The sequence below is a fragment of the Podarcis bocagei genome (genome assembly GCF_964188305.1).
Source record: "Podarcis bocagei genome assembly, chromosome: 1".
Taxonomy (NCBI): domain Eukaryota; kingdom Metazoa; phylum Chordata; class Lepidosauria; order Squamata; family Lacertidae; genus Podarcis; species Podarcis bocagei.
In genome coordinates this window covers 13,202,858-13,274,946 of record NC_138125.1, presented here as the reverse complement: position 1 = coordinate 13,274,946, position 72,089 = coordinate 13,202,858, and the positions used below count along the sequence as shown (strand labels likewise).

Below are 72,089 nucleotides of genomic sequence, written 5' to 3'. Positions count from 1 at the left end.
ACTGTAAAAATACAAAGGTAAAAAAATAAAAAGAAAGCAAAAAATTAGATTACCAGTTAGATGAAAATGGACTTGACACAAAGACATCAGATTCAGAAAATAACTATTATTAAATAGTACAAAGATATTATCAAAAGCACACAGATTACTACTGGACTGGGGGGAAAAAGGGAAAACAATGGGGAAAACTTAAAATTCACCATGTGCTATCCAATAAAAGAACTTCATGAAACTGACTTTCAACATGTGATGAACATGTCCCCAAAGTAAAACACACACACACAAATGACCTATGAGGAACCAAAAATAAATAAATGCTAAGACACACAATTAATAAGCAACCTGAAGTAACCTGAAGTAATCTGTTTTGGCATTCTAACATCACAAATGAAAATAAAAGTGTTTCTTGATGTGACATCAGCTGTAATGTTAATAGCGGAATATTGGGAAATGAGTTAATACCAATAAAAATGAATGGCAATTTAAAGTTGTGCAGGTACCTTGCACTAGCCAAAATGACAGAATTAGTAAGAAATGCTCAAACAATGTTTGGTTGTGCTTCGATTAACTTCATAGACATCATGGAGAAACTGATTAAATAAATGAAAACAGATTATTTGTAACTTAAAGTGTCAAAGCCACAAAGAGATGGATGGAAATCAACTAATATAGCAGGGATTCAGACTTGTTTTGCTGAACAGAAAGAAAGTGACTGTTTGGCTTTAAGGGAAGAAAGACAAAAGAAAAAACAAATGCAATTACTTTTTATAGAGTATTTAAATCACTGTTTGCATCCCCTCATTATCATTTGTGCTGTGGGAGAAAAGAAAGGACACTCTGTTGAAAGGGAAAATTATTTCATGTGAGAGGTCTGTCAGGAAATGCTGTTCCTAAAATGCATAGGCATATACACACCTGTTGAAAGGGAAAATTATTTTATGTGAGAGGTCTGTCAGGAAATGCTGTTCGTAAAATGCATAGGCATACACACACACACACACACACACACACACACACAAACTGTTATAAAATTTAAATCCCATGGGGGGGGGGAACTACTCAAGAGAGGAACTCACAGTGGGAGTGCTTTGATATTTACCTGTGAAAAGAATTTGGCATGTCCAGTACTTCACTCTTTTGTATTAAGTAGCCCTTGGAGCAAAACACATTAAGGTTTCTCCCTGCAGCACACTGCTCTCCAAACCTTCTCTCTCCCCCCTTCCTTTCTCTCTCTCTCTCTCTCTCTCTCTCTCTCTCTCTCTCTCTCTCTCTCTCTCAGCTGATCTAGCCTCTGTGCATGTGCAGAGTTCATGTCTCAGCAAACCTTTTATACCATTGAAAATGTTGCATCTTTTGGCTCAATTAGAATAAGGAAGGGAAAGGTAAGGAGTAGATTTTAAAAATAGGGTTAGATTTTAAAACAAAAAAGAGAAACTCAAAGCTAGCAATTTCAGCCCAAGCAAACTGAGACTGCTTCCTTTATGTACAGGAAAGGGCTAATATCCCTCTGGCCATTCGCGGAACAATCAACCGCTCTCTTATTTATGAGTAAAAATGGCCAGGTAAGGAGTGGTTTTTTAAAATAGGGTTAGATTTTAAAACAAAAAAGACAAACTCAGCAATTCAAGTATTCACCATTCAGCCCAAGCTTCCTTTATGTACAGGAAAGGGCTAATATCCCTCTGGCCATTCGCGGAACAATCAACCGCTCTCTTATTTATGAGTAAAAATGGCCAGAGCGTTAGAATTCATAGGATTTTTTAACATTCTCAGTCATTTCAGCCTTACCATTTGCAGACAAATTTTACTGCCCCTTTATTTACAGGATTGGTCAAGGCGCATTCTACTTGACTATATGAATTTTTATGTGCTTAAACTTTTAATAGACTTTTAAGTTTGATTTTTTTTTTTAATAGTAGACAAAATGATAAATACTGTAATCACTCAACTGCCTGATATCACCAGTTCTGCTTCAAACATCATGGCTTCACCTCACACCTTTTAAAAAAACAAAGAGCAAATCTGGGCTGAATTTCAACTCATCAGCTACAAATTGGGAAAGTTGAAAGGGACCAGGGGTCATCTAGTCCAACCCTAAAATACAGGTTTCATAGCAAGATTTGAGCAAATCTGGGCTGAATTTCAACACATCAGCCACAAATTGGGAAAGTTGAAAGGGACCTGGGGTCATCTAGTCCAACCCTAAAATACAGGGTTTATAGCAAGATTTGTACTACCAGAAACACACACATTCACCTCTCACCTTTAAAAACAAAGAGCAAATCTGGGCTGGATTTCAACTCATCAGCCACAAATTGGGAAAGTTGAAAGGGACCTGGGGTCATCTAGTCCAACCCTAAAATACAGGGTTCATAGCAAGATTTGTACTACCAGAAACACACACATTCACCTCTCACCTTTAAAAACAAAGAGCAAATCTAGGCTGGATTTCAACTCATCAGCCACAAATTGGGAAAGTTGAAAGGGACCTGGGGTCATCTAGTCCAACCCTAAAATACAGGGTTCATAGCAAGATTTGTACTACCAGAGAGATACACACATACTTATGTACACAGACACAACTGGGGAAGAGACCACAAGCCATGCGCCTATCATGTACTAAGGAAAAAGAAAATAAAAGTACCCAACCCTTTTAGCAGATCTTGAAGCTAGTTTGAGTGAGAGTTTACTTCCTTAGACTAAAGAGTGCAAATTCCTATAGAAATTATCTTTAAAAGAAGATTGAAGTTAACATTTTTCCTAAGATAGGGAGAGGATCTTTTATAAAGCAAAGTTTAAACAGCCATAGATTTGATTTAAAAGGAATACAAGAGTGAGCAATTTTTCCTGAACTTGCAGAGGAATAGTAAGCCTAATCTATGCCCCCCCCCCTTTGCAGTTTCCTTTAAAGGAAGCTTACTCGGGAGTAAATTTACCTGGCACAGAATAAGAAGGAGAAGGGGAAAAAACCCTGAAAGAGACAGAATGAAACAAGGGGGGGCATTTTCTAAGAAAAGAGGCCAGGACGTCTTATAGAGACTGATACCAGGAGCCTTACAATAACTCTTCTGTCCAACCAGATCAAAGTTAAAACTGGACTCAGATATTTTTCTTAGAAGGAACACCATACTTTCATAGGCATATGCTTAATGAAATACATACACTGCATTTTAGCTTGAGAGAGCAGTTGGCTCAACTAGGCTTTTGCAGCAGAAACATTAGGTTAACTTAGACTGGAACACAGGTGTACTCACAAACTCAAAAGTTACAACACAACTTCATTTACCATTAGACTTAAAATCACCCCCCCCCCACTGAAACTAGAGAAAGGAGGTGGGGTAATCCTCCTTTCAGAACACAAGTAGCACGCATACAGGATTTTACCACTTGGGAGAAAAACTCTCTTTTAGAGCCTCTCTCAAATAACAAACATTTGCACACTTCATTCTCCATTTTGTCTTGTTTTTAAGACTGATAAGGTTCAACATGGCTGATCCATGTATGTGGAGTTATGAACATTACTATATATCTAAAACCATAAAATTCCTATCACACTATATGCTGATCCCACGCGGCCACGCCCCAAAACCTTGGGCGCTCCACCATCGCAGGCCCGCAGGTGTGTGATCCTTGCATCGCGCCAGGCAATGTGATGATGACTCATGCACGCACGCACACCTGCACACGTGGCCACAACAGGTATGCAAATCTGGCAAGAGACTGTGTGATTAGGCTGCAATCCTGAATCCTGAGTCCACTGGTGCTAAAATACCAGGGTTGCAATAAATTTGCTGGATCGGCCTGAAAAAGGATGTCTAAAAAGGACACCATCGGTGACAAGATATTTAACTATGGCCCTTGCATGTGTGCTTGTGTGTGTTCTTGGCTACGTGTGTGTTTGGTGAGTACCGTGACTCATTGCCCTGAGGCCAGATTGGAAATGAATCTCAGGAAGAGAGATGTTTTGTTATGTGCGCTTTCGTTCCCAATGCATTTGCAGCCACAGGGAAACTTCTGCGCGCTCTCTCTCTCTCTCTTTTTCTCCACCCCTGGATCCACATTGGTGCTTGCAAATGTAGGCTTAGAGACAGAGTCCGTATTGAAATCCACCCGCCCCAGTCTTCTCCCTCCATGCCTGAGGGTGAGTCACAGACTCGGCAAAAGGCACGGAGAGTTGCTCCAGCCCTGAATGAAGCAGTCCAGCTGTTGCCTTCCTGTAGGGGTGGAGTAGGGGGGTCGGAGCTGGATATCACAGGCTGCCTGAGCTGCAACTGCACCACTGAGCGTGGAGTGGGGCAGGCCAGGAGGACTCCTGGCGGAGACTACGAGGCAGCTCTCTTCCTAACCTGATGGGAGGAACTCCCTGCTCAGCCTGACTTCTGAGATTCAGCAACAACACGTTTGTTTTGCTGAAGTTCTGCGTGCCTCACTTTGCAGAGGGCTGCTTGGAGGAGCTGATCCCGCACTGGCAGCCTTTATCTACAGAACCATTTCTGAGAACTTTTGTTTCTTTGTTTTGGTAAGTCTTTTTTCTTCCCACCTCCTGTTTTGTTGGGGTATGTGGGCTTGCAGCAGCAGACTGCAAACCCAGACTTGAGCTTTTTGGTTCGGAGATGGTTAACTGTCTGCATGCACTGCGATTTAAAGAGAGAGCGTAAAGATTGCATGTCAAGCTGGACAGTGCTCCAAGGATGTGATGAGGAAAAGGTACATCAAGTCTTGCTGTGTTGCAGAAGTAAAAAAACTCCAGAAACGAGCACTTCAGAGGTTGTGGAGTTGGGCTTTTGGGTAACTTTGAGGTGAGGGGCTTTTGATCAAAAGTATAGCAAACAGTGATGACTGAACAGATTGCTTTATGAGTTCAGAGATAAGGGACAACTCTTACAGGTGAATGATATCTGTATCAGTAAGGTTAAAAGTTTTCTGCTCAGGTTTTCTGCATGTTAGATGCAGAAGCAGAGTCCCATCAACTTCAGTCAACTTTCTTCCAGGGGCGTGTTCACAGGGTTGTATGCTGGCAGTAAAGTCTTGTGTGTATCAGGAGAGCATGGTGGCTCAGTGTGGAAGTTGAGCTCCAATGCCTTTGGTTCAGTTTTTACATATAAAGGTGAATCTATCAAAATCCAAAACAGTGGGAACCAAAGCACCTTCAAAATTTGCATTTATCTTAATTTTCTGAAGCAAATTAATTTTCTCCAACCAAATAAGGTTTGCAAAAAATGCATATAATTAAGGAAAGTGTGCCTAAATAGGAATGCATTGGTGGAAGTAGCATACAAAAATGGATTATATTAGGAGAAATTGCTTGTAAAAAAAAAAAAAGACAAAGTTGCATACATCAGGAGAGAGTCATACTAAAATGCTGGATAATTTGCAAGATGATTGGTGGGGTGGGGGGGGAGGATTGCAAATTGCAGCACATATGCGGAGAACCAAATTTAAGATTTGGGGAAATGAGAAACTGAGAGGACGGGAATTGGCAAATCCTTTGATCCCGAGTCTCCATGTGCACAGAGCAAATAGGCACAGCCAGCACACATACACCCTAAAATATTTGAGAATGAGCAGGAGTGGTCTTGCTTGTCAATAGCTGGGGGTGAGGGGCCTGCTGCAGACTTAGCCCCACCCACTCGCTCAGCAGGGTCTACAAGTTGCACCATGCAAATGAGTAGTTGTCATTCAGCCATTCTGACCACTGCCTTTTGAAACCATGCGTGGAAGGCAAAACAGGCACTGCACTTCTGATGTGGGAGAGGAAAGCGTGTCCCTCTGTATCTAGAACACTGCTGTCTTGCAGCCAGTCAGTTTAGGGCTGTTTTACACTGAGTGGCAGTAGTGGTAGAGTTTCAGACAGCCATCGTTCCCTGCCCTACCTGGAGATGTCAGGACTCGAACTCGGGACTTCCTTCGTGCAAAGTGCTCCCACTGAGCTTTGGGTCCTTCCACAAGGACATGCTGCCTGTACAGTTCCTTACAATAACCAAGCCTTCCCTACACACCCAGTTAGCTTTCAATGGGAGGGGGTAACATTGCAGCCTTCCCTTATAGAGTTGTCACAAGCACGGATTCCCCAAAGGTTTCCTACTGCCTGAACATGCCCGATCTTGTCCAATCTCAGAAGCTAAGCAGGGTCAAGCCTGGTTAGTACGTGGATGGGACCCTGTCTGGGAATACTGGGTGCCATAGGCTTAGAAGCCTGGATAACTCAGTTGGTTAGAGTCTGGTGCTTATAATGCCAAGGTTGCAGGTTCGATCCCTGTATGGGACAGCTGCGCATCCCTGCACTGCAGGGGGTTGGACTAGATAATTCCACAGGGTCCCTTCCAACTCTACATTTCTATTATTTCTATAAGATCAGGTGTGGTTGGCTTCTATTCTGTTCTTCTGTTCTCTGCATCAATCTATAGGGAAATTAAATGACCATTGCATCTCCTTGCAGGCCCCCTTTTAAAAAGAAAGGGGGGAAACTATGGAAAATACGTGCAAAAGAAATGTTAGATTTGTGGGGCTGGTCCATTCAAAATTAAACATTTGTGTGGCCTCATCCTATACATGTGGGCTCACAAGTGAGTTCCATTCAGTTAACTGGGATGCGTTCCCTAGTAAATGTACTTAGAACTGCAGACTTACAAAGTCCCTGCTTGCTGGCCTGTCCCCAAAGTCAGTAAGGCGGGTGTTTGTACTTTTTGGTGCGCTGTGGATTTACTGCCTAAACCATGTTTTGATTTCAGTGCTTCGTTTTTCTTTTTGCACGTTCTCCTGAATACTTTTCTAGAAACGCAAGATAAAAAGAAGCAAACAGATATAACCTCCAGAACTTGCAGATGCTAGAGATGGGGCCTTCTCCGTGGTGGTCTCTCATCTGTGGGAGTCCTTCCCAGTGGGCAAACAGTTGGCCCTTCAGTTCCGGATTTTAAGTGGGCTTTGCAGCAATTGTTTCAAACTGCTTTTAGCTGCCTTGTCTTCTGGCGAATCACTTGGACGCGTTTTGACTTATCCCAGTGGCTCTCCTGCAGCTGGTTTGAAGTGTGTTCTAAATCGTAATGTTACAGGTCGTTTGGCTGGACTTCCCTAGCTACTGTTTCAAATTATGGCCCTTTGGTTGATATTGTGCTTGTGTATGTTTTATAGCTGAATAGTTTTATGTAAGCCACCTTAAGAGGGCTTTTTGGCCCGGAAAGGTGGCTTAGAGATACTTAAGATTAAATAACTTGAGGACTCTTGCAGAGTTTCTGTCGCTGTTTGTACTGGAGGAAGAGAGTCATTTTGCTCGGCTGGAGGGGAGTTGTATATTTGGCTATATATTTGTATATTGGCTGAGGTGTATATTTGTTTAACAGAAGGGGGTGAAACGCAGGATTGAAGGCTCTGCCCTGAGCCAGCTTGGGAGGTTTCGAAGCCTTTGGAAGCCAGATTTGACCCCAGGGCTTCCAGGTGCCTATCAGTATTGCAGATTCCATCAGAGCATGAAACAACAACTTCTGGTTTCCATGTAGGAATGGCAGGCCAGACAAACCCAGCCCACCTGCTCCTGTGCAGCTGGAGCTACAGCCATGAGTTAGCCAAGAGAAGCTCTTATTTTAACCTCTTCCTTACTGCACTTTAGATGACTAGTGAAAGGACAGCTGCAGGGGCCAGTCTGCAAGTTCATAAAAGCATAGAGTTGGGAGCAGGGATGGGCTCAGTGCACATTTAGAGTCGAAACTATTAAACGCACACTCTCAGAAGCAGCACACAAACTGAAACTGAAATTCGCACCTGTCTGAATTTTTCAATGCCGGTTTCCAACCAATGTGTACAGAAGTGCATACCTTAGGAGAAAGTGTGCATTAAACTGAAACTGTCAGTGAAATTCACATACAAAATGGCATTCTATCAGGGGGAATGGCTTGCAAAAATGTGTACGCTGGTCAAAACCACGTGCAGAAATGTGTTTATTGCGATAAAATTACACTAAAACACTGGTGGATGCTTATGATGGTTTTTTTTCTTAAAAAAACATGAATTACTGCAGAAATGTGAAATACTGAATATAAGGCTGGAAAAACGAGCAATTGAGAGAAGTGAAATCAGCAAATCCTTCCATTCGTGGTTGGAAGGGATTTAGGGGGTGCGCTAGTCCTGGCATGGGGAACCTCAGGCCCAGGGTCCAAATGTGGCCCTCTGAAACACTCTGTCTGGCCCTCAGAACTCTCCCCGCAGACCACACCCCTCACTGGACCTGCTCTGCTTCCCAAATCTTTTTGCCCAGTTGGAACATGGCCCTGAACTCGCCCCTTGTTTGGATGGAGAATAGAGGGGGCCGTGCAGAAACTAGCCTGCTAAAGTTCCCCAACCCTCAAAAGTTAGGTTAACTTTTGGTCTGGCTGTCATGTCCTCAGATTTGGGTCTTCAAATATGGGTCTGCCCTGAGCAAATTGTGTGCAAGGATGGGGTAGGATTTACAGCACAGAAAGGGCTGCGTCGGTGGGGGATCCAAACCTGGGATCTAGATGTGCTTCTTCTCCCCACGCAAACCAAGGTTTGCTCTTGGCTCGCTGCTCTGAGCCTCTCAGCTGCTGTACTCCATGTCCTCCTTGACTGCCTTTGACCGGGATGTGTGCTTGAAATCCCTCTTGCTTGCATGGACGATGGATGGAGAGATGCAAGAGGGCTGTGGCTGGAAACCTCTGAAATGTAGCCTTCTGTACAAAGGTAAGAGTCACACCTGGCACCCTACCCTGCTTTTGCCTCTGGCCCTGTCCGCCACTGGCATGTGGCCCCCGGAAGCTTGCCAGGGAGGCAATGTGGCCCCCAAGTTGAGAAAGTTCCCCCACCCCTATTCTGGGGCACCCACAGCTCACAATTGGTGCTGCTCAGGCAGGTGGCGGAATCCTATCTGGCTTAGCTCTGAAGCTGCAAGCCCTGGCGGAGGAAGAGATTACGGGGGGGAGTGCGCCGCCACCAGCAGCGCGATTCCGGTGGGGTACCATCACGGCTGCCCCTTGCCCATGCTGGGTGCCATGCCCTTGTGGGAGGCACGCCATGCCTCCAGGACGCACGCCACACCCCTACGGGTGGCACGCCACGCCCCCAGGACACATGTGAAGCTCCGCCACTGGCTGCAAGCTCCCCTGGAGTCTCCTTCCTGGTCAGTTCACCAAACATGTGTTTTACCCTCTCCAGCAATCTCTAGCTGAGCAGCCAGCTAGCAGACTCTCAGGATCAGTCAGACATCTGGCCAGCAGAACCCTGGCACAAGGCGGAAGTCTGGTATTGGAGCTCTGATCAAGCAAAGCTGTTTCGCGGCTATAGAGGACACTCCTTTTAAAAGAAATCATAGACCACAGAATTGTAAGGTTGGAAGGGAACACGAGAGTCATCTGGTCCTGCAATGCAGGAAACTTTTGCCCAAAATAGGGTTCGAACCCATGACCATGAGACTAAGAGTCTCATGTTCTACCGACTGAGCTATTCAAGATGGATGGGTCTGGAACCCTGATGGCTGCAGCCCCGTAGGCAAAAATCTCCACCCGGGGTCCACAGGAGAGGATTCTCTTCATTTCTGAAGGCAAGTGGATTTCCATAATTGGAAGGGTTCTGAGGGTCATCTGGTCCAACCTCCTTGCAGTGCAGGAATCACAGCCAAGGGAGTCCTTAGCATATGCGCTGCTGGGGTGCAAAGATCCGCCCAGCACCCCCAAGTCTGACAAGCGCCGCTGTTGTGAATGACAAGCGCGCCGTGTCTTTGGTAAATGAGTGCACAAAGTCGAAAGTCCTTTAGTGAAACAGTAGGTATACATTTTGTTTTTCTAGCTTGGTCAAAAGGATTTATTATTTTGTAACAGGTAGAGAGTTAAGAGCTTAGGCGACCAGCAGCAGGTGTCTGGCGCCCCCCAGAATTCAGCACCGGGGTGCCCTGCACCCCTTGCTCCCCCTGGTAAAGACTGCTCTGATCAAAGCTAATACAAGCAGAGCTTTCGTCACTGTGGCTCTTTTTTATGGAATACCCACCTTGGGGAGGCCTTCCAGGCTCTCATCCCTCCAAGGATTTAGAAGACCGAGATTTTGTGGTTATGGGCGGCTCCCAATGCGATGTCAGGCTGCCACCCACAGCTTATCATTCTGGTGGTTCTGTTTTGATGGGTGGGGCAGGAATGGTTGAGTGTAACAGATGGGAACCTTGGTGGATCTTTGCAAAACAGCTGCTAAGAGTTGGTAGGAAGGTATAGTTTTAAGTCGAGAAGCTGCAAGCAGGTGGCGATGCATAACCCCTGCCTGCCGCTTTCCTTCTGTGTCCCCTTCTCCCTGCTGCCTAATTTCCAGAGCAGAACAAATATGGTTAGTAATCTGGAAAGCAAGTCCTATAAGGAAAGATGGAAACAACTGAGGATCTTCACTTTGGAGAAGGCTGAGAAAGAACAGGCTAACCCTCTTCAAATAAGGGTTGCTACATAGATAAAGGTAAAGGGACCCCTGACCATTAGGTCTAGTCATGGCTGACTCTGGGGTTGCGGCACTCATCTCGCTTTATTGGCCGAGGGAGCCGGCGTACATCTTTCGGGTCATGTGGCCAGCATGACTAAGCCGCTTCTGGCGAACCAGAGCAGCGCACGGAAACGCCGTTTACCTTCCCGCCGGGGCGGTACCTATTTATCAACTTGCACTTTGATGTGCTTTTGAACTGCTAGGTTGGCAGGAGCAGGGACCGAGCAACGGGAGCTCACCCCATTGCGGGGATTTGAACCGCTGACCTTCTGATCGGCAAGTCCTAGGCTCTGTGGTTTAACCCACAGCGCCACCATAGAAGAGAGCAAAGACTTCTTACCTGCTTCCTGCCAAGGCAGGACTGGATCAGGGGCAGAGCTATCTGCTCCGGCACCCAGAGCGGCGCACAGGCTGTGCACCTGGGGGCGGGGCTAGCTGCCGTGGGGGCGCCACCCACAGCGAGTGGTGAGCATCCCGGGGGGTGCTGCCCATGGCAAGCGGCGAGTAGCCCGAGGGGTCTGCCCACAGTGAGCGGCCCAGGGGGCTGTGTGACGATGTCACTCCCCTCAGGGAGGACACCTAGGGTGGGCCACACCAACTACACCCCCTTCCTCCACCAGTGGTCTGGATCTCAGGCCGTTTCAAGAAGGGTAATTTTGGTTGAACATTAGGAGACACCCCAATGTTTAATGGGAGAGCAGTTCACCCATGGAATCAACCTTGCAGTGGTGGGATCTTCCTTGCTGGAGGTCTTCTCTTTGGAATGCTCTGGGTCGGAATTCTGTTTAACAAGCAGTGGGCTAGACTCTATGGCCTTCAGGGACCCCTTCAACTCTAGGATTTCCCTGCAAAACAGCATGTCCAGAAACTTAGCTGCGGCGGGGCAGGGTTTTGCAGGGAGAAAGTGGCAGGTGGGGAAGGGTTAAGCACCCCATTCCGCTCACTGCTTCTCTGCTTCAAATCATGCCCTCCCCACTCTGCTTTTCAACTGTTCAGCAGAGAACCAGATTCTCTGCAAAATGTCTCATTCCATCCTTAATGGCCAGATTTTACTTGATTTTATCATCGTAGGCTGCTGTGGGAGGGAATCATGTGAGCTTGACTCTTTCATTCCCCACAAGCCCTATTTATCCTGGCATTCCCATTCAGCTCTATGTTAGTGCAGGTTTGGTAGTTGATACAGAGTAAGCCAGCTTCCTTTGATCTGTCTGTGTTTACCTCTTTTCTTTTCTTTTACTGTTTTTGGTATAGCACTTTCCTAAAGTAAACTCAGCCCTGTGGATGGGAGGCTCATATAAATCTTATTTGGGGCAAGTGTGTTAAAGATGATCTCAGCCACTACTTAAAAGCAGTTCGCTGAAGATGGCTGCATTCCAGTCTGCAGTACAACTGTTTTTCATGCAAAATGCATCAAGGGTATATTCCCCCCCCCCCCCCAGTCTGGGAAGAGTGCTGGCAAAAGTTCTCTTTGGGGATATTCTTCTGGGCTCTGGTGATAGGGAATATTTTAAAATTATAGTATTCATCATCTTGTTAGGTCAGTTTTTATTCCCAGCTATGAGGTCAGTGTGCCTTTAGTTATCTTTGGCCAGGTTTGCTGTTAATCACCAGAATCAAGTCCAGTGATCAGAGGATGATACAGTAAATATATTGAGGCCCAGTGATTGGAATTAGCATTCGGGGCAGAGCAGCTTATGATTCACGAAGTGTGATGCAGATCAGGAATTGTGGATATGTGAGAAAATAAGAAGAGCCTTGCTGAATCAAGCCAACACCCATCTATGCCAGCATCTTGCTATCACAGTTGCCAACCAAGTGTCCATTGAAACCCTGCAAGCAGCACCTGAGTGTCCATTCCTGGGTTTTCTGCAACTAGTATTCAGAAGCAACAGTGAAAGTAGAACATGGCCACCTGGCTAAGTAGCCATTGGTAGTCCTCTCCTCCTTGAATTCGCCCATTCCTCTTTTAAAGCCATTCAAAAGCAAGCCTGATGAGGAACAGTTGAAGGAATTGGGTATGTTTAGCCTGGAAAATATTTATGGGGAAAAATATGGAAAAGTGGAATAGATATAAGATATATGTTCAAAATGGTACATTTATGAACATTTTATATATATATATATATATATATATATATATATATATATATATGCTTTCGTAGATTTTCACGGGTACAGGAATGTAGGTTTTGGTGTCTTCGGGTGTCTTCCCGTGTAAGAGTTGGGGTGTCTTACACGGGAAGACACCCGAAGACACCAAAACCTGCATTCCTGTACCCGTGAAAATCTACGAAAGCAAATATATATATATATATATATATATATATATATATATGAGAATGACCTTAATTTTTTTATTTCAGTTAGAACGTGGTGCTGATAACAGCAAGGTTGCAGGTTTGATCCCTGCATGGGATAGCTGCGTATTCCTGCCTTGCAGAGGGTTGGACTACATGATCCTCCGGGTCCCTTCCAACTCTACAGCTCTATGATTCAACGACAGGATTTCCCAATCTGTCAGCAGGCATTCAGTAGAACCCTGGGGCAACACTGCAAGAACAGCTATTCTCTCCCAGGCAAATATTAACTCTGCTTTGCTCTTGATGCGGTTCAATGGATGCTGTCTCCGCACCATTTAACTTGGTTGGTTTTTGGTAATGCCTTCATTGTTAACATGAAACACAGACAATAAGGCATGAGCCTCACATTACTTTTAAAAGCATCATTTGACCTGCTTAGAGTGGATTCACCCAAACAAGGAAGCAGCGTCTGTATGAAATTCAACCCATCAGGGAAGGCCATAGCCCAGTAGGTGTATACAGAAGGCCTCCGGTTTGCCATGGCTTTCTCCCGAAGAAACCTGGGAAGTGTACTTTGTTAAAGGTGCCAGGAACTATAGCATTTTGAGGGGTCTCCTAACAACTTCCAGCACCCTTAAGAAGCTGGGGTTCCCAGGATTATTTGGGGGATGCCATTACTGTTAAAGTGGTATAAGAGTGCTTTAAATGTATGGTGCAGATGGGACCAAACATTGGGGAGAAGGGGGGATGAAGTTTCTGCCTGTGATGAACAACAGCTGATGGACTACAGCTCCCATCATCCCTGACCATTGGCCACACTGGCTGGGACTGATGGGAGTTCCTGTCCAACAGTGTCTGCAGTTCCACAGGTTCCTCATACCTGCTGAATTCATATTCATGGAATTGTAGAGTTGGAAGGAACCCTAAGATCATCTTTCTACAGTTAAACCATGCTACATGATTGGGGTGTGCTAAGCTCATTGTGTGATGTCTACATGTGGCCTTTGTATATGTTAAGCCCAGTGTGCTTGAATTACTGAAGAAAAAGTGTGCAGGGGCGCGGTCCTTTAAGAAATCCCAAGAACATGGAAATGTAGCCTACCAGCCTCTTCCCAGGCTAGTAGCTTTTGAGTGTTATTTGCAAGGGTGTATAAGGCCAGTCCTTATTCCTTTCTATGCTAAAACTCATAGGCTAGAGATCATGGGGTTTGGGTGCCAGTGAAAACAAACGACGGCACTGTCTGCCACATAATACAGTTTTAAACAAGGACTTCTGAGAGATTAAAATCTACCACTGTGCTCCGAAAGAGATACCGTTTCCATGTGACTGCCAACATTTCCTGTTCCTAGCAGAAGAGCATTTCCTGTTTCTAATATCAGCCCAATGCAGAAGGCCCAGCGATACACAAAAAATAAGCCTGGCATTTTGGAAAGAAAGACAAGGTTGGAATGTGTGTTGTTCCCTGTAGTTCAGGAAAAAGATGGTCAGTGTATTATTTTAATAGAACTGTTTCCATTATTCCAGAGGAGCTAATTCTAGCCATTACACTGAGCTCTTGATGAGATTTATGAACCCTGGAATTATGCACGTAAACATCAACATTTCAGGCTTCCTTGAAAGCAAACAATTGTGTCATCATTGCGCAAGCAAATATGTGTAATTACGGAATCTGTGCTTCAGGAATTCTTGATGAATTCATTCTTTGCAAATTCCTAGACGGACCAGCCTGATTTGCAGCTCCAGGACTAATGAGTGCACTACATTCCTCCAGATATCGTGACAGATATCTGCTCAAAAACTGTCCCCTTTATTATTTTAAAAATCTGCATTTTGGGATAAACTACAGCTAGAAATACATAACGTGAGAGAAAATATATATTTGCAAATGCATATTTTTGCGAGAAAACGTGTATCTAAATATAATTTCTGTGCTTTTTTATTTTAAAAAAATCGCAAATTAATGCAGAAACAGAATGACACAGACTTATGAATGAGCACATGCAAAGCTGTTACAATCTGGAATTAGTTTTAGCCATCCATTGCTATGTATAATTAGAGTACAATATGTGCGTTGAAAATTGCCTTCTATCAGATCAGACTATGCTTCTCTTGCCAATTGCTGTCTATTTTGATTGGCAGCAGCATGCCAGAGCCTCAGGTGGGGGCCTTTCACATCCCTTTTATCTGATATCCTTTTAATAGCAAATGCCAGGGAATGAATCTGGGACTTTGCACATTTAGCATAGTTACTCTGCCTCTGAGCTGCAAGTCTTCCTTCCTTCCTTCCTTCCTTCCTTCCTTCCTTCCTTCCTTCCTTTTTCTTGTACCACTGCTGGCAAGATCTGGCAGGAGGAGCTGTACAGCAAAAGTGTCAATACTGATATAGTCATACCTCGGGTTACAGACACTTCAGGTTGCGTGTTTTCGGGTTTTGCACCGCGTCAAACCCAGAAGTACCAGAACAGGTTACTTCCGGGTTTCGGCGCATGTGCAGAAGTACTAAATCGTGCTTTGCGCATGCGCAGAAGTGCCGAATCACAACCCGCGTGTGTGCAGACGCGGAGCTGTGGGTTGCGAATGCTGTGGGTTGCCAACGTGCCTCCCGCATGGATCACGTTCGCAACCCGAGCGTCCACTGTAATGTAGTAGGGAACGAACAGCACTTTAACTGTGTGGGAGGTGTGTAGAGCAGTGGTTTTCAACCAGTATGCCGTGGCACCCTGGGGTGCCTTGTTTGTTGGTCAGGGATGCCACGGGCAACACTGGCCTCTGTCCCTGTTTCCTTCCCTCCCTCCTCTGATGCCCTCTCACATCTCTGCCTGCCAAAGTCTTGCACAGCTGTTTACTGCAGCAGCCCTGGCTACAAGCTCCCCAGGCAAATGGAGCCTCTGGGGCTGGCTAAGGGGTGCTGGCTACCAGGAGCTGAGGCGGGCCTCAGAGTAAGCAAGCAAGCAGACAAGGGAGCCCAGCCAGTCAGTCCACCATCCCTTGCTGTCAGGAACAGACAGACAAGTCCCAGGCCCCTGTGGGGCAGTGTGAGGAGGCACAGTTCTTTGGGGCTGGGAGGCGGGGTGGGAAGCTCAGAGACTAGGACTCTGAAGGAGAGGGGAGAGGAGAGGAGGCTGAGGGAACCCTCCACAAGGGAGGGTGTTTGAAAAAGGGTGAGGGGCTGCCAGCTCTGCAGGCAAGGGGTGACACAACTGGGTTCCTCTGGTGTAGAGACATCCAGTGTCGGAGGGAAGGAACCAAAGGAGCCGGCCCTCTCCTAGCATTAATAAGGCAGGAGGGCTCAAACACTTTAGGGGCCCTAGGGATGGAGTAGACATGCGATTCGGTTTGCATTTGAAGGCAAACATCCGTAATTCAAAACAAAACAAAATAATAAAATAAAATAAAATAATTCCTTCCAGTCGCACCTTAGAGACCAACTAAGTTAGTTACTGGTATGAGCTTTCGTGTGCATGCACACTTCTTCAGATACCTAATTCACAAATTCTGAAAGAAGACGCAAAACAAAACACAAAACGCCCTTTGAAATTTGCCCCCTCTCAGAATTTTGCTGTGCAGTCCTCCAGCCAGGTAATGTGTACTAAGATGCATATACTAGTGTAAATTGTGCAAATAAATGCACATTTTAGTGAAAATAACATATCTGCAAATAGACATTATATTTGGGGAAACTGCTTTGCAAAAAAAATGTGCGGCTTGGGCAAGATTGCCTTGGAGAATAAATCTGTGCTAAAGTTAGCTGATGAATTTACATGAGGACTTATTTAAAAAAAAACCTCTCACAAACTGATGTGGAAATGGGAAGAATTGAATGTAAGGTTGGAAAAATGAGAAACTGGGAGGGGGGGAGAAACACCTGAAATTGACAAATCAGCCCCATCCCTAAGAGCTCTGGGGACACATGTATCAGCCTTGTCCCCCACCCCCAAAAAACCTTTTAGGAATTCAACTGAAGACAGCTAGAATCTCTCCAAAGAATAGATCTTCATGTTCAATATGTAAAAGGCAAAAAGGGTCGGGACTGGTGTGCACAGGCAATTAGGGGGCTGGGGCGTGCATCTCTACACAGATTGAGTAATCGTATATATTTTTTTTTAATATCCGAGCAGGGTTTTAGTAAGCTTGAGGGGAGGGGGCCTGGTTTAATAAAGTGTGCAAAACTCTGAGTTAGGGAAGGAAACTATAAATGCCTTAATATATGTGAATATATTATATATTATATGTGAATTTATTTGCCAAATGCTGTTTACTTCTTTTTGTAAGCTGTTAGCTCTCAGGCAAGGCATGATATCAGGTATGGGTCTACCTTTTAAGTATGCTGATTGATGCTGTGGGAAACCCCACAAGGATTTACCGTATTTTTTGCACCATAACACTCACTTTTTTCCTCCTAAAAAGTAAGGGGAAATGTCTGTGCGTGTTATGGAGGGAATGCCTACGGGTAGCATGCCTACAGATTTTCCTCCTCTAAAAACTACGGGCGTGTTATGGTCGGATGCGGGTTATAGAGCGAAAAATACGTTACTTATTGTGTGTGGTTGGCTGCAAACACGCTGTACATTTACAGCTCCCCATCCCCCCCAAAAAAGAATAATGGGAACTGTAGTTTAAGGGTGCAGGAAACTGCAGCGCTGTGAGGGGGAAACTATAGCTCCCAGGATTGTTTGGGGGAATCGATGTGCCTTTAACGGGACTTAAGTATATGGTGTGTGCACAGCTTTATTTGTTTCTAAAGAAAGGACTTCCTTCAGCAGGCTGGCAGCCGTCCTCTTCAGGGATTACTGGCCACACATAAGGGGATGTTTTGTGTTCCTGAGAGAGGCTTTGCCCTCCCATTGTTCCTTTCAGCCTCCTCACCTTGAGAATTCTGCTGAGCCTGATTCAGCAGAATCGCCCACTAATTCACATACCAGTCTGTCAGGTTCCACGGGAGAGGTCTCCTTCTCTACTGCTAGAAGCAAAGATCACAGTAATGCAGGTGTGCCCAGTGATTGAGAGTTCAAATGTTGGCTGTTGAGGAAATGTTGTGATTCGGGGAGTCTCTGGCTCTGAAGCTGCTGCCCCAGTTCATACATTCAATATATTCACCATGCAGAGCAGACTCATCACCATAGTCCAGGGGTGAGGAACTTCTTGTGGCCAGCAAGCCAGATCCTTATCTCCCCAACCAACCCCACGATGGGCCAAATTTGACATTACCTCGACACCTGGCAATACTATGACATCAAGTGATGCTGCCCTTTGAAGCCCCAAATATTGGTTCTTCAAAGTGCAGCATGGGGCTGTTTGAAAGCCCTTTTGCAAGCAGCCTCACACGCTGTCCATACAGGCGTCCGTACGGGCTGCCTCTCGCATGGCGACCGTACGGGATGCCGTGCATGCGCACTCCGTACTGGATGCTGCACATGTGCAGTCCGTAGGGACATTGCACGTGCGTCACTGGGCCATTCGCCCTGCTCCTTGGCGCCCTGCCCCGGGTGCCGGAGAGGGTTCTTCCACCACTGCCTGAGAGGTGCCAGAACTGAGTTCCGGCTGACAAAACAAGCCCTGATAAAACATTTAGAAACATTTAGGGCTGCCTTCAGATGTTTTCTTGGAGTGTCTGCAGAGCCAGAGGCAAATGTGATCAGAGCAGCCAGTGTGAAGGTACCATAGACCTGGCAATCCAAACTACTTAAGATAAAATTCAACTCCTTCTTCCTCTGGAAAGAACCTACATTCCCCCAGCCTAGGAAAGAACAAGGAAGTCTACAAAGAGCCAGGTGTTACAGGCCTTGACACAGAGCAGGGAAAGCAGGGAGAATGTGTTAGCAAACGGTTGGCAGATGACAAAATGCACACAGCAAAGAATCTTCTCCCCGGCTTGTGTTTTGATTTCTTTCGCTCTCGTCTCCTCCAAGAGCTCAAGAGTAATTTCCAGTCATTGCAACTCCCTCCTGGCTGGGGTGGAGCTCTGGCTGTGCTCAACCAAGACGTCTTGGAGTGTAAATCACTCTCCTCTCCAAGCCTCTTTGCAGTGGCAAACTTCAGCTTCTGGAAGTAAGAAGCCTTGCAGCCAGGAGGAGGCAAATGGCAGGCACAAAAATAGTAAGATGTCATGAAATAAAGACACCTTTATTTACGTTACCTAATCTTCTTGAATTGCAATGTTGAGCTTGTTGCAGAATTGAAAGACAGCATTGGGTGACAGCAGCTGAAAGACATGGAAATATATGTACTGTATATGCTCAGTTACAGGTGTTGGTCTGCTGTAGTCGAAACAAAATACTGTATTTTTTGCCCTATAGGATGCACCGGCCCATAGGACGCACCTAGATTTTGGGGGGGGGGAATAAAGGGGGGAATTATTATTTTTTCCCCAGGCACAGGGCTGGGGCGGGGGAAACCTGAGCTTCCCCCGACCCCAGCCCCCAGAACAGGCAGCTCTCCACAAGCCATGGGAGCCCAACGCGAAGTCGCGCCGGGCTCCCACAGCTTGCGGAGAGCTGCGCGAAACCCAAAGCCTGGGGGGGCGCTGCGGAAAGCTTCCTGAAGCCTGGAGAGGCTCTCTAGGCTCTCGCTCTCTAGGCTTCAGCGAAAGCCTGCATTCACCCCATAGGACGCACACACATTTCCCCTTCATTTTTGAAGGGGAAAAAGTGTGTCCTATAGGGCAAAAAATACGGTAAAAAAAATTCCTTCCAATAGCACCTTAGAGACCAACTAAGTTTGTATCTGAAGAAGCGTGCATGCACACGAAAGCTCATACCAATAACAAACTTGGTTGGTCTCTAATGGAAGGAATTTTTAAATTTTGTATATGCCCCCAAATATTCTCTTTGGGGGCTTCTGCCAGCTCAGGCATTGCCAAACTTCTCAAAGTTTATGAGTGTATTAAAGGCAGGGAATGCGAACCAGGTCTCAGGTTAAACTTCTGAAATCTACAGGTAGGGTTGGGAATGTTCCTGGTCTAAAATCCTGGAGGGCAGCTGCCAGTCAGAAGCAGCTTGTCGTGTTCATCTTAGGGGGGTCAATGTTTTTTCAGGCCTGCTCCAAATTGAAGTCGGAGACCACTAGTCCTGGGCGAGAACAAGCCCCAAAGCCACATTTATGCCAACAGGGCTTCTGCTAGAAGCCCAGAAGATACTATGAGCCACCTGCTGCGAAGCTGAAATTATGTCAAGCCACCTTCACAGCCTATCAGTAAGGAGATAATAAAACACCCACTGTCTGCATTTCCTTGTTCTTTTGACAACAGAACAGCTTCTGTGAAATATTATTCACCTCCGGCTGAAAAAGCTCCCAGCAGTGGAATTCCAACAGGCCCACAAAGCTTGCTCTTCTGGCATTTCTTGATTTTTTTCATTTCTAAAAGCAGGTTGTACAAGTTTTTTTTTAAAGAACACTTTCACTGCGAAAAAAACAGGAAAGCATCAGGGAAACAGCCCTGTCCTGTTATTTATGGGCTCACCTTTTCCCCAGACTGTGCTTTAGCCCAACACCTGTTTGAGCGGCATTCATGCAATGGGAACAACTAGGAGTGTTGTCAGCGTAGAGTTAAGCTGCATGGAGTTCAATTTGTCCCAGGGCACAGGCTCCAAAGAATCTGTTCTCAGCACTAGGACTTCGCCCTGGGGTGTGTGAAGTGCTGAAAAAGACGAGCACCTCTGAGTGTAAAATGAATTGATAGTAATCAACCACAAGCAAAATTGTTCTCCCTGAGATGCTAGTTTGCAGCTATGCGTTATTCTATTTTCCACAGAGAAAATCATTTGTATTTGGAAAGAGTTGCAGCCTGACAGCAACATGCTGAATGCACAAAAAGTCTCAGATTAATAATAATAATAATAATAATAATAATAATAATAATAATAATAATAATAATAATAATTTATACCCTGCCCATCTGGCTGAGTCTCCCCAGCCACTCTGGGCGGCTCCCAATCAAGTGTTAAAAACAATACAGCATTAAATATTAAAAACTTCCCTAAAGAGGGCTGCCTTCAGATGTCTTTTAAAAAGAAGATAGCTGCTTATTTCCTTCACATCTGAAGAGAGGGCGTTCCACACGGCGGGCGCCACTACCGAGAAGGCCCTCTGTCTGTTTCTCTGTAACCTCACTTCTCACAGTGAGTGAACCGCCAGAAGGCCCTCGGTGCTAGACCTCAGTGTCCGGGCTGAACGATGGGGGTGGAGATGCTCCTTCAGGTATACAGGACCGAGGCCGTTTAGGGCTTTAAGGGTTCAATCCTTGGTGAAGACACTGAATCTCAGCATTGTGGGTTTGAGCCAAAGATTTTGGGCCAAAGATTCCTGCCTGGCAGGGGTAGGACTAGAGGACCCGTGGGGTCCCTTCCAACTCAACCATTGTAGGGGCTGGCGTCACCCCGGGCACAATCAAGACACACTCCTCCGCTGCCTTTAAATGCTTCCCCCTTTTTTTTCTCCTTTTGCTTCTCTATCCCATGAATCCTTCATGCTTTTCTAAAGAAAAGGGAGGGGGGAAGGCTTTTTAAAATGCCATTATCCAAGCTGACCTCAAAGCCAGGAGACCTCCAAGGTCAAAATGCTGACAAAACACAGTCCTGATAAAAGCTCTGTCCTCAGGAGCGTTGTACACGCTGCAAACCTTTGGGAGGGGACAGAGGTTAATTTGTGAATAGAGGTTAGTGAGAAAACTGGGGACCAAGCAGCTAATGTCAACAAGGGGCTGTTGGTTTTTCCTACGGATGAGACAATGCCTTTGGAAAGTTTTCTTTCAAAAACCGAAACTACAGTTAAAATCTGATCTCATGTTGCAGAATGTGTATCTAACGGGGAATGATTCCAGATGCAGAAATTGCTTAATCATGTTTTCTTAGATTTCACCGAATTAGGTCCTCGATCAGACATAGCCAGATGCTTTCCCTTTCTTTCTCAGAACTAGCAAACTTTTATTGTTTTCCTTGGATGTAGGATTGTTTAAAAGTAATATTTTCTGTATGCTGTAAAATGGTTTTAAGAACGTAAGAATTCTGTGGCAGAATGACAACAAAGTCCATATAGTCCAATATTGACTGGTGTGAATTATAGGCCAGAACATTGAATTATAGAATTGTAGAGTTGGAAGGGACCCTAGGGGTCATCTAGTCCAACCCCTTGCAATGCAGAAATCTCAGCTAAAGCATCCATGACAGATGGTCATCCTTCTAGAAGGGAAGGTTGCAGTAAAGCAGTAAATTGGCTTCCTTTGAACACTCTACATCAGAGGTAGCAATGAGCTGCCCTTCAGATGCTACAGGACCAAAAGTCGCACCAACCTTGACGGCTGGTCAATCCAGCAGAGGCTGATGGGAGTTCGAGTCCCACAGCACTTGGTTATCTCATGATATTGTAGAGTGGGAAAAGGTTCAGAAAAGGCCAAGCGAACATGACCAAGCGGGTGGAGCAATTTCTCTACGAGGAAGGCTTGCAGTTTTTGGAACTTTCTGGTTTCAAGAAAAGGCAAGCGAGAAGGCGGCATGATAGACTTTGTAACATCATTCATGACATGGACAAAGCGGATCGAAGAAGGTTTTTCTCCCTCTCTCATAACACTTGAAGATTCAAATGTTAGAAGATTCGAGACAGATGAAAGAACTTCTTCACGCAGTGTGGAACTGAACTGTGGAACTCAAGAGACAGTCGTGGTGGTCTTCAACACAAATGGCCCTAAAAGAGGACTGGACAGATTCATGGAGAATAAGACTGTCAATGGCTATTAGCCATGATGACTATGCTGTGCCTCCAGGATTGGAGTCAACAAAGCTTCTTCTTTTTTATAAGAATATTTTATTGATTTTCCGCATTTTTAACATCCTCACAATATTCCTTTTTTGTCTCTGCTTATTAGGTTCTTTTGAACCTTTGAACTTCCCTCCAACCTCTCCTTGGGTTCTTTCTCTATCCCATAATTAACTGCATCTTTTACGTTTTCTAAATCATTACGTCAATCAAAAGTAGAATATAGTAGAATTTCACATTCCTGCCAGTGTCTTTAAATTTTTACAGTGATCTTTTACAAATCTGTTCCAGTCCTTTTCAAATGCTTGGTCTTCCTGGTATCGGATTTCCCCCGTCAGTTTCGCCATCTCTGCATAGTCCATCAGTTCTGCTTGCCACTCCTCTTTCATTGGCACTTCATCTTGCTTCCATTTCTGGGCTAGTAATACTCAGGAGGCAGCAAAGCTTCTGAAATCACAAAAGGAAAGAGCACTCTTGTGTTCAAATTCTGCTTCAGGAAAGCTCTGGCAGGCTTCCAGAGAACGTTGAGATTCCAGGGCACAGAATTTGACAGCCACGTTTCTCCTAGGTTCTCGAATTATTATAAATAAACCCCTCTTTACCTCTTTTTAAAAATCATAATTTAGTGGGCTATCCCTTTCTTTTAAGGGACACGGGTGGCGCTGTGGTCTAAATCACAGAGCCTAGGACTTGCCGATCAGAAGGTCAGCAGTTCAAATCTCTGCAGTGGGGTGAGCTCCCATTGCTCGGTCCCTGCTCCCATTGATTCATTAGAGTGGCCGCTGTTTGCCCCCACTTAAACTCTTGTATACTGGGACGTGGGTGGCGCTGTGGGTTAAACCACAAAGCCTAGGACTTGCCAGTCAGAAGGTCGACGGTTTGAACCCCCACGACGGGGTGAGCTCCCGTTGCTCAGTCCCAGCTCCTGCCAACCTCGCAGTTCAAAAGTGCAAGTAGATAAATAGGTACCACTCAGGGGGGAAGGTAAATGGCGTTTCCCTGCGCTGCTCTGGTTCGCCAGAAGCTGCTTAGTCATGCTGGCCACATGACCCGGAAGCTATACGCCAGCTCCCTCAGCCAATAAAGCGAGATGAGCACCGCAACCCCAGAGTCATCCGCGACTGGACCTAATAGTCAGGGGTCTCTTTACCTTTACCCTTTCTTTTGGTCATTAAAAAAAAATAAAAAATGTTCTCCTCTGTTTCTGCATTCTTCTCCTTTTTTTAATGCTCACAAAGATTTGGTGCCCCAGAGGGTGTTTCCTTTCCTAGGCCTCCTCATATTGTTTCCTCGGTTCCCATTTCTCAGCCCTCGGAGACACAACGTTGCTCATTAACATGCTTTCGGCTGGTGGATTCATGTGTGGTTCTCTATAGCAACAAACAAAACCGTGAGTCAGAAACTGGCATAGAGCTATAAACACGTTGTCCGTCCCCGCCCCCCAGACATTGCCCAGCGTTTTCTTAATTTCTGTGGCATGCTGCTGAGTCCTGCTGTAGAAAATGAAGTTGCCCCTGATATCTACTCTGAATCCCTAACAGAAGTACACCCCTTTTTCTCGGCCCTCCATCCCCAAGGGGGAGGGGGAAACTGAGTCTGCTGAATTTCATTCTGTCATGCAATTGTTAAAGTTCTCCAGAGCCCCCCATCAGAAAATTTGCAGACGCCATGTCAGCAACATTTTAATTTTGTGTTGCACTTGAATGACTGAAAAACAGCTTCGGTTCTACTTCCTCACCCCATCCCACCTCCTGCCCCCAACTCCTGGAAATTAGGAACAGAGGAGCCAGATGCAAAAGGGGACAGGATTCCTGCACCTTTAATAATTTACTGGCATGGCATCCAGCCAACCTAGGTAGGAAAATCACATAGGTACCTTCAGCTAGCCACTGGCCTGGTCCAGATGCAAAGTTCTAGATCCAACAGCTCACATGTTAGAGCAGATCCTCCAACTGTCCCTATTTCCCATGGACGTCCCTGATTTAAAGAAGCCATCCCACTTTCTGATTTGATCCCAAAATGTCCCGCTTTTCCTTGTTGTTGTTTAGTTGTTTAGTCGTGTCCGACTCTTCATGACCCCATAGATCAGAGCACGCCAGGCACTCCTGTCTTCCACTGCCTCCCACAGTTTGGTCAAACTCATGCTGGTAGCTTCAAGAACACTGTCCAACCATCTCATCCTCTGTCGTCCCCTTCTCCTTGTGCCCTCCATCTTTCCCAACATCAGGGTCTTTTCCAGGGAGTCTTCTCTTCTCATGAGGTGGCCAAAGTATTAGAGCCTCAGCTTCAGGATCTGTCCTTCCAGTGAGCACTCGGGGCTGATTTCCTTAAGACTGGATAGGTTTGATCTTCTTGCAGTCCATGGGACTCTCAAGAGTCTCCTCCAGCACCAGAATTCAAAAGCACCGCTTTTCCTTAGGACGTCCCTATTTTCATTGGAGAAATGTTGGAGGGTGTGGAGTTATCTGACCCCTGAGCCGTCTGAAGGCAATCCTATATAGGCAAGGCTTTTTAAAATGTTTAATGTTTTATTATGTTTGTATATATGTCGGAAGCTGCCCAGAGTGACTGGGGCAACCCAGTAAGATATGTGGGGTATAAATAGTAAAACTATCATTATGGAATGGGACGTCCCTATTTTCATTGGAGAAATGTTGGAGGGTATGTTAGAGAAGGAACAAAATCAGGCTTCAAGAGCTCTATCTTTTCCCCCTTTCCTATGCCCGCAGCAAAATCACAGTTTTGTGGTTTGGATGTTGCGAGGAAAACTTGATTTAATAGGTAGCAACTCAATATTTGGCAGATAGAGATCTCTGTAGTAGCAATTTATCTCTGGAACTCTCTGCCACAAGGAAGTGCATGTGGTCATCACACTTCCTTCCCTGGCAAAGAACCCCTTGCAAAATGACTGCTGCCTGTAAATAGTTTTAATTGGATTTTGGATAAATGTGCAATTAATTGTGGCTGCTTTGAATTTTATTTTGTTATTATCTTCCTTAGTGTGTCAGGCAAACCACTATTCTGAGTCATGCTTTTTTATAGAGCAGGGTAGGGGGGCACTGGGGGTTAATATATGCAACCAAGGTGGCAGCGGCCCCAAAAAGTTCAGAAACCACTGGTCTTGGGCAAATGTTAAATGTGTTTTCATCGCTGATGAGATTATATCTCACAATCCCTAAATGTTCTTCTTGGTCACTTGAATATGATTAGTTCACTCTGGGCAACATGACTGACTGCTGTTGAACATTTCTGGAACATAAAGAAGGTTTTTTGTTTGTTTGTTTTCCTGCATCACATGCCTAAGCAAAAGCACTTCTGGCCAAGCTTGCTTAGGAACATGCCTCAGAAAATGTCAAAACTCGTTTTCAGACATTCTGCCAATGTTTTGTGTAAATACAGAAGCCAAAACTCAGAATTCAATTGCAGACTATGAATGAGATTCATAAACTATATAACAGTTTGAAAGACCTACATTGGCTCCCAGGACGTTTCCGAGCACAATTCAAAGTGTTGGTGCTGACCTTTAAAGCCCTAAACGGCCTCAGCCCAGTATACCTGAAGGAGCGTCTCCACCTCCATCGTTCAGCCCGGACACTGAGATCCAGCGCCGAGGGCCTTTTGGCGGTTCCTTCATTGCGAGAAGTGAGCCTACAGGGAGCCAGACAGAGGGCCTTCTCGGTAGTGGCACCCGCCCTGTGGAACACCCTCCCACCAGATGTCAAGGAAATAAACAATTACTGTATCTGACTTTTAGAAGACATCTGAAGACAGCCCTGTTTAGGGAAGCTTTTAATGTTTGATGTATCATAGTATTTTAATATTCTTTTGGAAGCCGCCCAGAGTGGCTGGGGAAACCTAGCCAGATGGGCGGGGTATAAATAATAAATTATTATTATTATTATTATTATTATTATTATTATTATTATTATTATTATTATTATTACTAAAATAAGAGCATATGAAGTGCTCTGCTGGATTAGGCCATGGCCCCATCTAATCCAGCAGCATCCTCTTCATCATTTTTTATATTTCATTTATGATTTTCAGTTTTATACATTTCAATAATTTTATAATCGTTTTAACATTTCAAAACTCTACTTCCTTCCCCTTCTTTCTACAGTTCCCTAAATTTATTTTTAATATTTTCTGCATTTCCAAATTAGCTTAATTTGCTCATTTATTCATCTTCTTTAAATATATACTCTTTTGAAACTGCAGGTTATTACAACAAACCTGCCAGTGTTCTTATCTGTTTACAGTTTGTTTGTAAATAGTCCATAAACCATTTCCATTCTTTTACCAAAAGTTTGTCATCTTGATTTCGTATTTTTGGGGTAGGTTTCGCCATTTCTCCATATTCCATAAGTTTTTGTATCCATTCTTCTTTCGTCGGGACTTCTTTCCATTTTGGGGCAAGTAACATTCTTGCCACTGTAGTCGCATACATGAATAAATTTCTATACAGTTTGGGTAGGTCCGTCCCTATAATTCCCAAAAGGAAAGCTTCTAGGTTGTTGTTGTTTTTTTACAAACTTTATTTTTAAACATCTTTTTCCATTCATTATGTACCATTTCCCAGTAAGCTTTAACCTTAGTACAAGATCACCACATGTGATAAAAAGAACCTTCTTTCTCTTTACATTTCCAACACTTAATTGGTTTGGATTTATACATTTTTGCCAATGTACTCAGTGTTAGGTACCATCGATATATCATTTTCATATAATTTTCTCTTAGACCGTAACATGCTGTAAATTTTATATCCACATTCCACAATCGTTCCCATGCCTCCATATCTACCGTATTTTTCGTCCCATAGGACGCTCCGTCCCATAGGAGGCACCTAGTTTTTTGGGGGGGAAATAAAGGGGAAAAAAATTCCTTTATTTCCCCCCAAAACCAGGTCGGGGAAACCGAACCAGGTCAAGGAACAGCGGGATGGCGGCGCTGCGCCTCCCTGCTGTCCCCCGAGCTTGTGGGGCTGGCCAATGTCTGCCCGGCGCGAGGGGCGCTCTGCTTCAGGGTGTCCTGTGCGCCGGACGGCAGGCCGCTATCCGCAGCGTGGGGAGCCCTGCGGGGAACTCCTGCAGGGCTCCCCACGCTGCGGACGTCTGTCTGGTGCGCGGGGCGCTCTGCTTCAGGGTGCCCCGCGCGCCGGGCAGCAGGCTGCTATCCGCAGCGTGGAGAGCCCTGCGGGGAACTCCTGCGTTCTTAAACCAAGGTGTGCTTTCCCATAGCAGCGGGGGACTCAATTTACAAATGGAACACACTTGACAGGAAGCAGAACATGTTCTGCTTCCAAGGCAAAGTTCACAAACCAAAACACCTACTTCCAGGTTTGCAGGGTTTTTAATCCAAGTTGTTCATAAACTAAGCTGTTCTTAAACCAAGGTACCACTGTAAAGTGGTACCTCGGGTTAAGAACTTAATTTGTTCTGGAGGGCCGTTCTTAACCTGAAACTGTTCTTAACCTGAAGCACCACTTTAGCTAATGGGGCCTCCCACTGCCACTGCACCGCTGCTGTGCGATTTCTGTTCTCATCCTGAAGCAAAGTTCTTAACCCGACGTACTATTTCTGGGTTAGCAGAGTCTGTAACCTGAAGCATATGTAACCCGAGGTACCACTGTACTAGGGTAAAGTGTGTGCATATAACTGTATATATTCATGCATAAAACATGCAAAAGTTCATTATGTCGGCAAGTCCTAGGCTCTGTGGTTTAACCCACAGCGCCACCCATCAGACCTAAATAAGCAGGCCATGAGGGGTGCAGCTGGAAGCACCTCTCCATGCAGTACAAAGCTTCCTCTTTCAATTTCTGCGGGTCACAAGGCTAGGCCAAGGTGATTTTTTTCAGGTCAGCTTTCAACCCCATCTGCTCATGAGCAATTGCAAAGTGTGCTTCTGTCAGCAGTGAGTCACTACAGAGAACACACACACACAGCACCAGAGAGAGTTTTTCCAGACAAATAGGACTTTTATTTCTATTCAAGGACAGATTTGAACTCTGGTAGCTCCTTTTCTCTATAAATTAAAGGGCTGATTCTACCAATTGTCTAAACTCATGATTCCCATAAATACCTTGTCTCCAAGCTTCCTTATTAAATGCCTGGTTCTCATTGCCAAGCAAGTGTCAGGGTTTTCGTTTTGTTTTTTTGCAAGCAGTCATGCCATTTATGGTGATTTTTACACAGAGGCTAGATGTTTCTTCTCTAGAAACATCACCAATAAAACCAACAGACTCGTGACAACGTCTAAACTTACAGAAGTACATAACTCCCCCAACCGCCTGATTTCTCTGATCTTGTCAGGGTTCCTCTCAGCGTGGCCAATAACAAATTGTTGGTCTGGTCTAAAATAAAAGGCACCTCTTAGGACAGGGAGGAATGGACGTGGGAGGGAGACCAAAGCCGTAAGCTTTCATAAACACTGTTCCATGAAAATCTTGTGCCATAATAGGGGGTCTCCTAACAACGCTCAGAGACTACAATTCCCAGGATTCTTTGGGGGAGGGCCTGAATGGTTAAAGAGGCATGATACTGCTTTAAATGTGCTGTGGCAGATGGGACCTTTGAGTGTGTCTACCCAGCTGTCCTTGAGCTTTAACAGTGCCTCTTGCTCGCTTGGATGAAGAGGGTGTGCACTTAGAAACCGCTGGCTTCCGTGTAGTTGGAATGTGGCCTCTTGCACAAGGGTAGCCCATTGGTTTCATCCCACATTTTTACCTCTGGGAATTCCCACTGTGTTTTGGCTATGCCCACCATTCACATGTGGGCGCCCCTGAAGGTTGCACCCAAGGAGATACTTTAGTCGGGCAGGAAAAGGCCCCACCTCCACCCCTGTACTAGACTCTAGCTGAAACAGAAGCACGAGGGCTGTCTTAAAGCGCTTCTCAAAAGTGCTGTTTGAAACAGCCACATACATCTTTCATGTAAAGGAGAAGGGGGCAGATGCTTCAAACAGCACTTTTGCAAAAGGCTTTAAACTGCACATTTGGCAGGTGTGCACATCCCTGTCCCCTTTTCAATCCTGTGATGACATAATGCTGTCATGTGATTGGCAAGTTGTTAAATATGGTCCACGGTGTTCGTCCCGAAACAATAAAGCTCCACCCACACCCATGCTAAAGGATAGGGAATAAGATGATCAACTGCATCTAATTGGCATATTTATTAGCCAGCAATCTCTTGTTTAGCCTTCAGAGATGGAATACATTGGCATAGAAATGATCATTCAACAGAACACCCATGAGTCATTTAAAAAGTGCTTTTTTTTAAGTGAGGATTTCATTTGACCAAGTGTGATATCAGTTCCCTCATGGGACAAATCCAGTCATAAGTAATTGTTTGACATTTCCCCGTTAACAATGGACACAAGTGTGCAGCTAATACATTGGGAATGTGGCAGGATGGAAAGAGGCGAAGCAAATTCTGAGTAACAAATTACCAGCAACAGTTGCACAGCTTCTAAAACAGGAGAGGGAGTATTTTTTCAGCCTGGGGTCCACCTTCCCTTCTTTTTGTGGGGCCAGAGGTAAAAGTGCGTGGAACAATAGATGTGACTATCCCTTGTGCAGTAGATTGTGATTCAGCCACACAAAATTCAGAGGTTTCTACTCACATACACACTTCTCCATCCTCCGCCCAAGCGTTATCATTGCTCAAAGACAAATTCTAGTAAAATGTTTGAGAGGGCATGGATTGGGGCCAGTGAAAAGATGTGGCCTGGAAATAGGTGTGGTTGTGTGAGAGTCCCAATGGCCAGATAGAGAGCATGGAAGATCACATTTGGTTCTGGGATTGAGGTTCCACACCCCTGTTCCTTGGGATACCTATACAGTGGTACCTCGGGTTACAAACGCTTCAGGTTACATACGCTTCAGGTTACAGACTCCGCTTACCCAGAAACAGTGCTTCAGGTTAAGAGCTTTGCGTCAGGATGAGAACAGAAATCATGCTCCGGCAGCGTGGCAGCAGCAGGAGGCCCCATTAGCTAAAGTGGTGCTTCAGGTTAAGAACAGTTTCAGGTTAAGAACGGACCTCCGGAACGAATTAAGTACTTAACCTAAGGTACCACTGTATAGCAAAATGTGATCTATACAGGATTGGGGGGGGGGGACCTTGGCCCTCCAGTTGTTTCTGGACTATCCCCTCAATGGTTGGCAATGATGGGAGTCTCATCTCAGTAACATCTGGAAAGCCAAATGTTTCCCACACCTGCTGTATGGCGACTGAGCCTCCAAAGTCAAGCTGATTTGCAATTTTGGTGAAATCGGGCAACAGCTAAGGGATGCACAGAAGCCCCTCTGTGAAACTTTACTTGCCAAAGCTCTTTTGGGTACCCATGAAATTGCTTATGGCACAATCCTAGAGCTATCTACTCACAAGTAAGCCCTGTTGAGTTTATTGGACTTTCCCCCCAAGTAGGTAGGAAGGCAGGCATAAGATTGCAGCCTTAGATGTTTCATCCGGGTTCCACACACATGTCTAAACATCCTTGAGATTGGGAGACCAGTTGTGGCCCCACCTTGATTTAACACAATTAGAAGTTGCCATATACCTGCCAATGGGAGAGGAAGGAGAAACAAACCGGTGCTGCTTCCCCACCCCTACCACCCCACCCCACCCCACCTTCCACAAATGGGGAGTGGAAGTGACCTGTGACCCAGCAGATGTTTCCGTACTGCAGTTCCAACCATCCTTGACCATTAGCTATACTGGCCAAGGCTGATGGAATTTTGAGCCCAGAACATCTAAAGGGCCATAGACTTACAACTTACAACACAGAACATCAATTTCCCCCCATTTAAATAGTATTTATGTATTTATATTAAATTTGTATACCGCTCTTCTTCCAAAGATCTCTAGGAGGTTCACAGCATAAAAAAAATACAAAATAAAAACACAAAGGACATAATAAAAACAAATACAAAACAAACCCATTACTACACCATCCCTTCCATGGACATATTTTAAAGGACATAGTCTGTTAATCAGCCAAAGGTCTGGTTGAAGGGGAATGCTTTTGTCTGGCTCCTAAAGATGTATCATGAAGGCACCAGACAAGCCTCCTTGGGGAGAGCATGCCACAACTGGGGAGCCACTGCAAAAAAGACTCTGTTCTTATTTTTTTATTTTTAAAAAATATTTATTGAGATTTTACACTAAACATAGGTTTTTAAAAAATTAAAAGTAGTTAAACCAACAATTACACATAGAAAAAAAAGAAAAAAAAACCAAAGCTAACAAGGAAGTTACCAAAAAAGAGACCTAAAAAGAAAAAAGAAAGAAGAAAAATAAAAACAGTGTGATACAAAATACAAAAAAACAGGTAGTTGAAAAAATAGAAAAAGGAGAGAGAGAAAAAATCTTAAAAAAGAAATAATCCATTTTTCAATATCTTCAAGTTCATTTGCTTAATTCCTTGACCTCCTCACACTTCCCCTTTTTGTATTCCCGTTTACAAAGTCCTTTCAGCAAATCCTTACCCTCTTTCATTTATCTTTACTCTATATTCTTAACCTATTATAACTATATATTTTCATCCATATAACTATCTATATTTACATATTCTTATTAGCCTTAATACCAAAACCACTTATTTTCAGTCCAACATCATTTTAACATTCATTAATTTTACAGTATTTCTGCAGATAGTCTTTAAATTTCTTCCAGTCTTCTTCCACCATTTCTTCTCCCTGGTCTCGGATTCTGCCAGTCATTTCTGCCAATTCCATATAGTCCATCATCTTCATCTGCCATTCTTCCAGAGTGGGTAAATCTTGTGTAGTGGGTAAATCTTGTGTTCGTTCTTATATTGTCACCATCTGGACCTGTCATGGAGGAAGGACACAGAAGGTCCTGAGGTTATGATTGATGGGGAGAGGTGGTCATTGAAGTCACTGCCAGACTATAAAATGCTTTTATGTATTATGGTTTAGCATAAGCTGAATCACATGTTCTAAATGGTATGTCTTGAACACTGTAGTTTCAGAAAGCGAGTCCATTGCGGTTTGCTTTGGTAACTGAAGATCTAAGAGCTCATGAAAATGTTGCATTTTGTGCTATTTTAATATGGCATTAGGTTGCTACTTCCATTTGTAATTGGAGCTGAAGACCCTGAACACTGGGGAAAGCAGAAGATATTGAAATAAATTGATGTTGATGACATCAAGTGAGAAAACTATTTTTGTGTTCTTCGTACCACAGAGACAGCACATTTAGCCGACAGAGAGCCAAAGATTGTGCATCCCAGATGATGCACTTGGGGAAAAGAAAGCAATTATATACATTCATACATCTCGCTCGCCATTCAGTTCTGCAAAGTGGCCCTGCAGATGTTGTTGGACTCCAGTTCCCATCAGCCCCAGAAAACATTGTAAATGGTCAGAGATTATAGGATTTGTAGTTCAAAATAAAAAATCTGGAGGGCTACAGGTTGCCCAACCCCAATCTAAATAAGAGATAACATTTAAATACTGCATATACACACGTCCTCTTTTGTCTCTCTCTCTCTCTCTCTCTCTCTCTCTCTCTCTCTCTCTCTCTCTCTCTCTCTCTCTGTGTGTGTGTGTGTGTGATAGTCTTATGATATTTAAATGTTCTTCTGGTCTGTCTCAACGCCTACAGACTTCTTTCAAAACTATTCCCTTGTTTTGAAAGCAGTCCAGTGGCTACTGGAAATAGTTACAGCCACAAATTCCATCAATGCCTCTCAGAAAGAGGTTGACACAAAGCATCAATTGTCAGAGATTTATGTAAGGAGTGAAAACTCTGGAAATGTTGGCTGCATTGAAAAGTGACTAACCAGAGTGAGAGTTTTTACGTGTAATTCTGTATATAGGAAAAGAAGCGAGATATGCTCAATGTGTGGTGTGGTTCGTTCTGATTTCCGGAACCTGTTTTTGAGCCCCTTGTGGTGTGAGGCTGCATAGTCACAGAACAGAACAGCTGATGGAGAAAACCAATTCATATTCAGTCCTGCAAAGCCACTCACCAGGAAGAAAATGCCACAGATTCATCCATACCGTTCATTTCATTGTAAGATTCCCAGCTCTCTGTTGACCATATTACTTTCTCCTCCAAATCAATGCCTTCCCACATTTGCCCCTCTCTCAATCCATATTTTCTCATACCCTGTCCTTTTTATAGTATCTCTAGTATGAAAAAATCCAGAGGTCAGGAAGCTTACTATCCACGTTAAACAACAGTATGACTGGGCCCTGAGTAGATAGCCAACGTGATGTTTCATCAATAGCTCAAATCCGTGCCATTTGTGATCCAGCCAGAGCACACCAGCCTTGTATCTTGAGCTACGGTGCAGACAGAGAACCGTTCTGGACAATGTCCCAGGGGCCACATGCTGCTGGTGGAAGGGACCAGAGGGAAAAGTGGGGCTGAGCAACAAATGTGACTTTCACCTTTGGACAGCAAGCTAGTTTCTTCTTCACTCACATGCCTCTCTGACCTTCATCCCGGCAAGCAAAAAGCATAATCAGAGATCAAGGTCGTATAGTAGTACGGCTAAATCGCTCAAGGAGGGTTCAAAGCAGGGCTGTGGCTAGGAACAGATAGAGAGACATATGGACCTAACCTTCCCCATCCCTGTCTTGCATAAAGGTAAAGGTAAAGGGACCCCTGACCATTAGGTTCAGTCGTGGTCGACTCTGGGGTTGCAGTACTCATCTCGCTTTATTGGTCAAGGAAGCCGGTGTACAGCTTCCGGGTCATGTGGCCAGCATGACTAAGCCACTTCTGGTGAACCAGAGCAGCGCACGGAAATGCCGTTTACCTTCCTGCTGGAGTGGTACCTATTTATCTACTTGCACTTTGACGTGCTTTCGAACTTCTAGGTGGCAGGAGCAGGGACCAAGCAACGGGAGATCACCCCATCGCAGGGATTCGAACCGCCGACCTTCTGATTGGCAAGCCCTACGCTCTGTGGTTTAACCCACAGTGCCACCCATGTCAAATCTCCTGATTTTGCAGTCCCAGGGAAACAGCAACATGTCCACACTGGAGAGCTGCATTCCCCGAGGTGTGCAGGCTTGCTTCAGTCAGTGGTTCTCAGAGAGCAAGTCAAGAGAACCCTGAATGGGCAGTGCCTTCAATTTGTTTTCTCACTTTCCAACAAGTATATACCTTGAGTCTTCCAGAATGCAGCAACTAAACCATTGGTACAATACAGGAAGCTGTATGTGCCTTCGTTCCTTGCGTTGACTGTTTGTCGGCAAGAAATCATTTGTTTCAGCCAACCTATCAGGAGCACATATAAACTAGTTACATAGATTTGTTTTTGTTTTGTTAAATTTATTTGTATGTCATTGATAATTGTTTTATATCATTTTATGTAGATAGATAATTTATTATGGTCGAAGACCAGCTCACATAACATAACACAATAAAAACTGTGTTCATAAAGATAAAATACACAATCAGAGTATCTGAAGAAGTGTGCATGCACACGAAAGCTCATACCAAGAACTAACTTAGTTGGTCTTTAAGGTGCTACTGGAAGGAATTTTTTTATTTTGACTATGGCAGACCAACACGGCTACCTATCTGTAACAATCAGAGCAGATTGCAGCAATAGCTCATGAGTTAAAATTGAGATATATACATACACCCATACAACTGAAATTTGGGCTACTGTAAAAAATTGACCCTGAGGTGCCCCAAAGGGCAACTTCAGCATTTCCCTAGTAAGCTATTTTATTCTAGAGGATGTTCTGTGCCTACAAATTTGGGCGCAGAATCTGGCTACCAGCCAGGTTGTCTTATGATCTTTGCCTAAGAGGAGAGAATTAAGTTTAGACTTGTCTGAAATATTGGTGAACCTCTTCAGCAAAGGATCAATGGTGTCTCTACGAATCTCAACACAAAAAGGGCATCTAAAAAATATATGTTATATCATTTTATGTACAACAGTTAGGGGTTTTTTAATTAAGTTTTTAATGAATTTTTTACAAAAACAACAAATTGACATAACCCTCTAAATTCTCCCAGGCTTGGCACTTCAGAGAAATCCTTATCTGTGGACCCGAATGACTCTGTTTGCTTTGAGATGTAAATCCCTGGAACTGGATTTAAAGTGAGCTCTTCCAGATGGGATGTCTGTCATTTTTCTCCTCTGTTCTCACTTGACGCTGCCCAGGAGCACAGAAGTGTCCAGTCTTGGGTTTATGTCTGGCAGGGTGTGAACGGGTTAACTACCTGAAAAGTCAACATTTCTCAATTTCATTTTTTTAAATTGTTCATTTAATTTTTAATTTAATTGAGCACTTACTGTTCCCAACCCTAACCCTGCGGAAAGCCATCTAATTAGACTTTAATTTGATTTTGACCTGTTTTTAGGAGGTAATTTAATTATTGATTTTATACCAATGTTATATATCTGATGTTAGCCGCCCTGAGCCCAACTTCAGCCGGGGAGGGCAGGATATAAATAGAAGACGATGATGATTTTATTTTAAAAAGCAGGCACCGTTCAGACAGAAAGCAGTGTTCACATGTTGCATTCAACGAGTGTATGAGGGCCACTTGGTATTATACTTGAGTAGTTGCCCATGGTGCCCACAGGTGGATCAGGACCACGTTGCTTTGGTTTTGGGGCATATTTCAATTCCATATCTATTATGAGGTTAATAGCCTTTGTTTTTCACTCCTGTGGGTGGGACAATTGTTTGATGGCTTGTTTGATCATTCCAGCTTCGGGGAGACAACTCAGACCAGAAGACACTGAGGCTGACGGCGAGGCTGATGCAGAAGATGACTCTGTGAGTAACACCAAACAGTTTTGCAGCCACCACTGAGATTTCTCAGCATCTTTTCCTTTACGACAGGAGCCAAAAAGAACAAGAAGTCAAACTAAAGCCTGAGTTTAATTCACAAACCATACTGACTCCCTTTTACGCCCTGAACTGGAATAGAATACGCAATTTTATTTGAAAGTCTCCAGTCCATATTAAAAGTAACCCAGAGCAGAAACCTAAAAATTGGGATATGACTGCCTGGTACTTAAAAATAATAAAGGTAAAGGGACCCCTGACCATTAGGTCCAGTCGCGAACGACTCTGGGGTTGCAGCGCTCATCTCGCTTTATTGGCCGAGGGAGCCACTGTACAGCTTCCGGGTCATGTGGCCAGCATGACCAAGCCGCTTCTGGAAAACCAGAGCAGCGCACAGAAATGCCGTTTACCTTCCCGCCAGAGCGGTACCTGTTTATCTACTTGCACTTTGACGTGCTTTCAAACTGCTAGGTTGGCAGGAGCAGGGACAGAGCAACGGAAGCTCTCCCCGTTGTGGGGATTCGAACCGCCGACCTTCTGATCGGCAGGTCCTAGGCTCTGTGGTTTAACCCACAGCACCACCCGTGTCCCTTTTTGTACTTAAAAATACTCAGGGCTAAAGCCCATGGCGCATATTTGCCTCTGGGCAAATGAAGATGGCTGGTGGGATCTTACCTGTGCTGCATTATACAGCACACCTGTTTAAAAGTGCGAGGGGCTTGGGTTGAGCTGTGAAGGGATAGACACAGGATTGGATGAGGTGTAAAATAAAGGGCTTTTTGTCAGTTGTAAAGGAGGAGTGGTGTGAGGAAAGTGGGGGGTTGGCAAAGGGATTGGTGAGTAGGTGGGGTTGGCAAACAGAGGCAGCAGCCCCAGTTATATGTAATAAATAATGGTTTGCATAGTCGATTTGAAAATTTTGGCTGTGGAAAAAGAAGAAGTTAGGTATGTCCGAAGAGTCCTGCTGGATCAGCTGAAAAATCCACCGTTATGTCAGTGGCCAGGCAAATGACTCTTAAAAACTCACAGCCCTGGTATGAAGGCATATGGCCTCTCCCACTGTTTGCCCCCAGGAAATGTCATTCACAGGCATACCACCTTTGATCCTGGTTTTACTGCCACTCCTTTACAGATACACATCTAATTCTTTTTTTAGTTTAGTCAGATTTTGCTGTGGGGAAGGTGATGCACTGATTTCAAAGGATTCCCTTCCTCTGCTGCTTCCTCTGCTTAAATTAGGGATGGGGAACATTTTTTAAGCCAGTAGCCACATTCCATCAGGAAAAGTGGGGGGAGGTTGCAAATGCGGCGGAGGGAGAGAGCTAAGGGTGGACAGAGCTGCAGCCAAATGTGGGCAGGGATACCTTAAGCTCTCTCTTTTGCCACCTCTTCTCTGGAAATGTCTGGCTTCTGTGCTGGGCACTAAGAAAGAGGCTCGTTGCAAAAACATAGTGGGCTGTCAGAGGAACAATAGAGTGACCTTGGGGGTAGAGGCTAGGAGGAGAAACAGAGACTGGGAAGGAAGGGATGCAGGCTAGACAAAAACCTACCATGCACCAGATCCTTGGCCCTGATTTAAACTCTTCAAATTGGCAGCGTCCATTTTTCATCAAGTAATATTGAATAGGGGGTACCTGTCGATGGTGGAAGGGGCTCCCTTGAGACTGCCTCCCTTCATTGGGGGTTTTTAAGCAGAGGTTGGATGGCCATCTGTCATGGATGCTTCAGTTGAGATTCCCGCATTGGGTTCCTTTCCAACTCTACAACTCTATGCTAAATTCTGTTGTTGTTCCACTCTTACAGGTCGACGAAGTGACAACTGAAAACATACGACCAAGACCACAAGGATCCTCTCCTGTTTATGAGTATTGCATAGAAGATGAATATTTTAACAAAAAGGCAAGACGTGACACAATGGGATTTTGTCTTTCACTGTTTCGCTAGTGTCAAATTCTCAGTTCTTTTGGACCATCGAGACAATGGCTTCCTTAGCCCTTTGAAGTTAAAGGCAAATGACATAGTGTTGTCCCAAATTCTAGAGGGAAAGCCAATGGACCATTAAGGCAGCTAAGCCCTGCAAGGAAAGAGTGGTGGTAGTGAGACCTTAATCACCATGATTATAAAGATAAGCCATCCCTCACTTGGCCGAGTACTTGGCTGAGATAAAACCATTGAAACCAAGCATATATGGCCAGCTGGAACATCTGAGCAAATAAAAGTGTATTTGCCTGGTGACAAAATGGCCCTATAGTTTATTTGCATTTTATGTGCTATTTATTTTTGACAATTCATATACTGCTTAATTACACTTTCATTGCATATCTTTAGGCACCATGTGCCTCTCCACCCACCCAAATCTTTGACTAATTAAACAATGTAGGGCTTTTTAAACTAAACATTGTTTTCTGTGCTATTATGTTACTTACAGTGTTCTTATACTGTAAACCGCCCTATGATCCTTGAATGAAATGCAGTATATAAATGGGAATAAATAGGTTTTTTTCCTGGTCCCTGTGTGTGGGTGTGTACACACACATACATATATACCTTTGAAGTCTGGAGAGAGGTGATAATTGTGTGCAGATAACTGATTATCGCATGTTTCAGACCCCTGAAATGAATTGTCCAGCTATTGTTAACTGCAATGCCACTCCCACCACAGAAAAATAGCTAGTGACTACATAATGACAGATGTGTGAGAAGTTTGGCATGATCTGTGGAAATCCATTTTAGCTTACTTAAAAATTACACCTCTGTTTGCAGCTTCAGCAAGATATAGAGAACAGACAAAGACGGGATTCTTCTATCAAAATGAGTGATTCACAGGTGAGCTTAAGGTGTCTGATAAACACTAGGTACGCCCTTCTGTACAGAAGAGCATTGTTTCGGAGCTCTTCAAACTGAATGATCTTCTCATTGATACCTGTCCCTGGAAGGGAATGCAACCACAGATTTACAAATACAAACTTTAACTGTTACTTGCCAAAGAATACTTCCCAAACTGGTTCCAGTTTGCGAAGCCACAGAGGGCCAGTCCATACAAGACTTGGGTGTGTGTAAGTTGTATGTTTGGAAAATATGCATGTACAGATCCCTGCAGATAGGTACACACTCACACAACTCGGTCTACACATGGTGTGGGCGCATGTGGGTGTGTGCCTGAGATATGCATTCAAGCCTCACTGCCTGTGTGAACCAGCCTATAGGCTTTCTGAAATCTCTTTTCCCCCCCCTGTCTTTCAAGGGAGCTTGTGATAGACCAAAGTCCCCACCCACAAATTCTCATTTGTCACAGAGCTGAAGATTCTACGTATACATATCCAGGGCTCTGTTGTACTCCATGCTAAGAATAATAATTAAATATCTATGTCCAGGACATCCAAACAATGATGGATTCTGCAACCAATAATTGCATTATTTATTCTACAATGTTTTCTTTTCTGCTTAGTTTATTTTGGTGTTGCTTGTAATGGGATGGGAAGAGACATGGCCACTTTCCCCTTTGGAAGTCATCTGAAACTGGAAAACACTCTACCCAGAAAACTTTTATGTTGACTCTGAGTATGTGCAAATAAGCCCAGCAGTTCCACAGTTGTCAGTGTAGTTTGCTGTTTTCTGGATGCCAAGGGTTTCAACTATTCAGTATAATGTCACGCTGACACCAAATTGTGTGGGAAGATCTCCACATAGATTTTTCACAATCAATCAAACTGTTTACCCAAGTTACCTTGGGGTTCAATTAATTTGCTGTAGAGCAGCCACACCTGTGAAACGAAACTGGATATGCAGGTGGCTGGAGCTGCGAAGAATGATATTGAATATACCCGTTGTACACCTAAGTGAACATTCGTTTTTCAAAAGGAGCCGGATTTAATAATATTCAAAGCATTGCAATAGTTGTGCTACTGTCTCTGGATGAGAGACTACTGACTTGAGGCGCAGTTAGTGTTCTGTTTTGGTTTAAAACCTGGATAAGGAAACTTTTTAGCCTTTCAGGGGCTAGAACATTCTAGAAGCTTTTGTAAATCTACACAATGCGCAGAAGTGCGCCTTCGATGCAACCACCCTTCAGCTGATGTTTACATGTTATGACAGGAATGGCTTGAAGTCTTCAACATACAGTATTAGAAATGAGTTTTGATAATGTACTTTTTGGTCCGACTAGGAATCTATGGAGGTTACCTTACAAACGGAAGTCGAATCTGGTGCAAGTGGATTTAGTGTGGCTGGTGGAGGAACCGAAGGATTATTTGTGAAGCAAGTGCTCAAAGAGTCCCCAGCATCAAAGTTATTCAGTCTGAGAGAAGGTACAGTAAAGTCTTATGTCACATTTATTTTTGTAAAATTAGCTATGAAAGTGAAACCTGGCCAGATGGGCAGGGTATAAATAAATAAATTATTATTATTATTATTATTATTATTATTATTAACCTAATTAAAAAGTTAATTAAAATGTTGGTCAAATTTATGCAACCTTTTTTTTTAAAGCACATTGGACAATCTATAGAGGAGGAGACAGTGGGCTTTCTCTTTTTTAAACAGATGGCTGAACAAATAGCAGTAGAAGAGCCGGGACTAACCTACTTACAGTGCAATCCTATAAATGTCTACTTAGAAGTAAGCCTTATTGAATTTAATAGGCCTTACTCCCAGGCAAGCTGGTATAGGACTGCAGTCTTAGTCAATTGGCTGTGATCTAAAATTATCTTGACAGATAGCCAGCTGTAGCTGGAGGGCTTAGAATCTGTAAAAAAACAACTGTACAAATAAAATCCTGCTCATGAATGCTCACACAACCTAAGGGACAATTCAAATGATCAGATACAGCAGTTTGGTACTCCAGGGTGATCCTCACACACACGAGACAACAACCTGTTTGATGGTCACTTGCAACCTGGTTTTGTGAATGCATGCATAAAGTGCCTTCGCTGCAGGATTATCTGAAGATCTCTCTGAAAACCAGCTTGGCCACAATTCCGCATGCACAAGTTTGGGATGCTTGTTATTTCCATCATATGACCTGATTTCTTGCAGCAAGGAGAGCTCCGGTGTCCATGCAGAATTACTGTAACTGGAAATTCTATGCAAGATGTCAATACTAGCATTTATTTCTGGGAGACATTCTGTGTAAATATTTTCATGAGCAGGTTGTTGAATCAAGACAGTAGAATATGCGTTTTTTAATGGTACAACAGGCTCCTTTTCAATGGATTTAGAAATGGCCACATCATAGCTGTCAACGTTTTCCTTTTTTTAAGGGAAATTCCCGTATTCTGAATAGGATTCCTTGCAAGAAAAGAGAAAAGTTGACAGCTATGGCCCACGTGGGTGGGTGGGTGGGTGGGTGGGGTGTTTGCTGTTGTTGATAGATGTCTTTGCATAAACAAGGCATCTAATTAACGAGCCCGATCTTTTGACACCCAATTAGTTTCTGCTGCCTCTTTTCACAGGTGATCAACTTCTAAGTGCCACGATCTTTTTCGATAATATCAAATATGAAGATGCACTCAAGATTCTGCAGTATTCCGAGCCGTACAAAGTACAGTTCAACCTCAAAAGAAAGCTCGCCAGGAAGGAAGATCTTGAAACAATGCATTTTGCAACCCAATCCAAAAAAGAAAAAATGAGTCAGGTAATGCACAGCTGTAAAATTACACTTCAGATCAAGGCATGGATGTTGGGGGAGGTATTAAACTGACCATCGCACGTGTAATTTTAGGACAGTGGTCTAGATCCGGTGATATATTGGGCAAACCAAAAGGCATTTCTGCTAGACCAAGGTAGCCCTGTCAAATTATCGCAATTTTTTCAACCCCACTGCAGCGCCTCTCCACTCCATTGCTGCACCACACATTTCTCCAACGGTGAGCCAAGAAACCTCCATCATGCAAACTAACACCCACTCATCTGTCTCTGGATCCAACCTTCAGGGGTGTGTTTTTTTTAGTGGAAGTGAAATTTGAGGGGATGCGGCCTTTGAGGCATTGAATTATTGAAGCCCTTTTTGTGTGGGTTCTTCAGTTTCTGTAAAAACACAGAAAGCCTCTCAGAATAGGGTGCACTCTCTCTCTCTCTCTCTCTCTCTCTCTCTCTGTGTGTGTGTGTGTGTGTGTGTGTGTGTATCACACTGGGTTGTCGGGCGTCTTTTTATTATAATTTATTTATTGAATTTTATACCGTCCTGGGGGAGGGCGTGGTCCTCAGGGCGGTTCACAGAATGAAATCAAGATATAAAACCACAAAATAAATTGTAAAAATAAAAACATCCCAATATCCCCCCCACCCCACATAAAAAACACATTTTAAAAGGGCATAGGATGTCAGTCAAATGAACCAAAGGCCTGGTTAATGTCTTGAAGACTTTTTAATTCTTGAGCAGCCAGTCATTTAAATGTTTTTGGGGGGTGAGGATTACAGTGGTACCTCGCAAGACGAATGCCTCGCAAGATGGAAAACCCGCAAGACGAAAGGGTTTTCTGTTTTGGAGGCGCTTCGCAAGACGAATTTCCTATGGGCTTGCTTCGCAAGAAGAAAGCCCATAGGGAAATCTCCGGGGACCTCTTTTAAATGCTGGTGGTGGGGAGCAAAGCCTTTCCCCCCCCTCCGGCCTTCAGAAGAGGTCCAGAAAGGCCGGCGGGGGCCGAAAGGCTTTGCTCCCCACCGCCAGCATTTTAAAAGCAGTCCGGGATAGCAGGGAAGCGCTTCCCGCTATCGCGGACTGCTTTTGAAGGCAGGCGGGGGGAGCAAAGACTTTCGCCCCCCGCCCGCCTTCAGAAGAGGTCCAGGACCTCTTCTGAAGGCGGGCGGGGGGCAAAAGTCTTTGTCCCCCCTGCCTGCCTTCCCAGGGGCTTTTACATCGCCCCGGACAGCGGAGAAGTCCTCCGCTGTCCCGGGCGATTTTAAAATGCCGCCCGCCAGCATTTTAAGATCGCCCCGGACAGCGGAGAAGTACTCCGCTGTCCCGGGGTTTTTTAAAATGCTGGGGGTGGGAAGAAAAGCCCTTGTCCCCCCCCCCCAGCCTTCAGAAGAGGTCGGGGGACAGACTGTCCCCGGACCTGGTCTGAAGGCGGTTTCCATAGGAACGCATTAATTGATTTTCAATGCATTCCTATGGGAAACCGTGCATCGCAAGACGAAAAACTCGCAAGAAGAAAAAACTTGCGGAACGAATTAATTTCGTCTTGCGAGGCACCACTGTACTACTTTTTAAATGTGCTTATATTGCTGTACACTGACCTGATGTTTCATGGGAGGGTAGTATGTAAATACTTTTATAAATAAAACAGATACATAAAGGGGGTATTTTTAAGCCCAAGGACAACTTTCCTTCATCGACAACTTCCTGAGGGACCTGACAGGCCCCCAGTAGACAGGGCCTGAGGTAAAAGTGCGGGCGGCCATAGACATACTTTGATGAGGAACATGGCTCTTTGTATAGCAGGCCACATTTTTATCCAAATTATCAAATGTGGTGACAGTAATAATAATACAACAAAACAACAACACCACAAACTGGCTTATAAGTATAAAACCAAATTTACTAGAATAATAGCTAGAATAGAGATAGACTTGTAACCATTCAAACAACAAACATATTAAGGTGCCAAGACAAAGCCTGGAGACACTGTAAACCTTTGAGTGGATAAATGTACAATTCTATCTTAACATTGTAAACGTACAGACTGGATAAATGAACCGTTCAACAAGTAACGCAAGTCCAATCACAGAATGGCAACCTCGTGCCGCCACAACAGCAAGGGTAGCACACTGGGAGAATATGAAAAAGTTTCAAAATACAGTCTGTATAATGTTTGCTGCACGTGTAATTTGTTAAAATAGAGTTGGTGGTTGCGTTTCTGGAACCAATGAGAGGAAATAAATTGCAGGAAACTCTGCAATAGTTGCTACGTTGAAATTGCAGAGGAATATTGTAATCGGAGGGCAAGAATGATGCCGAAAGCCAGGTGGAATCTGCACGCGTATTTTAAAAATACTGTGAAAACGTTTGTTGTTGGTTTTTTAAATAGAGTTTTGGAAAAAAAATACATTTAATTTGCCATAGCTCACTGTCGCCATCTAGTGTCACATTTGTATAGTGCACTTAAAATGTTTTATTTGCAGCTGTATAGCTGAGTCCCCAGTCTAGCATCAACCTTTTGCTGATGCATGCGAGTAAAGGCATTTCAGCCACACCAACTCGCATCATCTAACGTCTTAGCCTTTTGCACCAAAGTGGAGTGGAGCCCTGGCCTCATCAGTGCTGCTGACAGCATTTCGTTTTCTGAGGAGACAGAGCCTACTCCTGTTCTGTTTGTGTGTGGTCAGCTGCTGTAATGCTAGGCCCGATCCCCAGGTTAAGGGGTTGAGAAACAGGCCTCCTGTCAGCAGCTTCACGTTTCAGGTGAATCACAGCACTTGACAAGCTGAAGACTACTGGCATATTAGTATGGTGCCTAAGGACACTTTCTTGGAGCAGAAGTATCCCACCCACCCACCCCGAATTAATCGCTTCCTATGAAGCATCTCAAAGCAATTTCATGATACGATAAAAACCACAGACAGAAAAGCTGGTTACGTAAAGACAGTTGAAACAATTGCACATAGAAAGTGATTCCAAATAAATTCAAATACCAATTGGGATGAAAACCTCCACTTAGAAGGCTTGCGGAAAGAGGAAAGCCTTCAGCTGGCACAAAAAAAGACAATAAAAACCAGACCTGTCTGATAACTGGAAGAAGTTCAGTGCTGCCACACTAAGGGCCTATTTCTGACATTGTGCAGAGCAGACATCCTAATATGATTGTGTCAGAAACAGAATTGTAGAGCTCGAAGGGACCCCCAGGGTTATCTAGTCCAACCCCCTGCAATGCAGGAATATGCAGATGGCCTATATATATAATAATATATAATAGTAATATTTTTATTTATACCCCACCTCAGGTTGCCTCAGGTGGCTTCCAACACACAAATAAATAACAATAAAACATCAAGCATTAATAGTAACAATCAGATTCTATAGTACATAAAAAAGTCACAATAACTTTAAAATAAGAAATTTATATCAGATAAAGCACTATTCAATAATCCAATAGTATACGGTAAAATTAAACATCAGCAGATAATAATTTAACGGTTTCCACTTATCAATTCCAAGAAAGAATTACTAATCTATAATCAATAAAGTAACAGCAAATGCATAAAATAACAGCAAACGCACAAAACCATGTAAAAGGGTCAAACTGAGAAACAAGGACACACAACTCAGTTTTTAAAAACTATCCCTGAACTCCTCCCTTCCCAGCTGCTTTTGCTGTTCTCACAGTCATGGTCTGGGAAAGGCTCTTGGGAATGGAGGTTGCGACAAGGCAGGTGGAAAAGCCATTGCCTGCAGAAAGTCTCTTCCCCCCTCAGTTCTTCCTCTGGAGCAGAGCAGGTCTCCTATAAATATAGGTTGTGGTGACCTATGGAACACAATGCACACTCCAGTTGTGAGATGCGAGGATGCAAGACCAAGGTCCTCTTACACAGGGCAGGCTTATTATACACCCTTGTTTCAAATTAATTGAAACAAACAATGTAGTTTATTGTACAAAACTCACATATACATGTAGAAAACTCACATTTGTAACGGATATGACCTCCACTATTTTTAAGCAGCATTTGAACACGGTTTGGCATGGAGTCTACTAGTTTCGAACAGTCACTGTTGATTTTCGGATCCCTGTACCACACTTGAATCAGCGCCTGAATGAGCTTCTCCATAGTCGTACAGTCTACAGCACGGAGGCGACTTTTGCATATAGCCCACAAGTGCTCAATGGGATTTACGTCCAGGGAATTCCCTGGCCAATCAAGTACCTGTATTTGCTGCTCTGTCATGAATTTCTTCACCACTTTCAATGTGTGACAGGGGGCTAGGTCCTGCTGCAATATCCCAGTACCATCAGGATAGGTTTTTTTCCAGCTCTGCAATAACTCTCTTTCGTAGAACCTCAGTATATTGTGGCGAGCACATTATTCCTTCTATTGGCGGTAGGCTTCCGACACCATTATGACCAACTCATTTTTCGTGTTTGTTTTGAGTATAGGATTACGAGTAAGATAGAAAACATGCTTTCTTTCAATTAATTTTCACAAGGGAGTACACCTTTTCTTATTAACAGCTTCACACTGTGTCGTAGCGGCTAGGAACATTGCATCTAGGTTTCAGGAGGGGTACATCACTGGGGAATGGGAAAAGACTGCAAAATTGAGTAAGTTGTATTATCTACATGATATTTTTCAATAAGTGTTTGTCACCTTGAATTGCTAGAGGGACCTAATGGTCAGGGGCCCCTTTACCTTTTTACATTCCCGGAAGCATGAGGCTTTTATGGAATGTGAATCAGTTGTTTTGGAGACTTGTGCACACTCCTGTTTGCTCTGCTTCCAGTGACCTCCCAGCACTGGTTTGTGAAGCCGTGCATGCACTACGTTGGCTACAAGTCACATCTGTCCTGTAGTTCCCTGAGAAATACTGCATTTTGATGTGTTTTTTCCCTAACCAGCTGCAGTCTGATTTGAAAATGTAAGCCATATGATGACATCCATGCCCCCTCTCCACTCACTGACGTGGGCAGGCAATGGGAGACTTGGAAAAACATCCAACCTTTTATCTCATTGTATTATGAAATAAGGGACGCGGGTGGCGCGGTGGGTTAAACCACAGAGCCTAGGACTTGCCGATCAGAAGGTCGGTGGTTCAAATCCCTGCCACGGGGTGAGCTTCCGTTGCTCAGTCCCAGCTCCTGCCAACCTAGCAGTTCAAAAGCACGTCAAAAGTGCAAGTAGATAAATAGGAACCACTCCGGCGGGAAGGTAAACGGCGTTTCCGTGCGCTGCTCTGGTTCGCCAGAAGCGGCTTAGTCATGCTGGCCACATGACCCGGAAGCTGTACGCCGGCTCCCTCGGCCAATAAAGCGAGATGAGCGCCGCAACCCCAGAGTTGGTCACGACTGGACCTAATGGTCAGGGGTCCCTTTATCTTTTACCTTTATTATGAAAAAGCTTTAATAAAAATTATTATTATTATTAAAGGGAAATACACCCAACCATGCTGATGTGTGCGATGATGTCCAAATGTGGTTTGAAATGAAGCAGAGGGAAATCATCCCACTGTGTTTTAAGCTGGTAATGTGTACACAGCCCAAGTCTCTCTGTTAATTTAGTATGTTTTATCGTTTTGGGGTTTCTTGTTGCTATTTATTCATTTAAACATTCTGATGTACATTGCTTTCAACAATTTCAAAGATGCAAAGGGGTGGGGATTAAATACATACGTAATAAGTACTACAACCATTTATTTTGGAAATTCTATTTCTCAGGGGAAGGAAGCACTGGAAACATCAGAAAAGACATTCACAGAAGAAGATAAAGCAGACTTAATTGTAAAACAAAGAGTTGGAAGACCAAAAAGATCCAAGAAGGACAGACTTTCCTGGCCAAAATTCCAGTCATTAAAAGGTAAAAAGATACTGGGGCAAAGGAGATCTCGTAGCACGTCAGACGCATACGAACATGCGATTCCGGATATTTCCCCAACAAGCACAGACACAGAATCACAATTTCAGCCAGAAGAAATTCATGCAAAAGTTAAAAGAGGAAGTCAAAAGAAACTAAGATTCCCCAGTATTGGATTCAAGATGCACAGAACTAAACAAGAACCAGAGGAGAGGACAAAATACGAAGTCAAACCTCTCACAGACTATGAAAATGATACTGCGCAGGAAATCCCAGAATTAATAACAGTGCAATATTCTACTTCACGGGCTAAAGAGAAAAAACTGGAGGAAATACAGGAACCCAGAAAAGATGTTAAGGAAACAAAATTTGAACTGCCATACCATACAGGTAAATACCCTGAAGTTGAATTAACAATTAAAAAAACGAAAGAAAAGAAATCAAAATCCAAAGCCATCACAAAAAAATCAGAAACAACAGTGATAACAACACAGATAACAAAACCTATATTGCAAACAGGTGAAATACAAGATGTACAAATAAAACAGTTAACACCACCAAAACAACGAAAAAAGAAGCAAAAGGGATCCACAGAAAAAATGTACACAAAATTACAAATGGACAACGAACAAACAGAAAAAGAAAAAAAAGACATGGATGGCATCCAAGGAGTAATTAATCAAAATGAAGAAGATTCAAATGTCATGATAGCAACAACTGACATACGTATGCCGACAGCCAAAGCTTCTTTGGAACTTAAAACTCCACACATACAACTAGAGACACCATCAACTGATATGTCTCTGGGTGCTGCTGAGATTAAGAAAGAGGGCATGGAAACTACGTTTAAAATGCCAAAATTCCAAATGCCCAAACTTGGAACAGAACTGAAGGCTCCAGACTTAAAGGTTGAGGCACAATCGGCTGATATTGCTGTAGGTGGAGTTGAAGCTAATCTGGAGGGCACCGACAGTAAATTTACGATGCCAAAACTCCAAATGCCCAAGTTTGGAATGTCACTTCCCAAGGAGAAACTCGCTGCAGAGGGAGAAATCACCTTACCTTCTGTGGAAGTGAATATCTCCAAACCAGAACTGAAAGGGGAAGTGACAATGCCCTCTGTGGGCATCAAGACTGACGGGAAATTGCCCGAAGCTGAAATAAAGGCACCTAGAGTGGAGTTGGAGGTCGCTGAGAAGGGCAAAATCAAAACACCTGATGTCAAAATGCCAAGCGTCAAGGTCCCAAAAATAAAACCTCCTCAAGTGGGGGTCTCACTGCCCAAGGTTGAAGCAGACATCTCTGCTCCCAAAGCAAAAGTGGAAATTCCAGAGGCAGAGGTCTCTGTTAAGGTGCCTGATGCAGAAGGGAGAATCGAGAGTGGAGGGATGAAAATACACATGCCAAAGTTCAAGATGCCCAGCATGGGTTTCTCCAAACCAGAGATGAAAGGTCCCAAAGTCGAAGTGGACGTCAGCGCACCCAAGGTTGACATTGCTCTTCCGGACGTCAGTGTAACCAAGCCTGAGATCAAAGCAGGTGACATTTCAGCAGATATCAAGTTCTCTGCACCTGACGTACAGTTTCCAAAGGGGGAGGCTTCCTTGGAACTGAAGGCTCCAGACATAAAGGTTGAGGCACCATCGGCAGATGTCACTCTAGGTGGAGTTGAAGCAAAGCTGGAGGGTACGGACAGTAAATTTAAGATGCCAAAATTCCATATGCCCAAGTTTGCAACGTCACTTTCCAAGGGGAAAGCCGCTGCAGAGGGAGAAATCACCTTACCTTCTGTAGACGTGGATGTTTCCAAACCAGAACTGAAAGGGGAAGTGACCCTGCCCTCTGTGGGCATCGAGACTGATGTGAAATTGCCTGGAGCTGAAATGAAGGCACCTAGTGTGGAGTTGGAGGTCGCTGAGAAGGGCAAAATTCAAATGCCTGATGTCAAAATGCCAAGCGTCAAAGTTCCCAAAATGAAGACTCCTCAAATGGGAGTCTCACTGCCCAAGGTTGAAGCAGACATCTCTGCTCCCAAAGCAAAAGTGGAAATTCCAGAGGCAGAGGTCTCTGTTAAGGTGCCTGATGCAGAAGGGAGAATCGAGAGTGGAGGGATGAAAATACACATGCCAAAGTTCAAGATGCCCAGCATGGGTTTCTCCAAACCAGAGATGAAAGGTCCCAAAGTCGAAGTGGACGTCAGCGCACCCAAGGTTGACATTGCTCTTCCGGACGTCAGTGTAACCAAGCCTGAGATCAAAGCAGGTGACATTTCAGCAGACATCACCCTCTCCGCACCCGACATAAAGATTCCAAAGGGGGAAGCTTCCTTGGAACTGAAGGCTCCAGACCTCAAGCTTGAGGCACCATCGGCTGATACTGATGTAGGTGGCATTGAAGCTAAGCTGGAGGGCACGGACAGTAAATTTAAGATGCCAAAATTCCAAATGCCCAAGTTTGGAATGTCACTTCCCAAGGAGAAACTCGCTGCAGAGGGAGAAATCACCTTACCTTCTGTGGACGTGGAAATCTCCAAACCAGAACTGAAAGGGGAAGTGACCCTGCCCTCTGTGGGCATCGAGACAGACGGGAAATTGCCCGCAGCTGAAATGAAGGCACCTAGTGTGGAGTTGGAGGTCGCTGAGAAGGGCAAAATCAAAATACCTGATGTCAAAATGCCAAGCGCCAAGGTTCCAAAAATGAAGACTCCTCAGGTGGGAGTATCGCTGCCAAAGGTTGAGGGAGACATCTATGTTCCCAAAGCAAAAGTGGAAATTCCAAAAGCAGAGGTCTCTGTTAAGGTGCCTGATGCAGAAGGCAGCATCGAGGGTGGCGGAATGAAAATACACATGCCAAAGTTCAAGATGCCCAGCATGGGTTTCTCCAAACCAGAGATGAAAGGTCCCAAAGTCGATGTGGACGTCAGCGCACCCAAAGTTGACATTGCTCTTCCAGACGTCAGTATAAGCAAGCCTGAGATCAAAGCAGGTGACATTTCAGCAGACATGAAGTTCACAGCACCTGACGTACAGTTTCCAAAGGGGGAGGCTTCCTTGGAACTGAAGGCTCCAGACTTTAAGGTTGAGGCACCATCGGCGGATGTCGCTCTAGGTGGAATTGAAGCGAAGCTGGATAGTACGGACAGTAAATTTAAGATGCCAAAACTCCAAATGCCCAAATTTGGAATTTCACTTCCCACAGGGAAAGCCGCTGCAGAGGGAGAAATCACCTTACCTTCTGTGGAAGTGGATATCTCCAAACCAGAACTGAAAGGGGAAGTGACCCTGCCCTCTGTGGGCATCGAGACTGGTGGGAAATTGCCCGAAACTGAAATGAAGGCTCCAAGTGTGGACTTGGAGGTGTCTGAGAAGGGCAAAATCAAAATGCCTGATGTCAAAATGCCAAGCGTCAAGATTCCCAAAATGAAGACTCCTCAACTGGGGGTCTCACTGCCCAAGGTTGAAGTAGACATCTCTGTTCCCAAAACAAAAATGGAAATTCCAGAGGCAGAGGTCTCTGTTAATGTGCCTGATGCAGAAGGCAGCATCGAGGGTGGCGGAATGAAAATAAACATGCCAAAGTTCAAGATGCCCAGCATGGGTTTCTCCAAACCAGAAATCAAAGGTCCCAAAGTCGAAGTGGACGTCAGCGCACCCAAGGTTGACATTGCTCTTCCGGATGTCAGTGTAACCAAGCCTGAGATCAAAGCAGGTGACATTTTAGCAGACATCAGCCTCTCGGCACCCGACATAAAGATTCCAAAGGGGGAAGCTTCCTTGGAACTGAAGGCTCCAGACCTCAAGCTTGAGGCACCATCGGCTGATACTGATGTAGGTGGCATTGAAGCTAAGCTGGAGGGCACGGACAGTAAATTTAAGATGCCAAAATTCCAAATGCCCAAGTTTGGAATGTCACTTCCCAAGGAGAAACTCGCTGCAGAGGGAGAAATCACCTTACCTTCTGTGGACGTGGAAATCTCCAAACCAGAACTGAAAGGGGAAGTGACCCTGCCCTCTGTGGGCATCGAGACTGATGTGAAATTGCCCGCAGCTGAAATGAAGGCACCAAGTGTGGAGTTGGAGGTTCCTGAGAAGGGCAAAATCAAAATGCCTGATGTCAAAATGCCCAAAATGAAGACTCCTCAAGTGGGAGTCTCACTGCCCAAGGTTGAAGCAGACATCTCTGCTCCCAAAGCAAAAGTGGAAATTCCAGAGGCAGAGGTCTCTGTTAAGGTGCCTGATGCAGAAGGCAGCATCGAGGGTGGCGGAATGAAAATGCACATGCCAAAGTTCAAGATGCCCAGCATGGGTTTCTCCAAACCAGAGATGAAAGGTCCCAAAGTCGATGTGGACGTCAGCGCACCCAAGGTTGACATTGCTCTTCCAGACCTCAGTGTAACCAAGCCTGAGATCAAAGCAGGTGCCATTTCAGCAGACATGAAGTTCACAGCACCTGACATAAGGATTCCAAAGGGAGAAGCTTCTTTGGAAATGAAGGCTCCAGACCTAAAGCTTGAGGCACCATTGGCCGATATTGATGTAGGTGGCATTGAAGCGAAGCTGGAGGGCACCGACAGTAAATTTAAGATGCCAAAACTCCAAATGCCCAAGTTTGGAATGTCACTTCCAAAAGGGAAAGCCACTGTAGAGGGAGATATCAGCTTACCTTCTGTGGAAGTGGATACCTCAAAACCAGAACTGAAAGGGGAAGTGACCCTGCCCTCTGTGGGCATCGAGACTGATGTGAAATTGCCAGGAGCTGAAATGAAGGCTCCAAGTGTGGAGTTGGAGGTCTCTGAGAAGGGCAAAATCAAAATGCCTGACGTCAAAATGCCAAGCATGAAGGTCCCTGAGCTGAAGACTCCTCAGGTGGGAGTATCGCTGCCAAAGGTTGAGGGAGACATCTATGTTCCCAAAGCAAAAGTGGAAATTCCAAAAGCAGAGGTCTCTGTTAAGGTGCCTGATGCAGAAGGCAGCATCGAGGGTGGCGGAATGAAAATACACATGCCAAAGTTCAAGATGCCCAGCATGGGTTTCTCCAAACCAGAGATGAAAGGTCCCAAAGTCGATGTGGACGTCAGCGCACCCAAAGTTGACATTGCTCTTCCGGACGTCAGTGTAACCAAGCCTGAGATCAAAGCAGGTGACATTTCAGCAGACATGAAGTTCACAGCACCTGACGTACAGTTTCCAAAGGGGGAGGCTTCCTTGGAACTGAAGGCTCCAGACTTTAAGGTTGAGGCACCATCGGCGGATGTCGCTCTAGGTGGAATTGAAGCGAAGCTGGATAGTACGGACAGTAAATTTAAGATGCCAAAACTCCAAATGCCCAAATTTGGAATTTCACTTCCCACAGGGAAAGCCGCTGCAGAGGGAGAAATCACCTTACCTTCTGTGGAAGTGGATATCTCCAAACCAGAACTGAAAGGGGAAGTGACCCTGCCCTCTGTGGGCATCGAGACTGGTGGGAAATTGCCCGAAACTGAAATGAAGGCTCCAAGTGTGGACTTGGAGGTGTCTGAGAAGGGCAAAATCAAAATGCCTGATGTCAAAATGCCAAGCGTCAAGATTCCCAAAATGAAGACTCCTCAACTGGGGGTCTCACTGCCCAAGGTTGAAGTAGACATCTCTGTTCCCAAAACAAAAATGGAAATTCCAGAGGCAGAGGTCTCTGTTAATGTGCCTGATGCAGAAGGCAGCATCGAGGGTGGCGGAATGAAAATAAACATGCCAAAGTTCAAGATGCCCAGCATGGGTTTCTCCAAACCAGAAATCAAAGGTCCCAAAGTCGAAGTGGACGTCAGCGCACCCAAGGTTGACATTGCTCTTCCGGATGTCAGTGTAACCAAGCCTGAGATCAAAGCAGGTGACATTTTAGCAGACATCAGCCTCTCGGCACCCGACATAAAGATTCCAAAGGGGGAAGCTTCCTTGGAACTGAAGGCTCCAGACCTCAAGCTTGAGGCACCATCGGCTGATACTGATGTAGGTGGCATTGAAGCTAAGCTGGAGGGCACGGACAGTAAATTTAAGATGCCAAAATTCCAAATGCCCAAGTTTGGAATGTCACTTCCCAAGGAGAAACTCGCTGCAGAGGGAGAAATCACCTTACCTTCTGTGGACGTGGAAATCTCCAAACCAGAACTGAAAGGGGAAGTGACCCTGCCCTCTGTGGGCATCGAGACTGATGTGAAATTGCCCGCAGCTGAAATGAAGGCACCAAGTGTGGAGTTGGAGGTTCCTGAGAAGGGCAAAATCAAAATGCCTGATGTCAAAATGCCCAAAATGAAGACTCCTCAAGTGGGAGTCTCACTGCCCAAGGTTGAAGCAGACATCTCTGCTCCCAAAGCAAAAGTGGAAATTCCAGAGGCAGAGGTCTCTGTTAAGGTGCCTGATGCAGAAGGCAGCATCGAGGGTGGCGGAATGAAAATGCACATGCCAAAGTTCAAGATGCCCAGCATGGGTTTCTCCAAACCAGAGATGAAAGGTCCCAAAGTCGATGTGGACGTCAGCGCACCCAAGGTTGACATTGCTCTTCCAGACCTCAGTGTAACCAAGCCTGAGATCAAAGCAGGTGCCATTTCAGCAGACATGAAGTTCACAGCACCTGACATAAGGATTCCAAAGGGAGAAGCTTCTTTGGAAATGAAGGCTCCAGACCTAAAGCTTGAGGCACCATTGGCCGATATTGATGTAGGTGGCATTGAAGCGAAGCTGGAGGGCACCGACAGTAAATTTAAGATGCCAAAACTCCAAATGCCCAAGTTTGGAATGTCACTTCCAAAAGGGAAAGCCACTGTAGAGGGAGATATCAGCTTACCTTCTGTGGAAGTGGATACCTCAAAACCAGAACTGAAAGGGGAAGTGACCCTGCCCTCTGTGGGCATCGAGACTGATGTGAAATTGCCAGGAGCTGAAATGAAGGCTCCAAGTGTGGAGTTGGAGGTCTCTGAGAAGGGCAAAATCAAAATGCCTGACGTCAAAATGCCAAGCATGAAGGTCCCTGAGCTGAAGACTCCTCAGGTGGGAGTATCGCTGCCAAAGGTTGAGGGAGACATCTATGTTCCCAAAGCAAAAGTGGAAATTCCAAAAGCAGAGGTCTCTGTTAAGGTGCCTGATGCAGAAGGCAGCATCGAGGGTGGCGGAATGAAAATACACATGCCAAAGTTCAAGATGCCCAGCATGGGTTTCTCCAAACCAGAGATGAAAGGTCCCAAAGTCGATGTGGACGTCAGCGCACCCAAAGTTGACATTGCTCTTCCAGACATCAGTGTAACCAAGCCTGAGATCAAAGCAGGTGACATTTCAGCAGACATGAAGTTCACAGCACCTGACGTACAGTTTCCAAAGGGGGAGGCTTCCTTGGAACTGAAGGCTCCAGACTTTAAGGTTGAGGCACCATCGGCGGATGTCGCTCTAGGTGGAATTGAAGCGAAGCTGGATAGTACGGACAGTAAATTTAAGATGCCAAAACTCCAAATGCCCAAATTTGGAATTTCACTTCCCACAGGGAAAGCCGCTGCAGAGGGAGAAATCACCTTACCTTCTGTGGAAGTGGATATCTCCAAACCAGAACTGAAAGGGGAAGTGACCCTGCCCTCTGTGGGCATCGAGACTGGTGGGAAATTGCCCGAAACTGAAATGAAGGCTCCAAGTGTGGACTTGGAGGTGTCTGAGAAGGGCAAAATCAAAATGCCTGATGTCAAAATGCCAAGCGTCAAGATTCCCAAAATGAAGACTCCTCAACTGGGGGTCTCACTGCCCAAGGTTGAAGTAGACATCTCTGTTCCCAAAACAAAAATGGAAATTCCAGAGGCAGAGGTCTCTGTTAATGTGCCTGATGCAGAAGGCAGCATCGAGGGTGGCGGAATGAAAATAAACATGCCAAAGTTCAAGATGCCCAGCATGGGTTTCTCCAAACCAGAAATCAAAGGTCCCAAAGTCGAAGTGGACGTCAGCGCACCCAAGGTTGACATTGCTCTTCCGGATGTCAGTGTAACCAAGCCTGAGATCAAAGCAGGTGACATTTTAGCAGACATCAGCCTCTCGGCACCCGACATAAAGATTCCAAAGGGGGAAGCTTCCTTGGAACTGAAGGCTCCAGACCTCAAGCTTGAGGCACCATCGGCTGATACTGATGTAGGTGGCATTGAAGCTAAGCTGGAGGGCACGGACAGTAAATTTAAGATGCCAAAATTCCAAATGCCCAAGTTTGGAATGTCACTTCCCAAGGAGAAACTCGCTGCAGAGGGAGAAATCACCTTACCTTCTGTGGACGTGGAAATCTCCAAACCAGAACTGAAAGGGGAAGTGACCCTGCCCTCTGTGGGCATCGAGACTGATGTGAAATTGCCCGCAGCTGAAATGAAGGCACCAAGTGTGGAGTTGGAGGTTCCTGAGAAGGGCAAAATCAAAATGCCTGATGTCAAAATGCCCAAAATGAAGACTCCTCAAGTGGGAGTCTCACTGCCCAAGGTTGAGGCAGACATCTCCCTTCCCAAAGCAAAAGTGGAAATTCCAGAGGCAGAGGTCTCTGTTAAGGTGCCTGATGCAGAAGGCAGCATCGAGGGTGGCGGAATGAAAATGCACATGCCAAAGTTCAAGATGCCCAGCATGGGTTTCTCCAAACCAGAGATGAAAGGTCCCAAAGTCGATGTGGACGTCAGCGCACCCAAGGTTGACATTGCTCTTCCAGACCTCAGTGTAACCAAGCCTGAGATCAAAGCAGGTGACATTTCAGCAGACATGAAGTTCACAGCACCTGACATAAGGATTCCAAAGGGAGAAGCTTCCTTGGAAATGAAGGCTCCAGACCTAAAGCTTGAGGCACCATTGGCCGATATTGATGTAGGTGGCATTGAAGCGAAGCTGGAGGGCACCGACAGTAAATTTAAGATGCCAAAACTCCAAATGCCCAAGTTTGGAATGTCACTTCCAAAAGGGAAGGCCACTGCAGACGGAGATATCAGCATACCTTCTGTGGAAGTGGATATCTCAAAACCAGAACTGAAAGGGGAAGTGACCCTGCCCTCTGTGGGCATCGAGACTGATGTGAAATTGCCCGGAGCTGAAATGAAGGCACCAAGTGTGGAGTTGGAGGTCGCTGAGAAGGGCAAAATCAAAATGCCTGATGTCAAAATGCCCAAAATGAAGACTCCTCAAGTGGGAGTCTCACTGCCCAAGGTTGAGGCAGACATCTCTGCTCCCAAAGCAAAAGTGGAAATTCCAGAGGCAGAGGTCTCTGTTAAGGTGCCTGATGCAGAAGGCAGCATCGAGGGTGGTGGAATGAAAATGCACATGCCAAAGTTCAAGATGCCCAGCATGGGTTTCTCCAAACCAGAAATCAAAGGTCCCAAAGTCGATGTGGACGTCAGCGCACCCAAGGTTGACATTGCTCTTCCGGACGTCAGTGTAACCAAGCCTGAAATCAAAGCAGGTGACATTTCAGCAGACATGAAGTTCACAGGACCTGACGTACAGTTTCCAAAGGGGGAGGCTTCCTTGGAACTGAAGGCTCCAGACCTAAACGTTGAGTCACCATCGGCGGTTGTCACTCTAGGTGGAGTTGAAGCGAAGCTGGAGGGTACGGACAGTAAATTTAAGATGCCAAAATTCCAAATGCCCAAGTTCGGAATGTCACTTCCCAAGGGGAAAGCTGTTGCAGAGGGAGAAATCACCTTACCTTCTGTAGACGTGGATGTTTCCAAACCAGAACTGAAAGGGGAAGTGACCCTGCCCTCTGTGGGGATCGAGACTGACGGGAAATTGCCTGGAGCTGAAATGAAGGCACCTAGTGTGGAGTTGGAGGTCTCTGAGAAGGGCAAAATCAAAATGCCAAGTGTCAAGGTCCCCAAAATAAAAACTTCTCAAGTGGGAGTCTCACTGCCCAAGATTGAGGCAGACATCTCTGCTCCCAAAGCAAAAGTGGAAATTCCAGAAGCAGAGGTCTCTGTTAAGGTACCTGATGCAGAAGGCAGCATCGAGGGTGGAGGGATGAAAATACACATGCCAAAGTTCAAGATGCCCAGCATGGGTTTCTCCAAACCAGAAATCAAAGGTCCAAAAGTTGATATGGACATCAGCGCACCCAAGGTTGACATTGCTCTTCCGGGCGTCAGTGTAACCAAGCCTGAGATCAAAGCAGGCGACATTTCAGCAGACACCAGCCTTTCAGCACCTGACGTGAAGTTTCCAAAAGGAGAGGCTTCCTTGGAACTGAAGGCTCCAGACCTAAATGTTGAGGCACCATTGGCAGATGTCGCTCTAGGTGGAGTTGAAGTGAAGCTGGAGAGCACCGACACTAAATTTAAGATGCCAAAATTCCAAATGCCCAAGTTCGGAATGTCACTTCCCAAGGGGAAAGCCACTGCAGAGGGAGAAATCACCTTACCTTCTGTGGAAGTGGATATCTCCAAACCAGAACTGAAAGGGGAAGTGACCCTGCCCTCTGTGGGCATTGAGACTGATGTGAAATTGCCTGGAGCTGAAATGAAGGCACCTAGTGTGGAGTTGGATGTCGCTGAGAAGGGCAAAATCAAAATGCCTGATGTCAAAATGCCAAGCGTCAAGTTTCCTAAAATTAAGACTGCTCAAGTGGGAGTCTCGCTTCCAAAGGTTGAAACAGACATCTCTGTTCCCAAAGCAAAAGTGGAAATTCCAGAGGCAGAGGTCTCTGTTAAGGTGCCTGAAGCAGAAGGCAGCATCGAGGGTGGGGGGATGAAAATACACATGCCAAAGTTCAAGATGCCCAGCATGGGTTTCTCCAAACCAGAGATCAAAGGTGCCAAAGATGATGTGGACGTCAGCGTCCCCAAGGTTGACATTGCTCTTCCAGACCTCAGTGTAACCAAGCCTGAGATCAAAGCAGGTGACATTTCAGCAGACACGAAGTTCACAGGACCTGACGTACAGTTTCTAAAGGGGGAGGCTTCCTTGGAACTGAAGGCTCCAGACCTAAAGGTTGAGGCACCATCAGCGGATTTCACTCTAGGTGGAGTTGAAGCAAAGCTGGAGGGTACGGACAGTAAAATTAAGATGCCCAAATTCCATATGCCCAAGTTCGGAATGTCACTTCCCAAGGGGAAAGCTGTTGCAGAGGGAGAAATCACCTTACCTTCGGTAGATGGGGATGTTTCCAAATCAGAACTGAAAGGGGAAGTGACCCTGCCCTCTGTGGGCATCGAGACTGACGTGAAATTGCCAGGAGCTGAAATGAAGGTACCTAGAGTGGAGTTGGAGGTTGCTGAGAAGGGCAAAATCAAAATGCCTGATGTCAAAATGCCCAAAATGAAGACTCCTCAAGTGGGAGTCTCACTGCCCAAGGTTGAGGCAGACATCTCTGTTTCCAAAGCACAAGTGGAAATTCCAAAAGCAGAGGTCTCTGTTAAAGTGCCTGATGCAGAAGGGAGAATCGAGAGTGGAGGGATGAAAATACACATGCCAAAGTTCAAGATGCCCAGCATGGGTTTCTCCAAACCAGAAATCAAAGGTCCCAAAGTCGATGTGGACGTCAGCGCACCCAAGGTTGACATCACTCTTCCAGATGTCAGTGTAACCAAGCCTGAAATCAAAGCAGGTGACATTTCAGCAGACATGAAGTTCACAGCACCTGACATAAAGATTCCAAAGGGGGAAGCTTCCTTGGAACTGAAGGCTCCAGACCTAAAGCTTGAGGCACCATTGGCCGATATTGATGTAGGTGGCATTGAAGCGCAGCTGGAGGGCACCGACAGTAAATTTAAGATGCCAAAACTCCAAATGCCCAAGTTTGGAATGTCACTTCCGAAGGGGAAAGCCACCGCAGAGGGAGAAATCACCTTACCTTCTGTGGAAGTGGATATCTCCAAACCAGAACTGAAAGGGGAAGTGACCCTGCCCTCTGTGGGCATCGAGACTGATGTGAAATTGCCCGGAACTGAAATGAAGGCTCCAAGTGTGGAGTTGGAGGTCGATGAGAAGGGCAAAATCAAAATGCCTGACATCAAAATGCCAAGCATGAAGGTCCCTGAGGTGAAGACTCCTCAGGTGGGAGTCTCGCTGCCGAAGGCTGAGGGAGACATCTCTGTTCCCAAAGCAAAAGTGGAAATTCCAGAGACAGAGGTCTCTGTTAAAGTGCCTGATGCAGAAGGCAGGATCGAGGGTGGCGGGATGAAAATACGCATGCCAAAGTTCAAGATGCCCAGCATAGGTTTCTCCAAACCAGAAATCAAAGGTCCCAAAGTCGATGTGGACGTCAGCGCCCCCAAGTTTGACATTGCTCTTCCAGATGTCAGTGTAACCAAGCATGAGATCAAAGCAGGTGACATTTCAGCAGACGTCAGCCTTTCAGCACCTGACGTGAAGTTTCCAAAAGGAGAGGCTTCCTTGGAGCTGAAGGTTCCAGACCTAAACATTGAGGCACCATCGGGAGATGTCACTCTAGGTGGAGTTGAAGCGAAGCTGGAGAGCACCGACACTAAATTTAAGATGCCAAAACTCCAAATGCCCAAGTTTGGAATGTCACTTCCCAAGGGGAAAGCCGCTGCAGAGGGAGAAGTCACCTTACCTTCTGTGGAAGTGGATACCTCCAAACCAGAACTCAAAGGGGAAGTGACCCTGCCCTCTGTGGGCATTGAGACTGACGTGAAATTGCGCGGAGCTGAAATAAAGGCACCTAGTGTGGAGTTGGATGTCGCTGAGAAGGGCAAAATCAAAATGCCTGATGTCAAAATGCCAAGCGTCAAAGTTCCCAAGCTGAAGACTCCTCAAGTGGGAGTCTCGCTGCCAAAGGTTGAAGCAGACATCTCCCTTCCCAAAGCAAAAGTGGAAGTTTCAGAGGCAGAGGTCTCTGTTAAGGTGCCTGAAGCAGAAGGCAGCATTGAGGGTGGCGGAATGAAAATGCACATGCCAAAGTTCAAGATGCCCAGCATGGGATTCTCCAAATCAGAGATCAAAGGTCCCAAAGTTGATATGGACGTCAGCACCCCCAAGGTTGACACTGCTCTTCCAGACGTCAGTGTAACCAAGCCTGAGATCAAAGCAGGTGACATTTCAGCAGACATGAAGTTCACTGGACCTGACGTACAGTTTCCAAAGGGGGAGGCTTCCTTGGAACTGAAGGCTCCAGACCTAAAGGTTGAGGCACCATCAGCGGATTTCACTCTAGGTGGAGTTGAAACGAAGCTGGAGGGTACGGACAGTAAATTTAAGATGCCAAAATTCCATATGCCCAAGTTCGGAATGTCACTTCCCAAGGGGAAAGCTGTTGTAGAGGGAGAAATCACCTTACCTTCTGTGGAAGTGGATGTTTCCAAACCAGAACTGAAAGGGGAAGTGACCCTGCCCTCTGCGGGCATCGAAACTGACATGAAATTGCCCGCAGCTGAAATGAAGGCACCCAGTGTGGAGTTGGAGGTCGCTGAGAAGGGCAAAATCAAAATGCCTGGTGTCAAAATGCCCAAAATGAAGACTCCTCAAGTGGGAGTCTCGCTGCCCAAGGTTGAGGCAGACATCTCCCTTCCCAAAGCAAAAGTGGAAATTCCAGAGGCAGAGGTCTCTGTTAAGGTCCCTGATGCAGAAGGCAGCATCGAGGGTGGTGGAATGAAAATGCACATGCCAAAGTTCAAGATGCCCAGCATGGGTTTCTCCAAACCAGAAATCAAAGGTCCCAAAGTCGATGTGGACGTCAGCGCACCCAAGGTTGACATTGCTCTTCCGGACATCAGTGTAACCAAGCCCGAAATCAAAGCAGGTGACATTTCAGCAGACATGAAGTTCACAGGACCTGACGTACAGTTTCCAAAGGGGGAGGCTTCCTTGGAACTGAAGGCTCCAGACGTAAAGGTTGAGGCACCACTAGTCGATGTTGATTTGGGAGGTGTTGAGACAAAGGTGGAAGGCATGGACAGTAAATTTAAAAGGCCTAAATTCCAAATGCCCAAGTTTGGAATTTCATTTCCCAAAGGTAAAGCCAGTGTAGATGGCATGGGCACCCTACCTTCTGTGGAAGTAGATGTCTCCATACCAGAACAGAAAGGCGAAGTCATACTGCCCTCTATGAGGATCGAGACAGATTTGAAATTGCAAGGAGCTGAAATACAGGCACCTAGTGCGGAATTGGAGGTCTCTGAGAAAGGAAAAATCAAAGTGCCTGATGTCAAAATGCCAAGCGTCAAGGTCCCCAAAATGAGGACTCCTCAGGTGGGAGTCTCACTGCCAAAAGTCCAAGCAGACATCTCTCTTCCCACAGCAGCAATGGAGAATCCAGAGGCTTCCGCATCTGTTAATGTGCCTCATGCAGAAAGTAGTATTAAGAGTGGCGGGATGAAAATGCACATGCCAAAGTTCAAGATGCCCAGCATGGGTTTTTCCAAACCAGAAATCAAAGGTCCCAAAGTCGATGTGGACATCATCGCACCCAAAGTTGACATTGATCTTCCTGATGTCAGTGTAACCAAGCCTAAAATCAAAGCAGGTGACATTTCAGCAGACATGAAGTTGACAGCACCTGACATAAAGATTCCACAGGGGGAAGCTTCCTTGGAACTGAAGGCTCCAGACCTAAACATTGAGGCACCATTGGCAGATGTCGCTCTAGGTGGAGTTGAAGTGAAGCTGGAGGGCACTGACACTAAATTTAAGATGCCAAAATTCCAAATGCCCAAGTTTGGAATGTCACTTCCCAAGGAGAAAGCCACTGCAGAGGGAGAAATCACCTTACCTTCTGTGGAAGTGGATATCTCCAAACCAGAACTGAAAGGGGAAGTGACACTGCCCTCTGTGGGCATCGAGACTGATGTGAAATTGCCTGGAGCTGAAATGAAGGCACCTAGTGTGGAGTTGGAGGTCGCTGAGAAGGGCAAAATCAAAATGCCTGATGTCAAAATGCCAAGCGTCAAAGTTCCCAAGCTGAAGACTCCTCAAGTGGGAGTCTCGCTGCCAAAGGTTGAAGCAGACATCTCTGTTCCCAAAGCAAAAGTGGAAATTCCAGAGGCAGAGGTCTCTGTTAAAGTGCCAGATGCAGAAGGCAGCATCGAGGGTGGCGGGATGAAAATACACATGCCAAAGTTCAAGATGCCCAGCATAGGTTTCTCCAAACCAGAAATCAAATTTCCGAAAGTCGATGTGGACATCAGCGCACCCAAAGTTGACATTGATCTTCCAGACGTCAGTGTAACTAAGCCTGAGATCAAAGCAGGTGACATTTCAGCAGACATCAGCCTTTCAGTACCTGACATGAAGTTTCCAAGAGGAGAGGCTTCCTTGGAACTGAAGGCTCCAGACGTAAATGTTGTGGCACCATCGGCAGATGTCCATCTAGGTGGAGTTGAAGCGAAGCTGGATAGTACGGACAGTAAATTTAAGATGCCAAAATTCCAAATGCCCAAGTTCGGAATGTCACTTCCCAAGGGGAAAGCCGCTGTAGAGGGAGAAGTCAGCTTACCTTCTGTGGAAGTGGATATCTCCGAACCAGAACTGAAAGGGGAAGTGACCTTGCCCTCTGTGGGCATCGAGACTGATGTGAAATTGCCTGGAGCTGAAATGAAGGCACCTAGTGTGGAGTTGGAGGTCGCTGAGAAGGGCAAAATCAAAATGCCTGATGTCAAAATGCCAAGCGTCAAAGTTCCCAAGCTGAAGACTCCTCAAGTGGGAGTCTCGCTGCCAAAGGTTGAAGCAGACATCTCCCTTCCCAAAGCAAAAGTGGAAGTTCCAGAGGCAGAGGTCTCTTTTAAGGTGCCTGATGCAGAAGGCAGCATTGATGGTGGCGGGATGAAAATACACATGCCAAAGTTCAAGATGCCCAGCATGGGTTTCTCCAAACCAGAAATCAAGGGTCCCAAAGTCGATGTGGACGTCAGCGCACCCAAGGTTGACATCGCTCTTCCGGACGTCAGTGTAACCAAGCCTGAGATGAAGGCTGGGGACATTTCAGCAGATATCAAGTTCTCTGCACCTGATGTGAATATTCCAAAGGGGGAGACTTCCTTGGAACTGAGAGCTGCAGACCTACAAATAGAGGTACCTTCTGCTGAGATTACTCTGGATGGTGCTGAGGCAAAGATGGAGGGCCTAGACAGTAAATATAAGATGCCAAAGCTCCAAGCGCCCAAATTTGGAATTTCGCTTCCCAAAGCGAAGGGTGCAGATGAGATCACTTTTCCATCTGTGGCTATTTCTGTTCCAAAATCAGATGCTGACATCCAAGGACCAGATTCAGAAGGCAAAAATATTAAACGTGAAAGCTATGAAAAAGAAATTGTTGAAAAAGAAAGCAAATTTAAAATGCCAAAATTCAAGCTTCCATCATTTAGCTGGTCTCCAAAGAAAGAAGCAAGTGTTTCTACTGATATTTATGCAGATTTAGAAGATCCCTCAGTTCCAGTTCCAACAGGTGATATTGAATCTGAATTAACACTCACTGTAGAGGAAGGTGAAGTCCACATTGAAGACCTAGGGGGACATATATCTTTTGATAAAGACAGCGAGAAAACCAAAATCAGAAGGCCTCATTTTAGCATGCCAAAGATATCCCTTCCAAAGATGAAAAGTCATAAAGCAGAAATATCTGTACCACAGTTGCATGCTGACATGACAGTATCTACGATAGAGGATGAAGGAAAGATGTCACTACAAATGCCGGATACAGATATCAGTGGTAGTGATTCTAGAAAAGGCATTAAAATGCCCGAAGTTAATCTTCCAAGCCTAGAACTTTCCAAACCAGAACTTAAAGGTCCAAAAATGGACATGGAAATCAGCTTACCTGAAAGTGATGTCAAACTTTCTATACCTGATGCCAGTCTTTCAGAAGCAGAATTAAAATCACTTGATGTTGGTGATAATGTTAGTAAGACAATGGCAGAAATTAAAGTCCCTGTGGTGAAAGGCCTAGAAGTAGGAGTTGAAGGACCGTCCACTGATATCTCTGTAGATGGAACAGAGATAAAAACTGAAGGAATGGATGGGAAGATGAAAAGGCCTAAATTCCAAAGGCCTAAATTTGGAATCTCATTTTCTAAAGGAAAAACTCCAGACACCGAGATTAGTTTGCCATCTGAAGATGCAAAAGTTCCTCAGTTGAAAACGACTGCAGATATTGCAGATATTGCAGTAGAGGCTCCAACACTTGAAGGAGAAGGTGACTTAGCTGGTTCAGGAAAAACCGGCCCCGAAGGGAAAATTAAAATGCCCCCAATCCCTAGAGCCGACATGAAGATTCCAGCAATAGACATAAAATTACCATCAGTGGGTCTTTCTGTGGCACAGCCAGAGACGGAGGCTCAAGATTTGGTTGCTGCAGCAAAAGATGCTAAATTTGAGGGAGATATAAAGACTGGAAGTATAGATGCAGAAGAAAAAGAAGGGCATTTCAAAATGCCAAAATTCAAATTGCCATCATTTAATTGGTCACCTAAAAAGGAAGCAAGTCTTAAGACTACTGCAAAGGAACCTCTGGAAGAACCTAAATTGACTATCTTATCAGATGATACAGATGCAGAACTAACAGCAGTTCTGTCAGAAGATCAAGAAGTCCATATGGAACTAGATGCTGAAATAGCTACAAAAAAAGGTCAGATGAAAAGGCCTCATTTTAATATGCCCAAAATCTCCCTTCACAGGCCAAAGCTACCAAAATCGCAGGGTAGCCTGCCAAAAGTGGAGGCGGATATTACTGTGGAAAGAGAAGGGGCTTTGGTACACATACCTGATATAGAGAGCAGTTTTACCACACAGAAAGAAGAAGAAACCGAAATACGCATAAAAATGCCAAAGGGCACATCAAAAGTGGAAATCAAAGCTCCCCAAGTAGATACCGATATTAAAGTTGATATTAAGGAGCCCACCATAGATAGTTCAGTTGAACTGAAAAGTGCAGAAATAGGATCTGAAGGTGAAATCAATGTGGATAGTGGAAGTATGAAAACTGATGTTGCGGAGGGCACAATTAGAATGCTAAAACTCCAAATGCCAAAGTTTGGAATTTCAGTTCCAGAAGGAAAATTGCCAGAGACTGGGGTCACCTTACCCGAAATGGAAACTGAAGTTTCTCATCTACAAGCAACAAAAGACTTTGAGAGACTTTGCGGCGAAGCTCCAACCTTGGAAGTAAAAGCTGAATCCGCTGATGCAGGAATAAAGGTGTCAGCTGGAGAAATACAACTGCCCGGAGTTGACATCGAAGTATCTGACATATCTGTTCTCAGCCCTGCTGAGCAGGATGCAAAAGAACAAGGAGAACATGAAGCAAAGTCTGGAGAGAGTCAAACTGAGGAGTCTCCGGGTTGGTTTAAAATGCCAAAGTTTAGGATGCCTTCATTTGGCCGATCATCTTCAAAGGGTAAAAAAGGTGATGCTGAAGGAGATGGCTGTACAGGAAAAGCTCCTCTTGCTGAAGTAGAAATAAAAGCTCCTGAATTGGCAACCCAGTCTCCCCATGTGGTTAGTGAATTGTATTCTGGACAGGACATTTTAGAAGGCAAAGTCATGTTTCCTCAGGAGGACATTACAAAAGATGGAGTTTCAGTGCAGAAGGAAAAGGACTTCAGAACTGGCCTATTAATGGGGGAAGGCAGTTTTTCACAGGCCTCAGGAAAAGCTGACGATACAATAAGTCCCCTGGGGTCTAAAACTTATGCTGATGTAGTTAAGCATGGTGCTGAAGGACAGATTATACAGATACATAAAACTTCATCCACTGCCCCCACATCAGAAATCAGTGTACCAAATGTGGAAATTGACATGACAGTGGCTGAGACACATGCCACTAAAATTACTGTGGCTGGAACAGAGGAAAAAGTTGATGCTATCATTACAGAGGCAAACGTCGCTGAGCAAAGCCCTGATGCAAAGACTGAAAAGGAGAGCCAAATAAAATCGCCCAAAAAGGATATTCAAGGAAAAGAAAGCATATTCAAAATGCCAAAGTTCAGTGTGCCTTCTTTTGGATGGTCAACCACAAAAACCACCAAGAAAGTTGATGATGCTACATCTGACTTGCAAGAGCCTGATGTTAGACCACCAGAAGTTAGAATGGATGTTTCGGTCACTGATGAAGACTTTGAAATAATAGAGTACCCAATAGAAGGCTTTGAAAAAGATATGGCCGTGGAAGGAGAAGTGAAAGCAGAAGGGACAGATGGCTCAAGTAAAACAAAATCATCAAAATTCAAGATGCCAAAGTTTGGCAGTTTACGTACCAAATCACGAAGTGCAGAAGTTGATGCTGACCCACCAAAAACAGAGGCTGAGGTGTCACTAGATAAAACGGAAGGACAGATATTTGGAATCCAGGCTCAAAAGGCAGAAGAGTTTGTTGACATGAAAAGTAGAAAGCTCGACCTTGTGGAGAAACCAGGAGACACCACGGGCAAACAAGATTTTGACGATTCAGAGATAAATTTCCATATTCACAAACTTAAAATACCCAAGTTCACATACAGCACATCTGTAGCTGAAGGACAAGTGTTGACTTCAGAAGACACAACACACATGAAATGTGCTGCTACTGATACAGATGGTGATGGTGCCCCTCAACAAGAATTCAGAACTACATTCCTCGATAAGAAGGTAGAAGACATTGGATGTAATATCCAGAAATCAACAGTCAGAATTACAACATTGTCTGACATCCAAAGAACACAAGTGGAAACTAAACTGCCATCTACAGATCCTTCTTTTGAGGAGACAACAACACTCATACAGAGGCCAATGGAATTCAACATTAAATTTCCTACAGAAAAAATAGACACCATGAACGGTAAAATCCAAAAATCAGTAGCTAAAATTACAACACTGACAGAACCAGATATTCAGACAACACAACTTGAGTGTAAACTCCCATCTACTGAGACATTTATTCAAAGTTCATCACTGCACATTGAAGGACCATACTTTGAAGGAAACGAAAAAAAGCTACAAGGTAAATCTGCGTTTGACTCCTCCGATTCTGAAAGTCAGAAATCTTTCTCAACTCAGATAGTGAGAGAATCAGAGATTCCTCCATCAGAAGTTCAAACTGCCACCTATGGGTTTTCTCTTTTAAAAGTGAAAATTCAGGAATCACTTGTGAACTTGGATATGCCAGTCAAACTGTCTTCCACAGAATATACGAGTGAAATGTTTGAGAGTAAAGATCACCAACCTTCAGGTGAAAAGGCAAGAGAAACAACACAAAAGACCAGCTTTGCTGAACTGAAAGTATCAGACAAAGGCCAAGAACTTACTGAAGAAGCATCTTCTACTACTAAGCTGACAAAGCTGAAAGCATTTGCAGTTGAAGTACAATCTTCTGATGAATTTGCAGACAGTTCAATGATGTCTGAATCTGCTGTAGAAATTACCGAAGAAACTGAAGTTGCAAGTGCTGAAGAAGAGTCAACAACAGATCCAAAAGAAAAATCTGATAGTAAGAGATCTTCTGGCAGGTTTAAATTTTGGCTTCCAAGTCTTGGGTTTTCTTCCTCTGTTGAGGACACAGGCGCAGATTCGAAACCTGAAGTTCAAAAACCATTTCAAGAAGAGACACAAGTCGATGTCCCATCCACATCAGACAGTGACACTGCCAAACAAACTGAAAAAGCTGGGTGGTTTAGATTCCCTAAGTTAGGTTTTTCATCTCCAACCAAAAAGGGAAGGGAAACTGATAAAGTAGAAGAGACAGATCCAAAAGAAGGAAAACCTCAGGATGAGGAAAGTCCAACAGAAAAATCAGAAACTTTTTTTGATGCACAAGAATCCTTGCCACCTAATGAAACAGTCGCAGAGAGTGAAACCTCAGAGACCACACCCATTGTTTCATCTTCCGCAAGAACTGAATTGATACTGCTAGAGAAAGGGAAAGCTCTACCCCAAAGCGTTCCTGAAGAGGCATAAAAATAAGATGGTTTCTTTTCCTTCAAAATTCAAGCATACATAAAAATGTGATGCAACACTTTTCTAGGCAGGTGAAAATTAGAAAACTCATTGCCTTCTTTCCAGCAAAAGAAAATAAAACATTACATTAAAAGGAGTGAAGAAATGTTTTGTTTAAAATTACAGTACTGTTTTCAAGCTCATTGAAATATAGAAAAATAGTTCCTAACAAAAACACTTGTTGCATGGGACATAAGGAAACAAAAATAGACAAAGGAAGCTACTGACAAGAGACATCCATAGTTCTAATGAAACCAACAAAGACCCTTTCTATTAATTTCCACAAGTGTTCCTTCTTCAGACCTACTTAGAGGAATAAAGACTGGACAAAAGTTTAAATATAATCATTTGAGAATCAAATCACAGCAATGATTTTGTTCTAGATTATTTGCAGAGTATTAGGAAGCTAGTGCTGGGAGAATTAGGAGACATATTTTCTTTTTTAGATTTTATTTTTTTAACTGTATTTCTGCTGCTATCTTATGAAAAGTATATATAAATATATTTTCATTATCTTTGAGCAATAGGCATATTTCAGGATTGTTTTGAAACATAGACCAAATGGAAATAATACTGTAAATGTTACAATGCTTATTCTTCCTTTCCAGTCACGAAACATCTTGCCAGTTTTCAAGACTATCAGTTAAACTGAAGTATTGGCACCTTAAAGACATTGCGTATCAGTCCTAAACATTTTGCAGAACAACATATGTAAATGTTACTTCTGAAATTTCTTTTTAATGACAAAGAATCTTAGCACCAGTGTCTTAAGATATATGTTAGCGTGCCTTTTGAAGTTTTATATATGTAAAATATCAGGACTAGCCAACATCTGGTCACCTGAGGTGAAAAGTAGCTATAAGAAAAATAGCATGCTTGCCTTCATGCTTGTCCTGTGGCAAGTTGGGTAAATGCATTTGCCACTGTACAGAAGAAGCAGTTTTAGCTATGCCCCTGCAAATATATTTTTTTTCAAGCCTTTGCACTGGGGAGGCAAAAGTTGAACCCGGTACATGATGCACACAGCCAGTTTCCTACCGACTGGAGGCCAACAAACACAAAATTCCTGTGGCTACCATGCCTGTAACTGATTGCCTGAGCAGATCACATGTTTTATGGTGGATGCAGGATGAATACAAATGACTTACTATGTGAAAACTTGCCACTGTGCATATTTAATTGGTGTCTGTTTTGTCCTGCCAAGCGGCGAGAGTTTGACCCACACTTCCTCACATTTCTAATCAGGTAGAGAAATGCGGCAGAATCCCTCATGCAATTTTGCAAGACAAAACAAGCCTCTTCTGTTGTTCTTCTCTCATTATTGTGTGATGGGCGAGAGCCAGCTCAAGACATGCTACCTGAGGTGAAAGACAAGATGCCCCCCCTTCCCCTATTCCTCACACAGAAGCCAAGCAGACTACCGACTGAACCTTACTGCAACACTGCCAGCAGGTAGAACAGTGCACCTGAGGGCAGAGGGCTCACCTACAGGGGACACAGGGCAATATTGTGGCACACACAGCTCTGTCCAACACCTTGCTGCTTGTCTCCACCACCTAGTATCTGCCTGAGGCAATCGCTCCACTCTGCCTAATGGCAGAGTCAACCTTAGGGACCTTCCTGTACACCTTTAGGCTGCCCGTGTGATTTAGAGCAGTGTTTCCCAACCTTTTTTGGGCAAAGGCACACTTGTTTGATGAAAAAAATCTCGAGGCACACCACCATTACAGCCCCGTGACGTCAGCGCGCAGCGTCACGCCGGGAGGGACGCACGATAAGTTTCAATTTTTTTCCCTCCCCCTTGCCGGGGAACCTCCAAGCTTTGGGGGTTGGGGGGAGGAGGCAGCAAAGCGAGGCAGGAAGGAGAGTGCGGCTTGGCTGGGTGAGCTTTGGCAGGGGCAGGGAATGAGAGCCGCGAGGCGGGCGCTGCGGACGGAGGCGCTGCCCGCCGAGCTCGCAGGCAGCCAGGCAGGCAGACGGCGAGAGCCCCGCGCTGGGCGGCCTCTCCTCGCCGTCGCCGCCCCGCCTCTCGCCGTCCGACTCGTCCGCCTCCCTCCAGGCAACATCTCGCAGCACACCAGGCAACATCTCGCGGCACACTAGTGTGCCGCGGAACAGTGGTTGGGAAACACTGATTTAGAGCATCGGATTCACCAGTGTTCTAAATTGTGCAAGGGATTCAGAAGGATCCCTGGCGCTGAAGTATTTTTCTAAACGTGGAGGACAATGGTGTCAGTTGCCAGGTCATGACAGACTGGGTGGGGTAAGGTCCATGGGGTCATCCCCACTTCAGCCATATGAGGCATGAAGGGGGTTACAGTTGACGTGAAAATGCCTACATCATAAGTTATGACTTGTCAACCATAATCTGTATTCATTTGTTGACACTCATTCACCCCAGGGTGACTCATTCGCCCCAGTGTTGTTTTGTACCCTTCTGCTGAGCAGTAAAAACAAACCCCCACAGGCCAGGTACAGATATGTAACCACATGATCACCAGTAATCACTCTCAGTCCAAAGACATGTGTTGGGCAGACCAAAGCCGTCACATTCATTAATCCATCTAACCATTCAAAAGCGGCATTTGTTGACTCCAATCTTAAGACAAGGGTCATAAGATCCAACTGTCTTGATAAAGAGAACCTTCTGACCACAACAGTACCCCTACAGAATGGGGGCTGAAGTGGCTTAAGGCGTGTACTTCAGTGTGACTGGATTGTAAACTGGCGTTCAAGTGACTTCAGAAATAAAACTTAATAGTCAGGAGTTTAGTGCTTGGATAAGAGATGGAAGGGAGCATATGTAAGTGGCTTTAACTTTCCTAAGGATATAGGTTGTAAATAGTTACTGTTTGCCTTTTGGATTATATGAATGCTTGCTACACGTATGCAGCCAACAAGATGGTACACACATGCCTGTGAAACATTGTGCTTATGTACGGCAATAATGTTGATTGTATCCTGGCTATGCTCCTGATACAGAAATAAAAGTAGTACCATTAGTATTGTGATCGTCATTCTGATTCTGAAGAAATACTATCCATGCTAACATGCCGATGTGGCTATCTAAAATGTCTGGGAAAGTTGGGGGTTAGGGAATCAATGGTTGTTTGGACTAGGATTCTGAGTTCATTTGCAAAAACAAACAAAACAAAACCCTGGAATGTCCCTGAGATGGAACTCCTTCCCTTCCATCTGCAGATTTGGGAATTATCTGCAAATCTGGAAATTATCTTCTCCTGCATTCAAGTTTAGCAGTCTGACAATGACTGTTAAGCCTGTACTGTAGATAAAGTCTGTAGGGGGACATGGGACAATTTCCAGAGTAGTAGGTGAAACTACTACTGTGCCATGTGAATTGCAGATGTCAGAAAATACCTGAGAACAACAAAACCTGGGTT

General features: G+C 44.9%; 1 protein-coding gene across 1 annotated transcript; it reads left to right on the top strand.

Moving 5' to 3' along the window:
* Positions 1 to 36,229: 36,229 nt before the first annotated feature.
* AHNAK2 (AHNAK nucleoprotein 2) lies at positions 36,230 to 69,916 on the top strand. Its single transcript, XM_081213485.1, has 8 exons — positions 36,230 to 36,292; positions 38,108 to 38,203; positions 39,068 to 39,130; positions 40,470 to 40,611; positions 41,755 to 41,936; positions 47,668 to 52,689; positions 53,413 to 57,891; positions 58,615 to 69,916. The coding sequence occupies exons 3-8, from the start codon at positions 39,116 to 39,118 to the stop codon at positions 68,647 to 68,649; spliced, it is 19,875 nt and encodes a 6,624-aa protein (XP_081069611.1). The 5' UTR covers positions 36,230 to 36,292; positions 38,108 to 38,203; positions 39,068 to 39,115; the 3' UTR covers positions 68,650 to 69,916.
* The last annotated feature ends 2,173 nt before the right edge of the window (positions 69,917 to 72,089 follow it).

What these genes read in the sequence shown, in the direction of transcription:
- AHNAK2 (XM_081213485.1), top strand. An exon ending in GTTATTCAGTCTGAGAGAAG is followed by an intron (nt 40,612 to 41,754) that starts GTACAGTAAAGT and finishes CTCTTTTCACAG; the next exon opens with GTGATCAACTTCTAAGTGCC. An exon ending in AAAAAGAAAAAATGAGTCAG is followed by an intron (nt 41,937 to 47,667) that starts GTAATGCACAGC and finishes TCTATTTCTCAG; the next exon opens with GGGAAGGAAGCACTGGAAAC.